General features: G+C 41.9%; 1 protein-coding gene across 1 annotated transcript; it reads right to left on the reverse strand.

Moving 5' to 3' along the window:
- Positions 1–29,194: 29,194 nt before the first annotated feature.
- On the reverse strand, positions 29,195–50,062 carry LOC122937075 (SKI family transcriptional corepressor 2-like). Its single transcript, XM_044292633.1, has 7 exons — positions 48,308–50,062; positions 47,898–47,955; positions 42,539–42,613; positions 37,012–37,074; positions 34,851–34,949; positions 31,419–31,486; positions 29,195–29,257 (listed from the first exon to the last, which is right to left on the reverse strand). Exons 1-7 carry the CDS (start codon positions 50,060–50,062, stop codon positions 29,195–29,197), a joined length of 2,181 nt encoding a protein of 726 aa, XP_044148568.1.
- Between the last annotated feature and the right edge of the window lie 22,027 nt (positions 50,063–72,089).

Consider the following 72,089-nt stretch of genomic DNA (forward strand, 5'->3'; position numbering starts at 1 on the left):
CTAAAAACAGTGAGCAATTGAGGATCAGCAGCTCAATGATCCACAGCTGCAGATCGATCAGTTAATCAAGTCCTTTGGAGGAGTTAATCTGCCTAATCTCGCCCTACTGTCGCAGCCGCAACCTCTCCCTACGCTAATCAGAGCAGAGTGACGGGCGGCGCTATGTGACTCCAGCTTAAATAGAGGCTGGGTCACATGGTGCTCTGGCCAATCACAGCCATGCCAATAGTAGGCATGGCTGTGATGGCCTCTTGGGGCAAGTAGTATGACGCTTGTTGATTGGCTGCTTTGCAGCCTTTCAAAAAGCGCCAAGAAAGCGTCACAAAAGCGCGAAGAAAGCGACGAACACCGAACCCGAACCCGGACTTTTACGAAAATGTCCGGGTTCGGGTCCGTGTCACGGACACCCCAAAATTCGGTACGAACCCGAACTATACAGTTCGAGTTCGCTCATCCCTATGGCCAAGTCAAAGTCCAGATTTGAATCCCATTGAGATGCTGTGGGGTGACTTGAAAAGGGCTGTACGTGCAAGAAACCCCTCAAACATCTCACAGCTGAAAAAGTTCTGCATTGAGGAGTGGGGTAAAATTTCCTCAGACCGATGTCGAAGACTGGTAGATGGCTACAAGAACCGTCTCACTGCAGTTATTTCAGCCAAAGGAGGTAACACTCGCTATTAGGGGCAAGGGTGTCCTATCTTTTTCCTCAGTTAGAATAGGCATTTTTGTAGAATGACATTTACAGAAGATCTTGAAAAGACTTTTCTTCAGTTTTCTTTGTTTAGTTGGATTACTTTAATCTCTCTGTATTGTTGAAACGGAGATGAAATAACCTTTTATTAAAAATGTTACAAAAAACCACATGCTTTCAAAGGGTGTCCTAATTTTTTCACATGACTGTAGGTGGGTAAAGGTAATTCAGATCCACCTTTGTGGTGACAACACTTGGCGCAAAGACACAAATAATCATACCTTTGGGCTACATACACACGACCATGCCGTGTTTTGCGGTCTGCAAATTGCGGATCCTCAAAACACGGATGCCGGCCATATGCGTTCCGCAATTTGCGGAATGGAACGGGCTGCCCATTATAGAAATGCCTATTGTCTGCAAAACGGACAAGAATAAGACATGTTCTATTTTTTTGCGGCCCCATGGAACGGAGCAATGGATGCGCACAGAACACGGAGTGCTGTCCGCATCTTTTGTGGCCCTATTACAGTGAAAGGGTCCTCGTCAAAGCCGCAAAAAATGCGGCTCGGATGCAGACCCCAACAACTATTGTGTACATGAAGTCTTATTTACGGCAAGAGCCCAGTGTGTATGTTCTCAGAGTTAAATGCGCCCACCCGTACATGGTGCTCAAACACTGCCCTTGTCCTTTAAAACAGGCGCTCAGCAGCATGCGCCTCCGTTTGTCAACACGCAGGCTTGGCCAGCAAAGCTCTCTGGAGCTTCTCCTTCTAACATCTTAGGAGTCTGTCGAACTCCGAAACACGCTGTCTACCTATTAGATGTGTCAATAAAGAAGTTATTATGTACCACTTGGTCATGTCTTTTTGCCAAAGGTGGATCTGAAGTACCTTCACCCACCTACGTACGTTCGTTGTCAGCAAGTAGAAACAATGACCCTGCTTACCTTTAGAGGCTACAAAAGTATCCTTAGTCCTTCTCAAGCGGCAGGTTGCTTGTTACAGTATGTCATACTAGACAATCCTCAATTTAAACTGATAGATTGTAACAAGCTACTGTACCAGGTAAGGTAGTGATTTTAGCCTCTGTATGAAAACCGTAGACTGTTTCCATTCACCGACAGCAAGCAGTGAGAGTTGAAAATGTGGAGGCATAGAAAGACAAAGTTTATACATGAAAGTGACAGGACATTTCCTTCTACAGTGGCGGAGCGTTATGCTGGATGACTTCTTCCAAATATCATAAAACTCAATAATAAAAAGATGAGCGAGTGGAAACTGCGCCCTGCCGCTTTATCATCAGATCAGTATTTGTAGATTTATTGACCTGATAGTATTGATGAGCAATCCAGATAACAGGAGACCTTTGGTATAGGTGGTTTATTATATGCTCTGCAGATAGCCATCCCACAGATAAATGGATTGCCGGAGATTAGGAATAAGGGGGGCACAGGCAGGAGATGAGGTACAATAACAAAAATAAGCACTACCTGTGTCACGAGGGTGTCAAGAACCACGCCTGACTCCGTTATACCCGGGGTCAGGAAGTCGCAGCGGTTGGCTGCGCGCTCTATGTAGAAAGATAGGGCTGTTTCTTTATGGTAGCTTTCTGGGTTTGCTTTGCAACCCTTTTTGGCTCACTCAGGGATCCGTAGCTCCTTCTCCTCAGCTGTTCCTTGTCCAGCACTCCCAACCTCCTTATATTCCCCTCTCCCACTTCTCTGGTTGCCAGATATAGAGCTTCCTGCCTGGACTTCTATACTGACCACTGGAGCTGTGTTGCTGCGTTCCCTGGTTGTTGTTCCAGAACGTTACCCTCCAGATCCCTGTTGGGCCTTTGTGGTCTGCTGTTGTCGCCCACCTGGGATTATATGTTTGTCTGTATTGTCTGTCCTCTCCTTGGTGTTTTCCTCTTAGTGTCAGTGGTGCGGACTAGTGATCCCACCGCCCCGTTCACTACCTAGGGCTCATCTTAGGGAAAGCCAGGGTTTAGGCACGTGATCGGCGTACGGGTGAGGAACCCGTCTAGGGACGTCAGGGCAGTCAGGTGCCAGCCGCAAGGTGAGTCAGGGGTCACCACCTTTCCCTGCCCTTGGGCAGGGCCTTCCTTTTTCCCTCCCTTTGCGTGACGCCGGTCATTACATTATATCTGGCCCTTATTTTGTGTAGGTAATTGACTCCTCCCACCTCCCATTGCAAGCATGGTTACATACTGGAGGTAACTGGTGAGTTGTTTGTGAGTCGGCCTCATGCTCCTGTAATTTGCCCACTGGCTCCTGGTATTGCCTATACGGCTCAGGTAGGAGAGTGTTAGGTCCCGGGCTACTTGAGAAACCTTGGCGCGGTGCCCGGGCTCAGATATGTCCTACACCGTAGGACATGTTGGCTAATCTCTCAATTTTAAAATCAGTTTGAGGGTTTAGTAAGACCGCAGAGTGCACTTGTCTTTGCTATTATTTTGTTATATTGATGTAAAAAATTTAGACAAAGATAAATCATTTCAGAACTTTTTCCACCTTTAATATGACCTATAAACCTGTACCACTCAATTGAAAAACAAACTGAAATCTTTTAGGTAGAAGGAAGAAAAAATAAAATAAAATATGGTTGCATAAGTGCGCACACCCTTAAACATGCTTTGTTGAAGCACCTTTTGATTTTATTACAGCACTCAGTTTTTTTGGGTATGAGTCTATCAGCATGGCACATTTTGACTTGGCAAGATTTGGCCACTCTTCTTTGCAAAAACACTCCAAATCTGTCAGATTGCAAGGGCATCTCCTGGGCACAGCCCTCTTCAGATCACCCCGCAGATTTTCAATCGGATTCAGGTCTGGGCTCTGGCTGGGCCATTCCAAAACTTTAATCTTCTTCTGATGAAGCCATTCCTTTGTTGATTTGGATGTATGCTTTGGGTCGTTGTCATGCTGAAAGATGAAGTTCCTCTTCATGTTCAGCTTTCTAGCAGAAACCTGAAGGTTTTGTGCCAATATTGACTTGTATTTGGAACTGTTCATAATCCCCTCTAGCTTAACCACCTCAGCTCCTCTAGCTTAAACCCCCTAAATGACCAGACCACTTTTTACAATTCTGCACTACACTACTTTCACGGTTTATTGCTCGGTCATACAACTTACCACCCAAATTAATTTTACCTCCTTTTCTTCTCACTAATAGAGCTTTCATTTGGTGGTATTTTATTGCTGCTGACATTTTAACTTTTTTTTGTTATTAATCAGAATTTACCCAATTTTTTGCAAAAAAATGAAATTTTTCAAATAAAACTACATTTCTATATAAATTTTTCTCTAAATTTATTGTTCTACATGTCTTTTATTAAAAAAATGCAATAAGTGTATATCTATTGGTTTGCACAAAAGTTATAGCGTTTACAAACTATGGTGCAAAAATGTGAATTTCCTCATTTTGAAGCAGCTCTGACTTTCTGAGCACCTGTCATGTTTCCTGAGGTTCTACAATGCCCAGACAGTAGAAACACCCCACAAATGACCCCATTTCGGAAAGTAGACACCCTAAGGTATTCGCTGATGGGCATAGTGAGTTCATAGAAGTTTTTATTTTTTGTCACAAGTTAGCGGAAAATTATGATTTTTTTTTCTTACAAAGTCTCATATTCCACTACTTTGTGACAAAAAATAAAAACTTCCATGAACTCACTATGCCCATCACGAAATACCTTGGGGTGTCTTCTTTCCAAAATGAGGTCACTTGTGGGGTATTTATACTGCCCTGGCATTTTAGGGGCCCTAATGCGTGAGAAGTAGTTTGAAATCCAAATGTGTAAAAAATGCCCTGTGAAAAGGTGCTCTTTAGAATTAGGGCCCCTTTGCCCACCTAGGCTGCAAAAAAGTGTCACACATGTGGTATCGCCGTACTCAGGAGAAGTTGGGCAATGTGTTTTGGGGTGTCTTTTTTTACATATACCAATGCTGGGTGAGAGAAATATCTCTCTAAAAGTCAACTGTTCCCATTTTTTTTATACAAAGTTGTCATTTTAGAGATATTTCTCTCACCCAGCATGGGTATATGTAAAAAGACACCCCAAAACACATTGCCCAACTTCTCCTGAGTACGGCGATACCACATGTGTGACACTTTTTTGCAGCCTAGGTGCGCAAAGGGGCCCAAATTTCTTTTAGGAGGGCATTTTTAGACATTTGGATTCCAGACTTCTTCTCACGCTTTAGGGCCCCTAAAATGCCAGGGCAGTATAAATACCCCACATGTGACCCCATTTTAGAAAGAAGACACCCCAAGGTATTCCATGAGGGGCATGGCGAGTTCATAGAAGAATTTTTTTGGCACAAGTTAGCGGAAATTGTTTTTCTTTTTCTCACAAAGTCTCCCTTTCTGCTAACTTGGGACAAAAAGCTCAATCTTTCATGGACTCAATATGCCCCATAGCGAATACCTTGGGGTGTTTTCTTTCCAAAATGGGGTCATTTGTGGGGCGTTTGTACTGCCCTGGCATTTGAGGGTCTCTGCAATCATTACATGTATGGCCAGCATTAGGAGTTTCTGCTACTCTCCTTATATTGAGCATACAGGTAATAAGATTTTTTTTTTCCGTTCAGCCTCTGGGCTGAAAGAAAAAATGAACGGCACAGATTTCTTCATTCACATCGATCAATGTGGATGAAAAAATCTTTGCCAACAAAAATATATAAAAAAAGGAGGGGAAAGGCGTCTGCCAGGATATAGGAGCTCCGCCCAACATCCATACCCACTTAGCTCGTATGCCCTGGCAAACCCGATTTCTCCATTCACATCAATCAATGTGGATGAATAAATCATTGCCAGGTTTTTTTTTGTTTTGTTTTTTTTATATACAAAGTGTTTGCCAAAGCATATGAACACCGCCCCTCAGCTCATAAGCCTTGGCAAACGTATCTTTTTTACTGCAGAGGAGAAATCTCGTCTTGCAGCGCCGCCGCATACACCGACTTTTGTGTAATCTGACAGTGACAGCAGCGCAATGCTTCTGTCAGAATGCACATCAGTGCTGCAGCTGGTTCATCGGTTGGTCCACCTAGAAGGTATAAAAAAAAATAAAAAAAATAAAAACAGGCCGCAATTTATTAACATTAACTTTATATAACATTTGAACAGAACATTAACTTTTATAAACTTTATTGAACTTTTGGAACAGAACATTTACTTTTTTGCTTACCGGTGATTTTTTTTTGTTTTGCTTTTTTTACCTTTATAGGACAAACCTCTCCTTCCCCATGGGACAATGTGCAAAGCGCAAATCGCCCAGAGATGTGGCGAAGTACATTATGCACTTTGTCCCAGGTGAAAGGAGAGGTTTGCAGCAGCTGTGTGTGAAAGGGCCCTAAGAGCCCTGTGTGCCTGTCCTGTGTGACGCAATCCCTATGCTAATAGTGTACCTGTGTGTGGTACTTCCGGAAACACTCCCCTAAGCATAGGGCAGGGTGGTCAGGGCAGTCAGGACAGAAATAGCGGGTGTCACGCCTTATTCCACTCCTGCTACAGACACAACATCTTTTTCGGGGTGGCGCTTGGGTTGAGGTACCAGCAACGACATTGGGGAAATGTCGCTCGTGTAGACGGCTCACTACACTGGTGGATGGGGCCACGGAACCTCCTGGATACAGGAGGTTCTCGATGATCTCTTCCTGAAATTTGAGGAAGGATCCTGTTCTCCCAGCCTTACTGTAGAGAACAAAACTATTGTACATAGCCAATTGAATTAAATATACAGACACCTTCTTATACCAGCGTCTGGTGCTGCGGGACACTAAATAAGGAGCCAACATCTGGTCATTGAAGTCCACCCCTCCCATGAGCAAATTATAGTCGTGGACCGAGAGGGGCTTTTCAATGACACTGGTTGCTCGTTCAATTTGTATTGTCGTGTCTGCGTGAATGGAGGAGAGCATGTAAACGTCACGCTTGTCTCTCCATTTCACCGCGAGCAGTTCTTCGTTACACAAGGCAGCCCTCTCCCCCCTTGCAAGACGGGTGGTAACGAGCTGTTGGGGGAAGCCCCGGTGACTAGGTCGCGCGGTGCCACAACAGCCAATCTGTTCTATAAACAAATGCCTGAAGAGGGGCACACTTGTGTAGAAATTGTCCACATAAAGATGGTACCCCTTGCCAAATAAGGGTGACACCAAGTCCCAGACTGTCTTTACCCTCATAGACACGAAATTTGTGCGTATAGCCTGTGGCCCTTTCACAGAGCTTATACAATTTGACCCCATACCGGGCGCGCTTGCTTGGGATGTATTGTTTGAAGCCAAGGCGCCCGGTAAAATGTATAAGGGACTCGTCTATGCAGATGTTTTGCTCAGGGGTATACAAATCTGCAAATTTGGTGTTAAGGTGGTCTATGAGGGGCCGAATTTTGTGGAGCCGGTCAAAAGCTGGGTGGCCTCTGGGACGAGAGGTGCTGTTGTCACTAAAGTGCAGGAAACGCAGGATGGTCTCAAATCGTGTCCTGGACATGGCAGCAGAGAACATGGGCATGTGATGAATTGGGTTCGTGGACCAATATGACCGCAATTCATGCTTTTTTGTCAGGCCCATGTTGAGGAGAAGGCCCAGAAAAGTTTTAAATTCGGAAACTTGGACGGGTTTCCACCGGAAAGACTGGGCATAAAAGCTTCCCGGGTTGGCGGCTATAAATTGAGTGGCATACCGATTTGTTTCTGCCACGACTAAGTCCAAGAGCTCCGCAGTCAAGAACAGCTAAAAAAAAACAGTGCCGATCCGATCTGAGCTGTCTCACCCGAACTCCAGACTGGGCGGTGAAAGGGGGAACTACTGGTGTGGCTGAAGTTGGGGGCTGCCAATCAGGGTTTTCCAGCACCTCAAGAACTCTAGGGGCTCTATGGGCCTGTCTGTGCGGTGGCTGCGACGGGGGAACTACTGCATGTGCCACCGTACCAGCTTCAACTGCCCTTCTGGTGCTCTCCACTTCACCATGTTCTACGGCAGTGCTGGTACTAGGTCCAGGATGGGCTGCGCTGCTGGTGTATGCCTCACCACGTAATCCGACAGCGCCAGCCCCACTCTGCTGCTCTTGAAGCGGATCCTGCGCAACCTGTGGTCTAGCAACACGGGGCCGGGTACGCCTGGTGGTATCAGGGACCTCAACCTCATCGTCCGAACTTTGGGTCAGACTGCCACTGCTTTCTACAGGTTCGTATTCTGACCCGCTGGATTCGTCAGATGAGGGTTCCCATTCCTCATCCGACTGGGTCAGAAGCCTGTAGGCCTCTTCAGAAGAATACCCCTTACTTGCCATTTGGTCAACTAAATTTAGGGGGTATTCCCTGAGACTACCCAAGAAAAAAAGCAAGCCTGTATTACAAATGGGAGGCTAGCAAAGTACAGGAAGCCTCTGCGATTGATAAAAAATATCAAAACTGATTTTTTTTATCCCCGCAGCGCTTGTAAAGTGATAAAAAAAAAAAAAATTGTCACTGCGGCGGGGCGGGCCTGGGTGAACGCACGTGTGGGCGACCGATCAGGCCTGATCAGGCAAATACTGCGTTTTGGGAGGAGGGCGAGCTAAGGTGACACTAATACTATTATAGATCTGACTGTGATCAGTTCTGATCCCTTACAGATACTATAAAAGTACCAATGTTGATTAGCGATACGCTAATCAGTGACTGCGGTGCGGTGGGCTGGGCGCTAACAGACGCTAACTACCTAACAAAGGGGCCTAAACTATCCTAAAACCTAACCGTCAATATTAGTGAAAAAAAAAAGTGACAGTTTACACTGATCACTTTTTTCCCTTTTACTAGTGATTGACAGGGGTGATCAAGGCGTTAATTGGGGTGATCTGGGGCTAAGTGTGTGGTGTTTGTGCACTTACAGTGATATGTGCTCCTCTGCTGGGACCAACCAACGAAAAGGACCAGCAGAGGAGCACAGAAGCCATTTAACACATTATATTTATAAATATAAGTGTTAACTGGCTTGTAATCAAAAAATACTGGGCACTCTCGGATATGCGACCAATATTGAATTTATTAATTAAAAAAATATATATATATGTGCTAGACAATTAAAAATCCTTCCAACCCCCCCCCAAAAGGATCCAACTGTAACGTATGGACTAATGATGAAGAATATTGCCTGGTAAAGTCAGTGCCTGTATCCACAAAAACGTTAGGAAGCTTGAAAAAGATCGCACATAGTGAGTATAATTCAGGTGCGAACAAGCGGCCGGTGTGGAAATAACAGACTCAAATATTCGTTACAACTCGAAAGACCACGGTCGAATGTATACCAAGACCAACGTCCAGAGTATTATACAGGCATTCAGCTACATCGAATGGTAAGACTGTTCGAATTTACTATCTATCGTGTGTTGGCATACACAGTTATTGCGTCTCAGTGGGACACCACTGAGAAGTTAATGTAGCGGGACGCCGCTGTACGAATATTCATCAAGCACTTTTATGCAAACAGATTAGTGGAAGAGACACTATTATTGATTCGAATTTTGTTGCAATTTAATTCGGACTTTGTTGATCTAATTGCTCCAACCAACATTATTTGTATATAGGAAATTCGGATCGCTGATTCGAATTAATGGACTTACACCTCTGAATGCTGCTAGTAATTGGAAATATTATTGCGAATAAGCCAACTAGCTATATTTATTGTTTTAATAGATATTTTATGGTGTTTGGTTTTATGATTGTAATTGTGTTTTGCAATTGTTTTGGATTTTTAATTGTCTAGCACATATATATTTTGTTTAATTAATAAATTCAATATTGGTCGCATATCCGAGAGTGCCCAGTATTTTTTGATTTCTAGAGTGTCTTTTGTTGAATAGATTGGGTGAATCTATTTTTCTGAGAGCACCTCATTTGATCCTGACTGATCCAGTGCGTCACATCATTTTTCAGTGTTAGGCCTCCTGCACACGAACGTTGTGTGCATCCGTGGCCGTTGTGCCGTTTTTTTTCACGGACCCATTGACTTTCAATGGGTCCGTGGAAAAATCGTAAAATGCACCGTTTGGCAGCCGCATCCGTGAGCCGTGTTTCCTGGCCGTGAAAAAAATATGACCTGTCCTATTTTTTTCACGGCCAACGGTTCACGGGCCCATTCAAGTCAATGGGTCCGTGAAAGAACACGGATGCACACATGATTGGCATCCGTGTCCGTGATCCGTGGCCGTAGGTTAGTTTCATACAGACGGATCCGAAGATCCGTCTGCATAAAAGCTTTTTCAGAGCTGAGTTTTCACTTCGTGAAAACTCAGATCCGACAGTATATTCTAACACAGAAGCGTTCCCATGGTGATGGGACGCTTCTAGTTAGAATACACTACAAACTGTGTACAAGACTGCCCCCTGCTGCCTGGCAGCACCCGATCTCTTACAGGGGGATATGATAGTGCGGCACCTGAAGGGGTTAATTGTACTATCATATCCCCCTGTAAGAGATCAGGGCTGCCAGGCAGCAGGGGGCAGACCCCCCCCCCTCCCCAGTTTGAATATCATTGTGCGGCCCCCCCCTCCCCTGTTGTTAACTCGTTGGTGGCCAGTGTGCGCACCCCCCTCCCTCCCTCCCTCTATTGTTTTAATACATTGGGGCCAGTGTGCGCGCGCCCCCAACCCCCCCCTCCCTCCCTCTATTGTTTTAATACATTGGGGCCAGTGTGCGCACCCCCCAACCCCCCCCCCCCCTCCCTCCCTCTATTGTAATAATAGCATTGGGGCCAGTGTGCGCACCCCCCCCCCCCCCCCCCCCGATCATCGGTGGCAGCGGAGTAGAAGATTTTCATACTTACCTGGCTGCTGGCTGCTGCGATGTCTGCGTCCGGCCGGGAGCTCCTCCTACTGGTAAGTGAGAGCAATGCGCCGCACAGACCTGTCACTTACCAGTAGGAGGAGCTCCCGGCCGGACACAGAGATCGCAGCAGCCAGCAGCCAGGTAAGTATGAATCTTCTACTCCGCTGGCCCCAATGCTATTATTACAATAGAGGGAGGGAGGGGGGGGGGGGTTGGGGGGGCGCGCACACTGGCCCCAATGCTATTATTACAATAGAGGGAGGGAGGGGGGGGGGTGGGGGGGCGCGCACACTGGCCCCAATGCTATTATTACAATAGAGGGAGGGAGGGGGGTGCGCACACTGGCCACCAACGAGTTAACAATAGGGGAGGGGGGGCCCACTGGCCACCAATGAGTTAAAAACAGGGGGGGGGGTTTGCCCCCTGCTGCCTGGCAGCACCTGCCAGGCAGCAGGGGGCAGTCATGTACACAGTTTTTTTGTATATTCTAACCTGAAGCGTCTCCATCACCATGGGAACGCCTCTGTGTTAGAATATACTGTCGGAAATGAGTTTCACGATGTAGCTCATATCCGACAGTATATTCTAACATAGAGGCGTTCCCATGGTGATGGGGACGCTACAAGTTAAAATATACCATCGGATTGGAGAAAACTCCAATCCGATGGTATAACAGAACTCCAGACTTTACATTGAAAGTCAATGGGGACGGATCCGTTTGTAATGGCACCATATTGTGTCAACATCAAACGGATCCGTCCCCATTGACTTGCATTGTAATGCAGGACGGATCCGTTTGGCTCCGCACGGCCAGGCGGACACCAAAATGACATTTTTTTCATGTCCGTGGATCCTCCAAAAATCAAGGAAGACCCACGGACGGAAAAACGGTCACGGATCACGGACCTACGGACCCCGTTTTTGCGGACCGTGTAAAAAAACGTTCGTGTGCAGGAGGCCTTAACTGGCTTGTGATTAGTTTTTTTGAAAATCACCAGCCTGCCAGCGATGATCATTGGCTGGCAGGCTGGTGACGAACTTCTGATGCGACTTTTGCCGGCCCGCAAAGGTCGCGGGCCGCGAGATGACGCACTTTTGCCGGCCGCGAGATGACGCACGGATGCGTCTAGGAGGAATGAATCGACCGCCTCCGGACCGCAATACTGCGTTAGGCGGTCCGGAGGCGGTTAACTAAGGCCCCAGTTCCAGCTGAAGAAAAACAGCCCCTTGGCATGATGCTGCCACCACCATGCTTCACTGGGGGTATGGTGTTGTCACGGCTGAGGATGGGGAAAACCCTCAGCCGTGCGATGCCAGAAGATGGAGTCGCTGCAAGGCCAGGACAGAGATCAGGGAGCAGGTCACCTCCTATCATATCCCTAACTCTGACCCTGACTCCTAGCTGTATGAGCCGACCCTGATGGTGGGAGGGCTCATACTCCGGAACCTTGAAGTCCCTACTAGCCCTCAGGGTGGCCCTCAACTAGGAGCAGGGTAAGACGACCTGTTCCTCCTAGGCACGGAGGAACAGGAGTCTCACAGACCAGGCTACAATAAAGGGGAAACATAAACAACTTATGGCAATGGCAGGTAAATGCAACAAGTATAGCACCTACCTGCCACAGACACAAAGCCTGGAACCCATGCAGACGCGCTGCTGTCCAAAGAACACACACGGACACAGCACACACCACACAACACACAGGAACCCAGGACCATAAGCTGCAATAAACAAGCATACCAAAAACACACCTTCATAACATCATGTGTGACACTTATGACCACAAGGGTGGCCCTCACTGGCAGATGGTATTAGAGACCAGGAGGGTGCCTCCAGCTTACTACAAGGCTGGAGTACCCCTCAGACTACTGATCTTAACTGAGGCTTTATAGCCCATGTAGCCACTTCCACACACAGATACACCCAGTGCACACACACTAGGAAGGAAGTTAACCCTTCCAACACAAGGCAAGGGAATACGGCCACATAAAGGGGAAGTACACACATAAACACACACTTCACCTGCTGCCGCGGGCAACGGCATGCGTGGCAACCATGTCCTGGGGATCAGCCAGAAGGCAGAGACACTGCCACCACATGGCTACAACACCAAACATAGTCACGGGCAACCAAGTGAAGGAAAATGTCACTACGCACACCATAGGCCGTGACAGGTGTTCTTTTGGTGATGTGCAGTGTTGGTTTCATCAGACCATAACACCTTTTCCCACATGCTTTTGGGAGACTTCAGATGTGTTTTTGCAAAATGAAGCCTGGCTTGGATGTTTTTCTTTGTAAGAAAAGGCTTTCGTCTTGCCACTCCACCCCATAGCCCAGACATATGAAGAATACGGGAGATTGTTTTCCCATGTACCACACAGCCAGTACTTGCCAGATATTCCTGCAGCTCCTTTTAATGTTGCTGTAGGCCTCTTGGTCGCCTCCCAGACCAGTTTTCTTCTCGTCTTTTCATCAATTTTGGAGGGACGTCCAGTTCTTGGTAATGTCACTGTTGTGCCATATTTTTTTCCACTTGATGATGACTGTCTTCACTGTGTTCCATGGTATATCTAATGCCTTGGAAATTCTTTTGTACCCTTCTCCTGACTGATACCTTTTAACAATGAGATCCCTCTGATGCTTTGGAAGCTCTCTGTGGACCATGGCTTTTGCTGTGGGATGCGACTAAGGCTACTTTCACACTTGCGTTGAGAGCGGATCCGTCTGGGGTCTGCCCAGACGGATCCGCTCATATAATGCAGACGATGGGATCCGTTCAGAACGGATCCGTCTGCATTATATTGTAGAAAAAATTCTAAGTGTGAAAGTAGCTTCAGACGGATCCGTCCAGACTTTACATTGAAAGTCAATGGGGGACGGATCCGTTTGAAAATTGAGCCATATAGTTTCAAATTCAAACGGATCCGTCCCCATTGACTTCCATTGTAAGTCTGGACGGATCCGTTTGCCTCCGAACGGCCAGGCGGACACCCAAACGCTGCAAGCAGCGCTCGGGTGTCCGCCTGCTGAGCGGAGGCCAAACGGTGCCAGACTGATGCATTCTGAGCGGATCCGCATCCACTCGGAATGCATTGGGGCTGGACGGATGCGTTCGGGGCCGCTTGTGAGAGCCTTTAAACGGAACTCACAAGCGGAGCCCCGAACGCTAATGTGAAAGTAGCCTTAGACAATTTCAGGAAAGACCAACTAGAGCAGCTGAACTTTATTTGGGGTTAATCAGAGGCACTTTAAATGGTGGCAGGTGTTTGCTGACTCCTATTTAACATGATTTTGAATGTGATTGCTTAAATCTGAACACAGCTGCACCCCCAGTTATAAGAGGGTGTGCACACTTATGCAACCACGTTATTAAAAAAAAAAAAAATCTTCCCTCTACCTAAAAGATTTCAGTAACTTTTCAATTGAGTTGTACAGTTTATAGGTGACATTAAAGGTGGAAAAAGTTCTGAAATGATTTATCTTTGTCTAATTTTTTTTTACATCACAGAAACCTGACATTTTATCAGGGGTGTGTAGACTTTTAATATCCACTGTAGTGCCCCTTTTTGTGTCCCCAACACACTATGGTTCCCCTTTAGTGGCTGAATACTCACCTAGTCCACATTCCCACCATAAACACCTCAGACCTCTCATTACAGATGTGCTCTGGTTGTCCGGCGGCTAGGCGCGGCGGGCATGATGATGTCACTTCATGCTATTTCCCTTGGGCACCCCAATTTCTTATACGCTACCAGTCTCCCCAGTGTCTTCCCAATCAGTCCCTTTGTAGACTAACTTATGGTTGTGAGGATTTTCTTTGCACTCAGAAAACATAAAAATGTGAATTGTTCAGAGGAGATCGTGAACGATTTTCGACTTTCCGGCCAATAATACATAATATAGTAAAGCCCCTTATACTGACACAATGTTGCAAACGCTGGAATCTCAAGAATTTGCACTTCGTGTAAAGCGAGAGTCATTGGTTGCCATTGGCAACATCTCCACATTGCAACATTGTATCCCATCCTTCATGTATCGTACATAGTACATAGCACATCCTCTGTGATTGGTACGATATCATATCGCCTCATAATGAACACAAGCGGTAATTTATTTAGAATACATAACACATATATACATAATGGCTGGCAGCACAACATGATACAATATATGGACACTATACAGCGGTATTATATGTTACTGCTGGAGACAGGTACCTGTATTCTCATTGAGGCGCTGAATGCAGTGGTGGATCCTAATTTTATCAGACTGGCTGTGCAGTAACGGGTCCTTGCATATATTAGGGCGTGGCTTGCCATTATGGTGGGTGTGGCTTACTAATGTGGGATGTGTTTTTCTCTCCTAGTTCTGTCTCCTGCCTGGGACTCTGCCTTGTCTCAAAATTAATCAAAATGTGGTAAATGATTAGTGTGTAGAGTTACAGCCTGCGAGCTCCACGTCTGTGGCAGCATTCTGTGTGTGAGTGGCATGAATGCATAGTCTTTCCAGCATGTGACTGCCACACTTGTTTCTTATTTTTACTTGTGTGGCATGTGCCCAGTGTTATTGGTCCTTGTGTGGCATGTGCCCAGTGTGTAGTTGGTGCCTGTGTGGCATGTGTCCACTGTCATCAGTGCCTGTGTGGCATGTGTTCACTCTCATTGGTCCTTGTGTGGCATGTGCCCACTGTCATTGGTGCTTGTGTGGCATGTGCCCACTGTCATTGGTGCTTGTGTGGAATGCATGTGCTCAGTGTGTGGTTGGCTTCTGTGGCATGTTTCCACTGTCATTGGTCCTTGCGTGGCATGTGTCCACTGTCAGTTTTACCTGTGTGGCATGTGCCCAGTGTACGTTTGGTCCTTGGGTGGCATGTGTCCAGTGTCATTGGTGCTTGTGTGGTATGCATGTGCCCAGTGTGTGGTTGGTGCTTGTGTGGTATGTGTCCAGGTGTGATTGGCACTTCTGTGGCATGTGTCCACTGTCATTGGTGGCATGTGCCTAGTGTGTGGTTGGCGCTTGTGTGGCATGTGTCCAGTGTCTGAGTGGTCTGTTTTTGTCCTGGCTGTAAGTGTTTAGTGAGGAGGGCTCACACACCTCTTGCCCTCTGCATTTTCAGTCCACCCTTGAGCCAACTAACTGAAGGAATGTTTTCTTTTTGGACTGAGCCCATTTTATATCTTCCAGTACTGCCAGGGATCCCAATCTAAAGAGCTTCTCATTGTGGACATGGATCTGTTACACCACGGTTAAAGAGATTCTACACTTTGGACGAACCCTACTTTTTAGAAGGGTCCTTTGACAATAAGTTGATCACTACCTGTCCCACTGCTGTGACCTCCAACATTCACCCATAATCTGTGGGGAAAACTGGCAGTAAGTGTTCACCTTCCCCACAGCGCCACCACAGGAGAAATGAAGCATTACATAATGACCATTCAACTCAATGGGTTTTCTGTGTAATGTAGGACAGGACAGGTCCTCCAGAGCGAGAGATGCTCTATGTAACTGTTCTAGCCGAGAGATGAGGATCCTGAACAGAGGGCCCACCTCTATCCAATAGATGATATGACAATAGGTTTTCTAAACTGGGAAACCCCTTTAAACTACTTTCTTTTTTACATGAGTAAACCCTATTTGGACCTATTGGCTTTTCCTTCATTTCTGTGAACACCAACCATTATCTCATAGTCTTGAGAACTGTATATGCTATTAATGTATCTCCTCTTACATACTGAGTATCTGCTCTGTTGAAGACATCAACGTCAAGTGTGGATCTAACCATTCTACTGCTCGTGAAACATGGCCACAAAGGTGATTGCTTATCAGTGATCAAGTAGGTCGACGATTCATCCTAATTTCTGTGATGACCAGTCCAGTTATACGTCCCAGTGGGGACCTCAAAGACTTTCCTCTGAGTCTATGTCATCAGGAAGGTTCATACAAGTGATGAGGGAGATGTAGAGCAAAGCATCTCTGGATAGCTTCACTTTGACGATCGGGATCTCTGAAGGCATCGGAGCCTTCTCATTAGTATAGCTGATGTATGCTGGGCCTTGGAGGCCAGCCGTGGAGATATTGTCGTTGGAGGTCCGGGTTAGGTTGATATTGGACACCGTGCTTTCTCCATTGTAGCTATTATAAGAGATTCCATTGGTCCATCGCCTGACCAAGGAAAGAGATAAAGTTACATAGTTGCATAGGTAATACGGTTCAAAAAAGACATAAATTCATCAAGTTTAACCATAGGATAGGTGGGACGCGAATCCCAGAAAGTGTTGGTCATGAAAATTATATTTTTCTATTGGTTTTGCCCAATTTTTCTCTCTTGTTGACATACTTTGAGCTAGTAAATTAGTTCACTGTCCCATGGCATCAAAAAGACCATATATAAATGGGGTTTCTGACCCGAGGGCCCAAAAGCAGAACTTTGGCTCTTTGAAGTGCGCTCCAGTCCAATCACTGTTACACAGTGCCATCCATGTCCAGGTGGCCATGCCTGGTAGTGCAGCTCAGCCCTATTCAAGTGAAAGGTTCTGAGCAGCAGTACCACACCCAGCCACATGAGAGCAGTGCTGTGTTGGGTACTGCAGTGAAGGGGCCAGTGACCCCGCAAACACTTCTACTGGATGATTGGTGGGAGCCCCACTTATGATGACGCCTAAGGATTTCCTGGAACACACATTTAAAAGTCTTCACAAAGAGAATTACTTGTAAAGCACAGCACAAACATGCTTAAAGGTCCTCCATTTTTTAAAAAGCTACAATAGAATTTTTTTTTTTTTTAAGAGAAACTGAAACTGGAGATTTATCATAGAACAGTATTTTGCTTTGGTCTATCTTCTCTTCTGCGCTGTCGGAAGAGGCGGCTAATTTATGACGAGGTGCAAGCCTTGTCATAAATTAAGTGCATCTTCAGGTAGTCTGTGCACCTGAGCTCAGAGCTGCTGTAGATTTCTGTCTTCATTTCTGCCGGAAAATTGGCGTAAATGAATATAAATGTAATGCACCTGCTGGCACCACCCCTTCCTTGCCCTTGCCACACCCTCTTTTCAGGAAAGTGGTAAGGGCAACGTAGAAATGCCATTGGCAACGAAATTTGACACCAGTGGCATTAAAAAAAAAAGTTGCAAATGCGGGGTATGTGACTTTTTTTATGCAAGAAAAGTGACATGGGAGGAAAGATAAACTAATAAGAACTGAATAAAGAACTAAGATAAAAATTAGATTAATAGGAAAAAAAAACAAAAAATGTTGGACTAGTTTCTCAGCGCCCCTTTCACATTACCTAGCACCTGACCATGATGATCTATATCAGCTGGCTGGTTGGGGCATGCCAGATGAAAGGGAGCGCCTTACTAGTCACAAAAGGAAGCATTATGGATGCATCTTTGTCCTTGAACACATCTACAAGACCTCTTATATCAGCAGAATGACTATACAAGATCAAAGAAGCTGAGGATATCACATGGTGCATGTTGCACACCAATTTATTGTGTTCTAATTATATTTTTCTCATTAATGGGTCCTTTAATTGGAACCTTCTGTGTTGGCAGAAATCTTAAGCTCTAGGCAGGGTACATGAGGGCACATGTTTTTATGGTATTATCACAATAAAGATATGATCTCCAAGAATGCATGTCAGTGTTATGGATTTAGTGGAACCACTGTGCCTTTAAATCAGAGAACACACCGCAAGGGTGGAATCCGGATAGGAGACGGCTGACCTAATGGACAGAACAAACAGAGACATAGACTTGGAACGTGTTCAGACCTGAATCAAGACTTCAGGAACCCAGACATACTGAGACATAGACTTGGAACTTGCTCAGACTTGTATTAACACTTTGGGAACCAAAAAATAGACTTGGAACTTGTTCAGACTTGGATCATGACTTCAGGAACCCAGACATATAGAGACATAGATTTTTAAGTGTTAACAAATTTGCCACTGGTGACAAACAGAGACATAGACTTGGAACTTATTCAGACTTGGATCAAGGCTTCAGGGAACCCAGACATACTGAGACATAGACTTGGAACGTGTTCAGACCTGAATCAAGACTTAAGGAACCCAGACATACAGAGACATAGACTTGGAACTTGCTCGGACTTGTATTAACACTTTGGGAACCAAAAAAAAAAACTTGGAACTTGTTCAGACTTGGATCATGACTTCAGGAACCCAGACAGATAGAGACATAGATTTGGAAGTTGTTCAGACTTGGAACAAGACTTCAGGTACCCAGGCGGACACAGAAGAGCAGTACAAACAGTGAAAACTGCATGGACCAATGCACACATGGCTTTAACTTCAAGAACCTGAACATACTAGAAATACCAAGCAGATATTGCAATAACTTCTGGAACACAGACACACTAGGCAGGAACTGGCAGATAAAAGGCTAGGCTTCAGGAACAGGCTAGAGCAGGCATCCTCAAACTGCAGCCCTCCAGCTGTTGTAAAACTACAACTCCCACAATGCCCTGCTGTAGGCTGATACCCGTAGGCTGTTCGGGCATGCTGGGAGTTGTACTTTTGCAACAGCTGGAGGGCCGCAGTTTGAGGATGCCTGGGCTAGAGACTTCAGAAGCAAACATTGTTGCACAGAAGCAGACATTGTTACACATCACAATAGAGTAATTCACCCCGACAAGTAATTCACACCAGTAAGCAAACAGAGGCGGATGGGCACTGCCACACTGACAGAATGGCCCTATAGGCACATGCACAATGTAGGATATCCAGCCCACACGGAAAATAATGGTGCACAGTGAACATATGTTTATCAGTCAGGACCTCACCTCTTCAGTACAAGCACCATGAAGATGAGTCCACATAGCACCATGATGACTCCAGCCACCACCACCATGGAAATCTCATATGCTGAATTTGATGGAACTGAAAAGAGAAGAAATTAGTTTTCATTTGATTATTCTAGCGTCTCCACTGTCACATTTCTTTTATAGCCAATGGCAGCCGTGTAACTCAAATCTTCTGGGCAGGGCCCTGATTGTAAAATCTGCCAGAGTCCCAGTCTACCATGTGCCGTTTGTAGTCTTGCTCTCAATATGGGGCAGTAGGTTCTTTTTGCCCCCCTCATACACCCGAGCCCTACATCTGACTGTAGTCCTCATGCCCCCTATAGCTACCACTACTTGTACTTGTGAGAACTTATTGGTGGAATATAGAATGTTTCAAGATATTATTTTTAATTTTCAATGTCGCTATCTATATTTAAACAAAAAACCATAAAATCCTGCAGTTTTTGCTCTGGCCACTAAGCTTAAAAATGGGTGACACTTCTTGGTCTATACAGATAACTTTACTGCAGTTATCTGCTTATCTGTCATTCTAATCCTGCCTGTAATGGTATCACCTCTGTGTATAGATAAGACATGATCCGCCATTCACAATAGGCGATCGTTAAATCTTATCTAGTCTTTCCCTGTACAATGACCTCTGCACAGGTCACACAGCATGCCCAAAAAACTCTCCCATAGAAGTCAATAGGGTCCCCTCCTGACCATTGTTGTCTAGGGACCATGGGGCTGCCGTAAAGCAATTTTCTTGATGCTTTCTAAATGCTGTTAAGAAAAGCTCAGGCAAGATGGCCGCCCCCATAATCATGTTGAGGAAATAGAATTTAAAAAAAATCCAGAATCATAAAATAAAAACAGATAAGAGATGTTTTACTATCTGGTTTTAACTGGCAGACAAAAAAATAATGGTGACACATTTCCTTTAAGGCATGTGAATATTTTTTAGAGATTTAAAGGGTGTTTTTTTTTTTTAAAGAAGAGTTTACAGTTTATGTGTCTTTATAGGGTGATACAAGTAATTAGACAATATTGTAGGTGATTGGAGTGGGCCGCCACCTTCTGATGTTAGGAGTTGAAAGAGGAGCCGCCAGGAACTGGGGATGTGAAAATATTTTTTACCCCCCCCCCCCTCCCTCTGTCTCTTTAAGAAAGTGGGAGCGGAGTCAATTAGTGCCAGTTTTTTTCAAAAGGCAGCTGCACAGGTATATTAGATGTAGTGGACCCAAAATGATGCATCTAACTAGTGCTTGGGCTCTTTTTTCTATCCCTTTGTCTTTTGACAACCTCACTCCACTAGGCGGTCTCTTGAGTCTTATATAAGCCATGCCGAGGACTCTGAGCCAATCAGGTGACTAACTAGTTCTGCTTCCCCACCCTTTTCACAGCAGACAGTCCCACATCCACACTGAGAAAAAAAAAAAACTGCAGCTGCATCTCCCTCCTCTCCCTCCTGTATTGTCCTAAATGGATGTTAGGGGAACTCGTGAGGTTTCCGAACATTTATGTGAGTTTTCCTATTAAAGAGGTTGTACGGGCTTTTAATATTGATGACCTATCCTCAGGATAGGTCATCAATATCAGATCGGTGGGGGTCCGACACCCGGCACCCCCGCCGATCAACTGTTTGAAGAGACGGCGCACACAGTGCACACGTGCCGTCTCCCTTCTCTTGTCCTGCTCGCTGCTGGATGTCTATGGGAGAGCAGCAGAGGACAGGAAGAGAGAAGGGAGACGGCACGTGCGCATAGGCCATCAATATTAAAAGCCTGGACAACCCCTTTAACTTTTGAAACCCTAATAAAAGTAATGCTCATATAGTAATAAGGAATGGTGCCCCAAAAGCTGGAATTATCAGAGAGACCAGATTTGTAATCTACATCTCTGAGTGTCAGTGACTGGATCTATGGGGAACAGGGAACCACCCCTGTGACAATCAAATGTGTTATTAGGCCACCTGGACACGGGTGGTCATCATGAGAGCACCTTTTAAAGGGCTTCTGTCACCCCCAAAACCCTTTTTTTTTCTTCTCTTTCAGTGACGTCATCGGCGCAGGCGCACTGAGGGAGTGCTGAGGAGGCGAGCCTCCTTATCTCAGAGCGCCTGCGCCGAATAAACACAGGCGTGGGATTTTTGAAATGCTGACAGGGCCAGCCGGAGGAGGAGATCGCTGCTGGCCCTGTCAATCAACAAGAGGAGGGGGCTGTTTTTTCTACCTACTTGCTGGTAGTGAAGCGATTTGCATATTTTAAAAGATCGTTTTTTTTATGAAAAGAAGCCACAGACAAAGGAAAGATCCCTATATAGGGAATAGTCGTTAAATAACGATTTTAACAAGCCCAAAAAAAAAAAGGGTTTTGGGGGTGACAGAAGCCCTTTAATTTACTACAGGATCAGACAATATACTGTATATATTTTTATGAAAATTTTAAAATGAGGAGGTACCTGGTTCCTTCTCCGCCTCATTGTCATTTATAAGCAGAGACATCCTGCAAAATAACCGTTCAGAGTGTTACAAACTGAAATGCACAAATATTGTAGACAGCCTGTGTGCAATCTGGAGGGGAAGTGGGGGGGGGGGGGGGGGGGGGGGGATTGGGCCACTGAAAAGTATGGCTGTTTACTAGAGATGAGCGAATTTCATATTTTGAAATTCGTTCACGCTTCATTTGGTGGTAAAAGCAGAATTGCATTGTGGATTCCGTTACCACGGACCATAACGCAATTCTATGACGGAATGCATAACGGAATGCCTTTAGAGACATTCCGTTATCATTCCTTCATAATAGAAGTCTATGGGCTGCAAAACTGGATCCGTCCCGTTTTCGTTATGCAGGGAAGTCCTTTCCTGCATAATGGAAACAGGACGGAACCGTTTTACAGCCCATAGACTTCTATTATGACGGAATGGATAAAGGAATGTCTCTAAAGGCATTCCGTTATGCATTCCGTCATAGAATTATTATGTTATGGTCCGTGGTAATGGAATCCATAACGCAATTCTGCTTTTACCACCAAATGAAGCGTGAATGAATTTCATAACATGAAATTCGCTCATCTCTACTGTTTACATAATTATATATTTTTATTGCATTATATATCACTGTAGGCTTTGTTGTAGCATGTGTCCGCCCAATACAAGGCAAAACAAAAATAAAGTTTTTCTGAAAAACTTTAAAGGGAACCTGTCACCAGGATTTTGTGTATAGAGCTGAGGACATGGGCTGCTAGATGGCCGCTAGCACATCTGCAATACCCAGTCCCCATAGCTCTGTGTGCTTTTATTGTGTAAAAAAAACGATTTGATACATATGCAAATTAACCTGAGATGTGTCAGGGACAGGACCCATGTCATCAGCTCTATACCCAAAATCCAGGTGACAGGTTCCCTTTAAATCTTTCCCTTCCCCGTCATTTCAACTACCTAATTCACACAAAGCGACATAATACTCTGAAACAGTGAAGGTGCAGGCTCAGGAGCTGATCCCGTGCCAGCACTTGCAGATGTCAGCTGTGTTATACAGCTATCACCCTACCCTCACTGCTGGGATCACAGATGACTACGATCCAGGCAGTTTAACCCTTAAAATGTGGTGTCTGATCAGTACCCTCATGACGTAATCGCAGGATGCCGAGCAGTTATCATGGCAGACTTTTGACAGGATGTAATAGAATGTCAGAGAAAATCCATATATATTGTAATACAGTAGTATTACAGTGTATAGTATACAAGATCAATCGATTGCAGGTGAATAAAAAAAAAACAAAAAAAAAACTGTTGAATAAAGTTTTTGAAAATATAAAAAAAAGTAAAATGTAAAACATAAAAAAACCTTTTCCCTTCTCTCATATATCAAAATAATTAAAAAGCTAAACATAATTGGTTTCACTGCATTCGTAAATGTCCGAACTATAAAACTATCATGTTATTTATCACACATTGTGACTGCCATAAAAAAAACTTCAGCGCCAGAATTGTCCTTTTTTTAAGTCCCATCGCCTCCCTAAAATATCTAATAACTATTAAAAAGTTGCTCAAAATGGTATCAATAGAAACTACAGCTCTCCCTGGAAAAAATGAGCCCTCACGCAGCTCCGTCAGCAGAAAAATAAAGGAAAGGATGGATGTCACAATATGCGACACAAAGCAATCTTAGTTTTTAAAATCTTTTAATTTTGTAAAAGCAAAAAACTATATAAATTTGGTATCTCTGTAATCGTACTGACCTACTGAATAAATTTATTGCATCTTTTTTTTTTTTTTTTACTGCGCAGTGAACATTGTAAGAACGGAACTCTAAAAACAAAGGCGGAGTGGTGTTTTTTCACACTGTTCTCTCAAATATATTTTTTAAAGTACAATATATCAGGGTACTTTCACACTAGCGTTTTTCTTTTCCGGCACGAAGTTCCGTCCTAGGGGCTCAATACCGGAAAAGAACTGATCAGTTTTATCCCCATGTATTCTGAATGGAGAGCAATCTGCTCAGGATGCACCAGGATGTCTTCAGTTCAGTCGTTTTGACTGTGAAGGACGGAGATAATACCGCAGCATGCTACGATTGTATCTCCGGCCAAAAAAACGGAACACTTGCCTGAATGCCGGATCCAGCATTTTTTTCCATAGGAATGTATTAGTGCCAGATCCGGCATTCAAAATACTGGAATGCCGGATCCGTCCTTCTGCGCTGACCGAAAAAAAGGTGAAAAAAAATAAATGCCGGATCGGTTTTTACAGGTGACACCGGAAAGACGGATCCAGCATTTCAATGCATTTGTAAGATGGATCAGGATCCTGATCAGTCTCACAAATGCCATCAGTTGGCATACGTTTTTCCGGATCTGCCTGCCGTATTCCTCTGCCGCAAGTGTGAAAGTAGCCTTAGATATACCCCAAACTATTGCCATTAAAATATACAACTTATTACAGAAAAAACAAACCCTCATATGACTATATCAACGGAAAAATTAAATAAGGCTACTTTCACATCTGCGTTCTGCTGTCCGGTTTTGAGATCCACAGCACAATGCTTCTGTTTTGTCCCCATTTATTGTCAATGGGGACAAATCTGAACAAAGCGGAACGGAGTGCGCCAGAATGCCTTCCGTTCTGGTTTGTTGCATTCCCATGCCGGACACGAAACCGCTGTAAGCAGCATTTTTCGGTGCCTCCATTCTGCATCTCCGTGATTGCGGACCCATTCAAGTGAATGGGTCTGCGATCCGTGGTGCGGGGTGCACGCTGCCAATGCCCGTGTATTGCGGACCCCTGTATGCTGCCTGCAATACTGCCACGGCCGTGTGCATGAGCCCTAATCCTGTACTGATCCTGAGTTACATCCTGTATTATACTCCAGAGCTGCACTCACTATTCTGCTGAGTCACTGTGTACATACATTACATTACTTATCCTGTACTGATCATGACTTTCACCTTATATTATACTCCAGAGCTGCACTCACTATTCTGCTGGTGCAGTCACTGTGTACATACATTACTTATCCTGTACTGATCGTGACTTTCACCTTATATTATACTCCAGAGCTGCACTCACATTTCTACTGATAGAGACACTGTGTACATACATTACTTATCCTGTACTCCAGAGCTGCGCTCACTATTCTACTGATGGAGACACTGTGTACATACATTACTTATCCTGTACTCCAGAGCTGTGTTCACTATTCTTTTGCTGGAACCACTATGTGCTCATATTACATTACCTATCTTGTACTGATCCTGAGTTACAGCCTTATTACTTCAGAGCTGCATACACAGTTCTGCTGCTTGCATTTGAAAACAGTCTGCAAATTTGCAGTATTTTTCCTACATCAGAAAGATATAAGATAAGTGCTTGGTGTAAAGACTACACTTGGCAGCAATACAAAACACAAAAGCAAGCTCTGTGCAGATACAGAACAGATCTCGGAACAGTAGGAGATTTCAGCTCTGAAGTATAACACACCATCTATTTCTGTAAAATAGCACTCATACCTAGCATGTTGTATCTGTGGATCTCCTAACTTTCCAGGGTTTACTAGGAGAACGCAGGATATCCTGAGAAGATTGTCCCTGCAATAGATACAGAGCAGGACGTCTGTTCTTACCTGACCTGATGCTTCAGCCACACAGTAAGTGAGTTCTGGCCTCTGCCTGTGGGAGCCGCTTCCTTATCAAGGTGCGTTTATGAGGGTTTATGGCACATGAGTAGCACATCTTCAGTCTTAGATTAGTTACTTTTTCACTTATATTACTACAATTACTTTACATAAACTTCTGCCCAGGTTGGTATAGTTTAGAGCTCCCCCTGCAGGTCATTAATTAGAAAACCACGGCTGCATTTTTTCACCTCAAACACAGCGCCACACCTGTCCACAGGTTGGGTGCGGTATTGCAGCTCAGCCCCATAGATTTCAATTCTACTGATGAAGACACTGGCAATACCACACGCAATTAATGGACATGCATGACCCTGATTTACTAATCCTACTAATTACTAAGCAGCAGATCTATATTAAAGTCTCTAGTGTTTTTAAATTGGGTTTCCAGAAGCTGAATATTGATAGCCTAACCTCAGGATAGGTCGTCAATATCTGATTCGAGGGTGTCCAACACCCGACACCATCTGCAGTGAGCGACTCTGCCTGCTCACAGTATACCAAGCACAGCGCCATACATTGCTTAGTGGCAGTTCTTGGTATTGCAGCCCAGGATCATTAATTTGAATGGAACTGAGTTGCTCACCTAAGCATTGCTACCCCTTCCGCCAGCTGATCGACAGTGGTGCCGGTCTTTGGAGCCCAACCAATTAGATGTTGATGACCTATCCCGAGGATAGGTCTTTAATATTTTACTCCTGGACAACCCCTTTAACCACCCCAGGACCGCCGCACGCAGGACTGCGCCTTTGCGGCAGCCCTGTTCCTCCTGGACGCGCCGGGGCGTCATCTCGCGAGACGCAAGATTTCCTGTGAACGCGCGCACACAGGCACGCGCGTTCACAGGAACGGAAGGTAAGCGAGTGGATCTACAGCCTGCCAGCGGCGATCGTTCGCTGGAAGGCTGTAGATGCGATTTTTTTAACCTCTAACAGGTATATTAGACGCTGTTTTGATAACAGCGTCTAATATACCTGCTACCTGGTCCTCTGGTGGTCCCTTTTGCTTGGATCGACCACCAGAGGACACAGGCAGCTCAGTAATAAGTAGCACCAAACACCACTACACTACACCCCCCCCGTCACTTATTAACCCCTTGATAACCCCTGATCACCCCATATAGACTCCCTGATCACCCCCCTGTCATTGATCACCCCCCTGTCATTGATCACCCCCCTGTAAGGCTCCATTCAGAGGTCCGTATGTGTTTTGCGGATCCACGGATCCATGGATCGGATCCGCAATACACATACGGACGTCTGAATGGAGCCTTACAGGGGGGTGATCAATGACAGGGGGGTGATCACCCCACATAGACTCCTTGATCACCCCCCCTGTAAGGCTCCATTCAGACCTTTTTTGGCACAAGTTAGCGGAAATTGATTTTTATTTATTTTTATTTTTTTATTACAGAGTCTCATATTTCACTAACTTGTGAAAAAAATAAAATCTCACATGAACTCACCATACCCCTCACGGAATCCAAATACGTAAATTTTTTTAGACATTTATATTCCAGACTTCTTCTCACGCTTTAGGGCCCCTAAAATGCCAGGGCAGTATAAATACCCCACATGTGACCCCATTTTGGAAAGAAGACACCCCAAGGTATTTCATGATGGGCATAGTGAGTTCATGGAAGTTTTTATTTTTTGTCACAAGTTAGTGGAATATGAGACTTTGTAAGGAACAAAAAAGAAAATCATCATTTTCCGCTAACTTGTGACAAAAAATAGAAAGTTCTATGAACTCACTATGCCCATCAGCGAATACCTTAGGGTGTCTACTTTCCGAAATGGGGTCATTTGTGGGGTTTTTCTACTGTTTGGGCATTGTAGAACCTCAGGAAACATGACAGGTGCTCAGAAAGTCAGAGCTGCTTCAAAATGCGGAAATTCACATTTTTGTACCATAGTTTGTAAACGCTATAACTTTTACCCAAACCATTTTTTTTTTACCCAAACTTTTTTTTATCAAAGACATGTAGAACAATAAATTTAGAGAAAAATTTATATAGAAATGTAGTTTTTTTTAAAAAAAATTACAACTGAAAGTGAAAAATCAAATTTTTTTGCAAAAATTTAGGTAAATTTTGATTAATAACAAAAAAAGTAAAAATGTCAGCAGCAATGAAATAACACCAAATGAAAGCTCTATTAGTGAGAAGAAAAGGAGGTAAAATTCATTTGGGTGGTAAGTTGTATGATCGAGCAATACACGGTGAAAGTAGTGTAGTGCCGAAGTGTAAAAAGTGGTCTGGTCATTAAGGGTGTTTAAGCTAGGGGGGCTGAAGTGGTTAAGAATTGTGGCCCCTGTCTTCTTACAGCTAATTGTTATCATAGGGATACTGGACCTGATGGCAATCATTCAGAATCCAGGTTTCACAGGTTACCTCTGATAACTCTGAGCACCCAGAACACAGGAGCCAAAAACATTGCCCACCTGGGTGAGGGTGCGTCACAGACTGTTGACAGTCCTACAGAGAAATCAGGAAGAAGAAGGGAGGATGGGGATTTGGTCTGTATTATAGGAGTCAGAAATCCACCTCCTTTCTCATCAGTGGCTCAGGCATCTGCTGTGTCCCTCCACCATGCTTTACACTGCAACTCCAAGTCCCCAGAAGAGCCTCAGATGACTGCATAACCTGATGGATCAGCCCAGATACCACTTGATAGCTTTTATTATAGATTCTTATCCACATAAATAATAAAGAAACTACAAGAACAGTGATAAATACTTTGAGAACAGAGATTATATTCTTAATTACAATTAATATTAAACTGTAAAATTATTTCCAGGAGGGCACAGCTGAACCCATACAGCAGGCATAGTAAAAGGACAGGGTCCATCGTCGGTTGTAGCTTGACCATCATCAGTGAAGAATAGAGCCAGAGCTGACCACTGCTATAGAGTGGGGAGATCCAGAGGAGGGCGCCCCCTGTCTTCTCCAGGCTGAACACGTCCCGTCCAGTGTGTTTAAGTGCATGATCTGGGGTCACACATACTTTGGTACCCCTACAGAGGGGGGCTTGTGGTTGTAGTCTCTGCTACTCCTTAGAATCAGCTGCTAAGTCCAAAGTGTCCATGATCACTCAGCTTCACAAGGAGCCAGTTGTTCTACCAAAAGTCCTGGTTTCCAGTCTTTGTACAAGTTCAAGGAAGGGATTATTTTACAAAATTCTCAGCTGATTTTGCAGCAGCTTTTGCCCTGTCTGGAAAAAAAAAAAAAAGAAATTGGTTACACATAGGACCCAACTTGAGCACCCACCAAATTATGCCCACCATAATTCAATTCTATAGAATAATCAGATTTCTGTCTTCACACACACATCAAGTCAAATCTACTGTTTCCCTTCCCAAAGCCCTAGAGAGATGATGAAATTCTGGATGCCTGCAGCCACCACTAGGGGGAGTTCACATCATATGAAGTTAGCTAATAGTGTGCTCCATGGAAACTGTATGTAGTGGGCTCCCCCTAGTGTTGACAGCAAGCAAATTCAGTTAGTAGTGTACAGAAGGTTAGGGGAGCAGTTCAGGAGCTGCACTGTGGCTGACAAGCCAGAAGTCTAGGTGACATGATTCTCCCATGGCCAGGATCACCCAGCTAAAGTTACCTTGTCCCTATGGATTGTTGCCAGGCTGCTACAGGGTATCGACAGATGTTACGACCCCTACCCACCTATCCTCAAGGTTCACGGAAGCTTATCTTACCTTTTAGCTTTTGCTTAAATGTGTACCGAGCTTCTCTTTCCTGATTAGGCTGGCAGCATAAGGGATCTGCAGGAAGGGAAACATTTTAATTGGAAAGCGTTCTAATTAACACGTCATCCTAATGATTAATAAAGGATTATGTTAAAGGGGTCGTCCGGGTTTAAGTAAATAAAGCTTAAAGGGGTTTTCCAGGAAAACAACAAAAAAAAAGGGCACAATTTGAGTTATGGGTTGCAGAAACAAATTATTATACAAGAAGCAGCTCAATAGGGTTTGTATGTGACATTCTCTTTGATAACCTAAGGGACTGAGAAATAAAATTAGCATGATATTCTGCGCCATTCTGGAGTTATAGCCTTTAAAATATGTGCTTTCTGCCATCAGTTTAAAGTAGGAAATTGTTCCTTTTGGCAGACAACAGGGAAACTGGACCTAAGGGTTAATGCTTTTGCAAAATTCAAGAATAATTCCTCAAAATATTTTTTTTTTATCTGTACAAGCCAATATTAAAATGAACACTAGGCGGCGCTGCAGGCTTGTAGCTGGGTTGATAGGGGAATCTGTGCTGTGTAGTCACTTAGATGGTGACATTATAGATGTTCAATGTGGATAATATCTAAGGGCTCATATTTTTTTCCGTTCAGCTTTTTTTTACAGGTCCATATGTGCAGCCATTCATTTTAATGGGTCCGCAAAAAAATGGAAACGACTGTGCATTCCGTTTTTCCGTATGGCCGCATGTCTGTTCTGCAAAAAAATAGAATATGTCCTATTCTTGTTTTGCGGACAAGGACAGGCATTGTTAGGGCTCATGCACACGACCATATGTAATTTGACGTCCGTGTGCATTCCGTATTTTGCGGAATGGAACAGCTGGCCCCTAATTGAACAGTACTATCTTTGTTCGTAATGCGGACAATAATAGGACACGTTCTAAGTTATTGCGAAACGGACATACGGAAACTGAATGCACATGGACTAACTTACGTTTTTTTTTTGAGGACCCATTGAAATGAATGGTTCCGCATACGGTCCGCAAAAAAACGAAACAGACACGGAAAGAAAATACGTCATCCGTTTTTTTTGGGGGGATCAGTGTTTTGTGGACAGCAAAATACATACTGTCGTGTGCATGAGCCCTTGAAGAAAGTGAATGGAATGAAATCTACATAGAAAGTCTAAATGGGTTGTCCAAGAACGGCAACTTATTGTCTGAGTACTCCAGTGTAAAGGGTTAAATGTATAGCATAAATTGACATGATCTGGATTTAAAGCCGCAGGTCACTTTATGGTGCTGATTTTTTTTTTTTTTTAGCACTGTGTGGATGATCAGATTCACTTTTCTGTGCCCTTAATACACTGCAGATTTCCCCCACACATTTCCATGACAGAATATGTTAGGGGAGATAGGGATCGGGCTGTTGGATTTCAATATGCCCGATCCTTTTGCTCTAAGGGGAAATAAGCCGCAGCTAGAGATGAGATTGTATGTGTACAGTGGGGTCGGGAGGGATAGCCTTCTAATGGATATGACCAGTCTGATTATCAAATCGCTGTCCAGTGTCTGTGAAAAGATTCCAGCCCTGAAGACTACAGAATTGTGAATACAGCTCTGGGGTATAACAATAAAACATTAGGATCTGCATAAGAAAGCTCCAAGGACTTGTCTTAACACACAGGAAACTTAGTAAGAAAATATTTTCCAGTCTACAGGTACCAGAATTACAAAAAGGAAAAGATTTCATCCTTGCCCCCTAGTGGCACAAACATGAATTGCACAAAAGCTGGAGATATTGTAAAGATAAGCCTGCAGGACTTACGCTGGGTTCAGACCTGAGCGTTCGCGATGGAGCGCTCTGTATGCGCGATTGTACAGGCGTTTGCAATCGCGCATACAGAGACAAGCGAACGCCCATTGTCGCGCGTTCCCGCTGAAGTCTATGTACGGGAACGCGCGACAAGACGCCCCAAAGAAGCTCATGTACTTCTTGGGGCGTCGGGCGTTTTACAGCGCGATCGTACGCGCTGTAAAACGCTCAGGTGAGAACCATGCCCATAGGGAATCATTGGTTCTTGCCTGTTGAGCGTTTTACAGCGCGTAGGAACGCGCTGTAAAACGCTCAGGTCTGAACCCAGCCTTAGGGGTGAGGGATGTGGGCACTGTTTATGGCAGCCTGTGTTCTGCCAGGAAGGATTACAGAGGGTTTATAATTTATGTATAACTTACAATTTGTAACTGCTGGACCATTTCCTCTCTGTATGCTAGCTCTCTCTTCATTTGGTCATGGAAGTTATCTGTGAAGGAAGGTGAAATATGCACATTAATGTCATGGCGATATGCAGGGTATATAACAGGTATTCATTTCAGATGAGAAAGGAATTAATAACTGATAATTAACACGCTGCAATACAGTATTGTACATAAAAAGTGTAATGAAGTAATGATCTTCGCCACGGTGAGCCTCATACTAGTCCCTTCACAGAAGGAATTACGTGTCCTCCGTATAGCTGCCTTCCCAAAAATTGCAATCACATGGAAATACCGGCAACAATAAAGTCACGACAGAAGTTGTACAATAGTATAAAACTATATCTGCAGCGTCCCATTGTCATCCTGTGCCCACCATCGAAAATTACTCTATGTCTATGTATTTATATAGTAGTGCCCCAGTGTGAAAGTATTGTAAGAGGTGCTGTGCAAAGCTAACAGTGCAATACAGTACCCATATACGGTAAATGGTGCCATAAACTGCCTTCATAAACATTGCTATACAGTAACCATATAAACAGTGCAATGCAATGGCATTATAAATAGTGATATATACTGTCATTATATATGGTGCCTTATACTGTCATTATAAATAGTGCCATACACTGTCATAATAAATAGTGCCATACACTGTCATTATAAATAGTGATATATACTGTCATTATATATGGTGCCTTATACTGTCATTATAAATAGTGCCATACAATGTCATTATAAATAGTGCCATACACTGTCATTATAAATAGTGATGCACACTGTCATTATATATGGTGCCATACACTGTCAGTATAAATAGTGCCATACACTGTCATTATAAATAGTGCCATATACTGTGATTGTATATAGTGCCATATACTGTCATTATAAATAGTTAAAATAAAAAATTAGTAGCAACTTACAATGCAGCTCTAACACATCTCCAAAGGCAGTTTACCAACATATAATAGCTTCAGTCATGCAAATACAATAAATGGCAGAAGCACAAATTACAAGTATCTAATGCAGGAGAATTCTCGTACAAGCTATTTTAATTGAGAAAGCAAGTCAGATGACCAGTGAAATGTCTTCAAGGAACAAAGTACTAGTCCAGTTGCTCTGACTTATTACTACTGATATATCATTATAAATAGTGGCATATACTGCCATTATAAATAGTGCCATACACTGTGATTATAAATACTGCCATACACTGTGATTATAAATACTGCCATACACTGTAATTATATATAGTGTCATACACTGCCATTATAAATACTGCCATATACTGGTTCTTTTATATATATATATATATATATATAGTGAGATGTAATGCCTATATGCCACACCCATATACACTGTATGACAGGAGGCATGGAGATTGCCATCATCTAAGGCAGGCAGAGTTTTGTAGGGTATGATCCCCAGGAGTTTCTCTCCCCTTCCCTTCTACAGATAAAGAACATGTCTGACAGGTAGTAAATACTGGAGGAGACCTCTAGACAGGCATCGTTATTAAAGATGTACAAGTATCTGGACTTGTATCCTAGAGTGTACATCATGGTTGGCCCAGAGCGAAGACTCCTGATAATGGAGGTAACATCTGAGAGCTCCCATTAAACAGCCGCATCTCTTCTTTTAACCAACGTCATTGGGAGTTATGAGATAAAACAGGAAACAATGAGACAAACGTCTCTCAGGCGAGAAGCTCTCAGAAGGCTCTCACGGGAAGATGATATATATATTAAACGTATACGATATAGGTCCTGATGGGAAAGGCTTTCAATCGCTAAATGAGGCTCTAAGAGAACATTAACTCCTTGTATGATACATCCAAGACGGACCAGAGGGGGCCCCATGATAAAACAAAGACCCCTATTGCTGCTCGCTCATGCCACCCCACCATCGGCACTTCTTCCCACTGCCTTGTTGGTAACAAAGGGTGGTGAAACGCTCAGAATGGTTGATCATTAATGTTGAGGTAGCCAAGAACATAATGCTTTGTTCTGGATTACAATGGGGAAAGGTTTGTTGGATGCCCCATCCCAAGGACCCAGATATAGCCACCAGGAGTGCCTCTATGTTAGGTAAGCCCTTGATGAATTCTAGAGATTTTGCAGCCATGATACATTCCCTAGGGACTTCCACCCTAATTGAGCAGCTGCCTAATCAGAGAGTAGTGGGAGATGAAATTTAGTAGTCTGTATCAAGATGTTGTTTTTCCTTTTTGTTGGACTAATCACTTAGTCAGGGTTAGTTAATGGGGTAGAAGGGTCTCGCTATTAGGAGTGTCCCACCCTCAGCTCCATCCTCCTTCTCTATTAGCTAAATGTTCTCCTATCATACATCTTCTCCTAAAGACATACCTTCTACATAAGTAATAACTCCACAGTCCATCATAGAAAATCTACTTTGGTCATTCTATTGAAGACAATGGGGGTCATTTATGAATAGCTATACGCCAATTTTTGGCCTAAATCTGTTGCAGATTCGGTGGCAAAATGGGATTTGCGGCCGAATCTGCGACTTCTTCCTCATCCATGACACGTATGCCAGTTCTAAAAAAGGGGGCGTAGGGTGGTTGAGGAATCCTGTCAAAGACAGGATTGTGTGAAGGCACAGATCGAGAGAAGAGGACAAAAAATTTCTGCTGCGCTGAAAGTTCCCTGAAGCACAGTGGTCTCCATAATTCTTAAATGGAGGAAGTTTAAAACAACCAGGACTCTTCCTAGAGCTGGCCGCCCCACCAAAGTAAGACGAAGAACCCAATGATCACTCTGGATGTGCTCCAAAGATCCTGTGTGCAGATGGGAGATACTTCCAGAAGATCACCCATCACTGTAGCAATCTGGGCTTTATGGCAGAGTGGCCAGAAAGAAGCCTCAGTAAAAGACACATGAAAACCGCCTGGATTTAAAAAAAAAATCACCTAATGGACTCTCAGACTGTGAGAAACAAAACCAAGATTGAACTTTTTGGCCTTAATTCTAAGCATCATTTCTGGAGGAAACCAGGCACTGCTCATCACCTGCCCAATGCCATATCTATCTACCTATCTATCTATCTATCTATCTATCTATCTATCTATCTATCTATCCAAAGAGTGTAAAAAGTCTCATTGCACAATTTGCCATGTCTCTATGGTTCAGTCATCCTCTGTAATCTGCTTAAGTCAGGTATAACATCCGTACAAGTTCTCACACTATTTTTGTGACTGACATGGGACTGCGCCCATAGGGCTGAACAGTTTGTGTAGCTGAAAGTCACTGAATTTTCAACAACCATTGGCTCTTCTATTCTGTAACTTTTTATTTTCAGATCTGTGCAACCATCATGTGCCCAAAAATATCTCAAGTACCAAAGTCAGCAGGTAGCAAATATAATGCACAATAATAATAAAAAAAATATCCTTACTGAAAACAGGAAAAGATGGCGTCCCCTTTAACACTTGGAATTCTTGCTCCAGTCTCCGCCTCAGATCTATTTGCTCAAATAAAACTTTCTGAAGTTCTTCTGGGGAAAAAAAATAATTATATAAATATTGACAAGAATTAAAATAAAAAAATAGCAAAAAGCATAAAGTGCTGTGTGGGCCGGGGGCGAGGCCCGATGCAGAAATCATGAATATAAATCAATGCAATATATTATTTTAAAGTATTATATTACCGTGTCATGTATTGATTGATACGCATGCATTAATCTCAATTATATCCACCCAGCCGCCATATATTATTCATACGCAGCTTGTCAAGCGTAAAATATGGTTGATAAGCCGGTTACCTGCCTAACTTTGCCGCTAACCCTTTCAGTGGGACGACGCCGGCAGCCAGCGGCTCTCTATGATTGATGCGCTTCGAGCCTCGGGCAAGGAAGGAGTTAATGTCAGTATTTAAAAGGGCCATGTCACTGCCATAATGAAGGGCGAATAATGGACTCTAATGTGTTCACCCTCTAAGAGAGAAGGAAGAGATCACATCTGGCTGTCTGTAGTCAACCGGGCCGGGCTGGGACTGTAATTGTGACCTTGTGTGTCCTTTCTGAGCATCAGAGTCCTTGAGTCGCTTTCTTATGTCAGATTATTAGTTACTCTATCACCTTCCGGGAAAGCTGGGTGACCGGCAATATGGTCGCCACTGCCACCCAACATTCCTAGACTCCTGAATATTATGTGATATGCAGAGGTGCACCTAGCCTTTCTGCTGCCTGAGGCGAAAACTGAAACGGGCCCCCCCCAATGCCAATTTCTTAACCTAACCCCTTTGCCACAATGAAAGCGCTCATTGCCCATGGCCCTTCCCCTGCCCCCCTCTTGCCCCTGCCTGGTGCTGCCTGAGGTGATCGCCTCACCTGGCCTCATCGGTGGTGCACCCCTGGTGATATGCTGGCCATGATGGACAAAAACAGTCAAAGAGGACTTTTATCAACTTGCCCATACTGTTTAGCTCACAGAGGATTGCCTAGATTGAATGCAACTGTAGCAAACCCTCAGCTGTGAGAAGCATCAGCTTTTCAGCTTCTGGACATCTGGAAGTAAACCCGTGCCACAGACTAAATGCCTGTACAGACTTAAAGGGGTATTCCAGTTACAATAAGTTATCCTCTATCCATACGGAGCCTCTTTTCTTGTGATCCCAGTGGTAGGACCCTCAACGATCTAATAGTTATAACGTAATGTAAACAGAATACCCCTTTAAAACTTTTCACAGCTGAAGATTTGCTACAATGTTATCCAGTCTAGACCAGTGATGCTCAACCTGCAGCCCTCCAGCTGTTGTAAAACTACAACTCCCACCATGCCCCTCTGTAGGCTGCCTGGGAATGATGGGAGTTGTAGTTTTGCAACAGCTGGAGGGCCACAGGTTGAGCATGTCTGGTCTAGACCATTCTCTGTGAGCTATGGACAACTCATCCCTCCTGTCCTGTATCTGTGCAGGTGGAATGTATCAGTCAGAAGATCAGACTGTTTAGATCATGCCTAGCTGGAGGCTAACTCTCAGCTGTGATCAGTATTAATAAAAAATGTTACCTGACAGCAAGCAGAGATCTTAATATTGGCGAGAAATTGATGTATATACTGCCCTATACGAAACCCTTCAAAGAGTGCTAAATTCTGGGTGCCTCAAAGAACAAGCTACTGGTGGTTCCTATCCCTATGCAACTAGGTGGCAAAGTACAGGACCCCTCTGAATTGTGACCACATGTAGGTGGGGGGTGTTGGGGTCCAAGCACGAGTCCATTTGGCCTTTTTTTTATGGAGCCCCTTCTCTTGCATGAACCCCGCTGTGAAAAATATCCTCTGGCCCTAAAAGTTCATGTTGAACGACATGGAAAATTGTAGCATTTTAGCGTAATAAGAGGATGGCACCATTCGTAAAAAGACTCCTAAAACAGCAAAATGTTGTATCAGGAAAAGAGGAACATAGCTAACGCGCTTCAGATATTTGCAATGGCGGTCTGAAATGCGTCAGTCGTGTTACTCTTGTTTGTTTTTACTTTGCTTATGTCGTCTGCTGGGCTAGGATACTACAAGCGGGAGATTGTTCGGACCTGTCCACGGTGAGATGGATAAACGTACCTTTCCCCATGCTCCCCATGTCCTTCTTCAGGGCTGGTGATGAGCCATCCTGACTGGCTTCTCCTGCAGACAATATAGAAAAAAAGATGAGTTTAATGAGTTTGTTGACTTTGGATTTTTTTCCATTTATTTATTTTTCCTCTGTTTCCCCCGTCCGCTTTTATGTCTGTCGAGTAATTGCCTTTTCCAAGATTAAAACAGTTTCTCGGGCAGAGAAGAGGCGACATAAATTTCACTTTAAGGGCCCATTCAGCGCGGCGCGTTGCCACAGGCGGGGACAAGGTTATGGCTTGCACTCGTTGGATTAACCACCGTCTCTCTCGCTTTGTGTAGCTTTTACATGTTTAGTGTTGGCTGTCAGGAAAGATATTGGCATCTGTTAGTGGCGGGGAGAGACCTCGACGCGTTTTATGTCTTTACTTGGGATTTTTATATTCTGCCTTTTATGCCAGTATTTCAACAAGTTATTAAAGTAAAGATGGAGAAAGATCGGTATTTCGCCCGTGACCCACTGAGAACATGATGCAAAAGTTAATTAAACCCGTTATGGGCACAGATGTCCCGCTATCTAGTTGGTTTTGTTTTTTGCTTTTTGTTCTTTTGTGGGATTCAACATTAACTTTATGTAGATATAAAATCTGCACCGAGAACTTTGCAACAGGAAGGCAGTGAAATTATTATTGCATCAATTCAGCCAGCGAGCCCTGCAATGTACTGGTGAGGACTACTTTATCATGATGTACAGTAAATTTACGTGTGGCGCTTTAGACTTGATACATTGTAGAAAAATGGAAAAATTGGTGAAATAAAGTGGAATTGAAAAAGGGAAAAAAAGTAAATGAAATATTATGCAAAAATAGCCAAAAACAAAAATCTAATTAAGTAAAAATAAAAAAAGTCACCAATAAATAGATAAAAGATAATAAAAAAATATTTGAGTTATTTTCTTTATGTTCTGGATTACACTGACTCCCCATAATATATGATTATAGGGATCAGAGCTCTGTTATTCTAATAAAAAGTCCAAATCCCCTGAAAAATCTTTCTCCTAGCAGTCACCACTAGGGGGAGATCACCGTATATAGATTTATACATCTGTCATTGAAGTCAATCATACATTTGTCTTCAGTAAGCTTCACGGCTCCCTCTGGTGGTGGCCGTAAGCAGCCAGAATTTTAGCATTTACCTCTATGGCTATGCGAAGCGAAGCAGGGGATTTGGAGTTCTGTATAAGAAACTCATAGCTCAGACTCCTAGAGAGATATACAACTGATCAGAACAGAATTGTGGACATGTTTAGTTTAAAAAAGCCTGGGGCACTAGAAAAAATGATAGATATTAGATTGACAACAATTTGCATTTAAAGCGGGTTTTTACTTTGGTTAAACCATCTTTTGTTAGAAGAGTGCCCTTACAATAAGTAAAGGTTCCTGCTGCTGGAACCCCCAATGATCAGCTGTAACTTGGGAAGAAACCTGGCAAAAATTCCCTGCAGCGCCACCACAGGAGAAATTAAGCATTACACAGTTCTCATTGAAATCAGGGGACTGTCTATATAATATACAGATGTGTTGGGTTCTGCGAAGTGGGAAATGCTCTTTTTAACCTTTCTCCACCCTAATAGTAAATGTTTTTGCTGTAGAACAATAAGTAATAACAAGTGATCCTTCTGTTTGGCATAGTGTGGTCACTAGGGGCACCGTTTTAGAGTCCACCTATGAAATGTGATTGTTTCCCATATGACTGGTGACAAATTGTAGAAGCTTGTTGTCACCCAACCAAAACGTGTCAATTATTAAAAAGTCCCAGAAGTCCCATAGCTGTGAATGGAGAGGTGGCGGTGCATGAGTGGTGCACTCTCCATTCACCACTATGGAACTTGCAAATTTATTAAAAAATAAAAACTAACATTTCAAATGGACATAAGTATTCAGACCCTTGGAGTCCACCTGTGGTAAATTCAGTTGATCGGACATGATTTGGAAAACACAGCCCTGTCTATATGATGTCTCACAGCTGACCATGCATATCAGAGCAAAAACTAAGCCATGAGGAGGAAAGAACTGCCTGTAGAGCTCAGAGACAGGATTGTGTGGAGGCACAGATCTGGAGAAGGTTACAAAAAATTTCTGCCGCACTGAAAGTTCCCGAGCACAGTGGCATCCATAATTCTTAAATGGAAAAAGTTTGGAACAACCAGGACTCTTCCTAGAGCTGGCCGCCCCACCAAACTATGTAATGGAGGGAGATGGGCCTCAGTAAGACAGGTGACCAAGAATACAATGGTCACTCTGGATGAGCTCCAAATATCTTGTGTGCAGGTAGGAGAAACTTCTAGAAGGTCACCCATCACTGCAGCATTCCACCAATCTGGTCCATATGGCAGAGCGGCCAGAAAGAAGCCTGTCCTCAGTAAAAGACACATGGAGGTTTGCAAAAAAGCACCTAAAGGACTATCAGACTGTGAGAAACAAGAGTTTATGGTCTGATGACACCAAGATTGAACATTTTGGCCTTAATTCTAAGCGTCATGTCTGGAGGAAACCAGGCTCTGCTCATCACCTGCCCTATACCATCCCTACAGTGAAGCATGGTGGCGGCAACATCATGCTGTGTGGTGTTTTTCAGAAGCTAGGAAAGGGAGACTGGTCAGGGTTGCGAAAAAGCCGAATGGAGCAAAGTAAAGAGATATTCTTAATGAAAACCTGATCCAGAGTGCTCTAGACCTCAGACAGGGCTGAAGGTTCACCTTCCAACAAGACAATGACCCTGAGCACACAGCCAAGACAACACAGAAGAGGCTTAGGGACAACTCTGTGAATGTCCTTGAGTAGTCCAGCCAGAGCCCTGAACCCAATGGAACATCTCTGGAGAGACCTGAAAATGTCTGTCCACCGACGGTCCCCATCTAACCTGACAGAGCTTGAGAGGATCTGCAGAGAAGAATGACAGAAAATCCCCACATCCAGGTGTGGAAACCTTATGGCATCATCCCCAAGAAGACTGGAGGCTGTAATCACTGCCAAAGGAGCTTCAACTTAAGTCCAGAGTAAAGGGTCTGAATACTTATGTCAGATTTTATTTCTAACGCTCTGTTCTCTCTGGGTTACTGAGTGAAGAATGATGAGGAAGAACATAACAAAATGTGAAAAAATGAAAGTGTCTGAAGACTTCCTGAGCGCACTGTATTACCCACTTACTACAATCTGTCTGCCTTGGATTGCTAAACTTGCGGGAAATTAATTCTAATATATTCCACAATTTTGAGGGTGTCCCTGTGCAGTAGAGTTCAGTCCCATATCCTTAGTGTCTTCCACCTCTCTTTTCAAATCACACCTGAGTTGGCAGTACCTAAAGAGGAGCTGTCACCTCCCCTGACATGTCTGTTTTAGTAACTACTTGCATTTTCTATGTAATAATAGTTCTGGAGCTCTTATTCCTATGACTATGTTGTGCCGTTCCTCTATTATTCCTTCTAGAAGTCATGAATACTTTACTAGCAGTTTGCAATGAAGGTCCATCTGGATGTTACCTGTTCTGGGGGTGTCCCTGCACAGTCTGACACTGGCAGCACTGATTGAAGGATAATGTCAGACTGCGCAGGGACCCCCCCCCCCCCCCCAGCAGGTAACATCCAGCTGGACCTTCACCTGCAAACTGCTAGGAATTTGCTCACATTTCTAGTTGGAATAATAAATGAATGGCACAACATGGAGTTGTAACAATAAACTCAGAATTATTATATGGGGAATGCAAGTAGTTACTAAAGCAGACATGTCAGGAGAGGGGACGGGTCCTCTTTAACATACTCTCTGAATCTGATAGGACTATATTGAGAAGAAGTGAAAGAATTTATCTTAATATCTGGAGTAGCAAGAACCATTGACCAAGTGTGTTTTTCTGCCTGGCAGTCTTAGCACGACAGACACTGGACCTGAAGTGCCGCACACATATGTCCGCTATTTCTGCACTCAGCCGTACAGATCGTACACCCCGGTGATATACATGTTATAATGAGAAAGTGAGGTAAGTGGCCACTGACAGATATGTATCTCCGGGGACCAGTCATATCTTATACAGCAACATCTCTCCTCCTCTTGTGAAGACCATCCAGGATCTGGATCAGATTTTGAGTGACATATTTAAAATTCCTGTATATCCTATATCTCTTATGTATGGGCGGCTGTCTAAGATAGATAGATATGAGATAGGTAGATATGAGATAGATAGATAGATAGATAGATATGAGATAGATAGATAGATATGAGATAGATAGATAGATATGAGATAGATAGATAGATAAATAGATATGAGATAGATAGATGATAGATAGATAGATAAATAGATATGAGATAGATAGATGATAGATAGATAGATAGATAGATAGATACGTAAGTATAATGCATATAAAATATAGATAGATAAATATACACAAGATAGATATGAGAGATAGATAGATAGATAGATATGAGATAGATACGTATGTATAATGCATATAGATAAATAGATAGATTATAGATAGATAAATATACACAAGATAGATATGAGATAGATAGATATGAGATAGATAAATAGATAGATAGATATGAGATAGATAGATAGATAGATAGATATGAGATAGATAGATAGATAATAGATAGATAGATAGATAGATAATAGATAGATAGATAGATAGATAGATAGATAGATAGATAGATAGACAGATCTATACCTATATAATTGGTGTTGACTGCATTGTAGTCACACATGTTCTGTATTCTTTAGTACAATTCTCCATTTCCCCAATTCCCACATAAGAGTCCGGCCTCTGCCCCCCACCATTGCCGCCCGCCCCCCTGCTGCCGCCGCTGCTCCCCTCTTTCCCTGCCCCTCTCAGCCTCTCTCTCTCTCCGCTGCCTGCACTCTCTGTCTCATTTGACAGGCAAATTTGCAGACATTGCCTCAGGATAACAACCTCGTTTGACAGTCAATTAACCGTGAATAGTCAAAGCCAAGGCAGTTTGCATTACATAAATGGGAAATTAGATTCCCTGCTCCCAAGAAAGCAAACCTCTCCTTAAGACACTGCAATAGACAAGTTAGTATCACAAGTTCTAATCACGTCGTCCGTAAAGCCCTCGGAGACGTTTAGCAATCAGTAAAAAGGTGGTTTCATTTAATTTGTATAATGTAATTTTTGTAAATGTATTACACATTTTGTGTAGAGATCATTATCATGTAGATAATATAAATGTTGGGAAAGACGCAATAAAACACCTTTAATGTCTGTCTGACAGATAGAAAAAGCAATAAGCTGTGATCCTTCTTAATAGAAGGTTTGTATGGAACATTTCAATTATTGTCATTTCAGCCTTCCGCACGCCGCCTCATTGTATATGGTCCTACAACCGCCTTTCATGCGTCCAACGCAATTAATAATCCGCTTGCTATTAGCGCCGTCTTATTTTTTTTCTTTGCCTATTCTGGGTTTTAATATATATATTTTTTTTACCCTTGGAACATTCTAGGGGGATACATTTTGTCTTACCTGGTATTTCTCTCCAGAATTCACCCGCCGAGGCGTCCGATTCTGTGACATAAAAGTGGATCTCTTTGCTTTTATCTGCAATGAGACAAAATGGAATTTAAATGGTGCACTCTATGGCGGTTTTATTATTTCATATCTGCTACGCTGGGGGCGCCAACAAGCCACATTGTCTTAGCCGGGGTATTAAGACACAAGGAAATATTTGTGACTATTGATGCAAAATATCCTAACTGTCAACTAGACCAAGATTATAAGTGCTATGGGGCCCCTGAGGTGAGGGGGGCCAGGAATTCTTTGCCTGTTTGGCATAATACTGCAATAGGAGCCACTAGCAACACCACTAGGGGGAGCACATTGCATGCAGCTTCATATAGCTCCTGTTGAGTGCATTACTAACTGAATAAATATATATGCAGTGAGCTCCCCCTAGTGGTGGCTGAAGGCAACCAGAATTATAGAGTTTATCAAGTCAGAAAAAGAGAGCTTACCTATACAGATATATTATGAATCCATGCAAGTAAAAATGGTAGACACTACCTTTAATAAATGGATAGTATTTGGAGGAGCTGTGAGTGGAGGTGTGACCCATTCTGAGTTTTTGTACACTATGGAAACTCTTGTCACAGGAGGTGACTATCAAGTTTCCCCACAGATTATGGCTAATTTTGGGAAGTCCAAGCGGGGGGACATATTGTGATCATCTCATTGTCAAGGGACACTGCTAACAAGTAGTGAGTCTACTAAAGTGGAGAACCTCTTTAAGGCTCATTAACAAATTTACATCAAATACACCCATTTATTTTTTTCCAGCTGATTTGCTGTAATAGTTTGAAAGGGGTATGGATGGCTCATGGGGGTTGTTCTTACTTGGGATATGTAAGTAATGGAAAAAAATAAATGGGTGTATTTGATGTAAATTTGTTAATGAGCCTTAAAGAGGTTCTCCACTTTAGTAGACTCACTACTTGTTAGCAGTGTCCCTTGACAATGAGATGATCACAATATGTCCCCCCGCTTGGACTTCCCAAAATTAGCCATAATCTGTGGGGAAACTTGATAGTAAGTGAAGTAGGCTAAATGAAGTAGTGCACAATGCCCGGTGACATCCAAGGGCTGTTTGTGTAATGCAGGACAGGGCAGGTCCTCCAGAGAGAGAGACGCTCTTTGCTTTGGCCAAGAGATGAGGAGCCTGAACAGAGGACCTTCTCCATTAACCCTGAATTCAGTAATAGGGTGTATGGAATTGGGTCCTCTAAACCTTTAAAGGGAATGCGTCGTCATAAAATACCCCACTGTTTAAATAACTTTTTTTATGGTTAAATTATTTAAAAAAAATTCTGATGATGTTATTTTTAATTTTCCATGTCAATATCTATATGTAAACAAAAATCATATAATTTCCCACTGGCCTCTAAGCCTAATAATAGGCACCACTTCTTGGTCTGTACAGATAACTTTACAGCAGGTATCTGCTTATCTGTCATTCTAATCCTGCCTGTAATGGTATCACCTCTGTGTATAGATAAGACAGGATCCGCCATTCACAATAGGCGATTGTCACATCTTATCTATTCTCTCCTTGTACAATCACCTCTGCACAGGTCACAGAGCATGCCTAGAAAACTCTCCCATAGAAGTCACTGAGGTCCACTCCAGACCATTGTGTCTCTGGCCCATGGGGCTGCCGTAAAGCAATTTTCTTGATGCTTCTTAAATGCTGTTAAGAACAGCTCAGACAGGACGGCCGCCCCCCATAATCATGTTCAGAAAATAGAATTAAAAAAATCTACAATCAGCAGGAAAAAGGAGACATGTGACTAAACTATCTGGTTTTAACTGGCAGATAACATTTTTGGTGACACATTTCCTTTGACTATTCTGTTCTTTGTGTATTCAGAAGAGCCATGATTAGAATAAGATCCGTCAACAACAGCATTTAGCCAGCTTGCTGACTGTCTTCAGTTGGTTTATTTACTTAGATTCCTAAACTCCATGGAGTAAAAAGGAACTACGTCCGAAATCATAATATATGTTGTTTCTTCCATCATCTCTGGCAAAAAATTTAAAACCTACGTGCCTTATAACTCACAAATGTCCCAATTTTTATGTTTTTAATTTACTTGGTATTTTTCTACTCTGACCCTAATGTCTCCAAAAATATTTGGATGAAGATCTGAAATAAGTCAAAAAGTCCCAAAAAGATATGCAGAAAAAGATATAAAATAGATAGACAGCTATGAGATAGACAGATACATAGATATATATGAGATAGACAGATAGATATGAGATAGATAGATAGATAGATAGATATGAGATAGATAGATATGAGATAGATAGAGAGATAGATAGATAGAAGATAGATAGATATGAGATAGATAGATAGATAGATAGATAGATAGATAGATAGATAGGAGATAGATATGTCACCAAAAAACTATGTAGAACGATAGACACATAGAAAGATATGAGATAAATATGAGATAGATAGATTTAGATAGCAGATAGATAAATAGATAGGACAGCTATGAGATAGATAATGCAATAAATATAGGATATAGATAGATAGATAGATAGATATGAGATAGATAGATAGATAGATAGATAGATAGATCAATGACACAGCTCAGTTATTTTGTACACCTTCACTCAAAATAAGACCAGAAAACAGGTGACAGTTCTTCACAGAGAGGTGCGGTCGAGGGTATAAGTCATACAGAAAATGGGGAGTGACTCTGACAACTATTTAGAGGAAACATTGCAATCAGTGGGTGTACGGTGGAGCATGTTAACCTCAAAGTTAAACTTTTGGAAAAAATCTATTAAACTTTTGAAACTTAAATTAAAAATTCTGGCACAAGCAAAAAAAGGGATAAATTTAATAGGCGAAATATGAATTTTAGGAGCGTTGCCTTTAAATCATAGTGCCTTAAGGGGCAGTGTTGGAAACTGGTTTTGTTGGACTGATGTAGATCCTTGTTACTAATCAATTTGCCTTATTTACCAGGAGATTTCCATCTCTATAATGCATCGGGCATATGAATCTATGTCCATTGTATTTGATCATACATTAGGCTTTTATAAGTGTGTAATGGTTTCTCTCTCCTTCCACTTTCTCCTAATATTATAATAACCCGTCAACTACAACACACGGAAGGTTCAACAATGTCTAATTCTATTAATGTGTATACAGATGTACTCGAGATGAATGTGTCATTCGTTTTCTTTGAGTCTAATAATATGTTTTTGTTTTGTAGTTTGTTTATGGAAAATAAAGATAGAATATGACTCCTTGGATTTACAGATTAAAGTATTAATGGAGTAATTGTACTCACTGAAGGGGAGGATAAAGATGAAGGAGAAGTGACATGATTCCCTGTAAACCATCCCGCCCTGAATCATTGGAACATGTTATATCACAGCAGGCTCGGACAGGCCCATAGGGGTACAGGTGAATCCCCTGGTGGGCCCCTGAGCAATGTGGGCCCCTAGTCTCCGACCCCCTGCATAAGTGGCACATAACACAGTAGACTTACTGCACTACATACATATATTCGATGCACAGCACCTCAACCAGCCGATGTTCATTTAAAAAACGTGTTAGATTATTTATTATATTTGAATGTATCTGTACGGTGGGCCCTCAAAATACATTTTACTGGTGGGCCCTATGCACCCCAGTCCGACACTGTATCACAGCCATGGCCGGATAACCTCTTGCGTTAATAGAGGCAGAAAGACAGACAGAGAGCTCATTCACTCATGTGTAATACACCAGTAGTGAGATCTGAAGACACTGCTGATCTCCTCCTAGGTCAATCTTTACTGTAGATAATGTTACTGGAATAGGATTTTTTTTTAAAGAAAGGAAGGAATGTATTGGATAAGTAGATATTGGATGGATAGATAGATATTTCCCCAAAAATAAGGCAGCACTCTAAATCAGGGTGAAAGGTGATGACCCATTTATTCCCAGGCAACGTTTCAGCCCACTCAATGAGGCCTTTGTCAAGTCGTCCAATTGTCCAATTTGTTTTGGAAATATTGCATAGTGGAATGGTTGCCTACCTTCCCTGAGGATTTGCACCCGATTTATTATTTTTTTCTAACTGTGCTGCTGTGTTTTTTTTATTTTTAGATAGATAGATAGATATGAGCTCATTCATCCCAGGTCAGTCGTTAATATTAGATAATATTAATGTAATGGGGTCTATTCCAAGCTAACACAGAATATAAAATACATAGGAAGGAAGATAAAATAGATAGATAAATAGACAGATAGATGGATATCGGATAGACTGATAGATAGATATTGGATAGATGTTGGATAAATAGATTGATAGATAACTATTGGATAGATAGATAGATAGATATGAAGTTATTCATTCCAAATCAATCCTTACTGATTCCATAACTATTCCAAGCTAACAGAGAGAAAGAAAGAAAATACATGATAGACAGTTGATAGATAGATATTAGATAGATAGATAGATATTAGATAGATAGATAGATATTAGATAGATAGATATGAGATAGATAGATAGATAGATAGATAGATATTAGATAGATAGATAGATATTAGATAGATAGATAGATATTAGATAGATAGATAGATAGATAGATAGATAGACAGATAGAGAGATAGATAGATAGATAGATATTAGATAGATAGATATTAGATAGATAGATATTAGATAGATAGATAGATATTAGATAGATAGATAGATAGATAGACAGATAGAGAGATAGATAGATAGATAGATATTAGATAGATAGATAGATAGATATTAGATAGATAGATAGATAGATATTAGATAGATAGATAGATATTCGATAGATAGATATTAGATAGATAGATAGATAGATAGATAGACAGATATAGATGCAAGAGAGATAACATGAATGTAGCAGAGCGTGTAGTAGTCACAGATAACACATTGTGATACTGCAATGAATAGTGGCACTCCTATATAACAATCCCCCCAATCCGGTACAACCATAGACAGCCAGATGTAAGAATAATACAAAGATGATGGCAAGACTCATATGAATTAATGATATACAGAGTCATACCATACATGTGTATAAGATGTACTCTGACTACCAACCCTTGTTTATTTTGGGAAAGAAAATACATAATGAATCAATTTGCTGATATTAAGTTTGACAAAATAGGAATTGACGTTTCTCAGCAAACTTTTCCCTGAATAAAAAAACAAAACAAACAAACAACAAAACAAAAACAAAAGACTAGAGAAAAACAAGCAGATAGAATCCATAGTACAATAGTGGAGGTATAGAGCTAAAAAGTGTAGTCTGTGGTGTCCAAGAAGAGGTTAAATTTGTCCATGGCCTCTCTTACCTGGGTAGGAGTCTTCCTTGGAGGATAAGTTCCCATTGTTTTCTTTGCTTTTCTGGGTCTACAAGACATAAAAAACCAGAACATATAGGAAGGTACAAAGGACAGGTCTACATAGAGGACATGTCAGGTGGAGGTGAACTCATTATCAGCGCAGTCCCCTAATTGTATATAGGATATAGGGTAGGCTAGATACCATATGGGCCCAGGACAATCCCTGCATCTCCAGAACACAGGGGTTTATTTGCATGTAGAACATTTGCTCTCTGTGGCATTGTGTTAAAGAGCTAAACACAAGATTTCGTTTCTGTAGGGCATCTAGTTATCAATCTTATTATGCAGACATCACCCATTCAGCCTAAAGCTGCATTTAAATAATAATAATTAGCTGTGAAGCCTGAGGGAATATTTACATCTTTGTAGCAAGGTTCCTCCACTGATGTATGACGGGGGCTGGAGTCTTTTGGGGTGGAAGAAGGATGTTCTGCGTTTTCCATTTTCTCGGCCTGCGTTTCGCTCCTGGAGCTGGAGAAGGGGGAACGGTCTTTGCATGTTTTCTCATTGCTTTCTACCAGTCCTCTACTCTGCAGAAACTGACTGCTGAGACTTTCCTCTTCGTCTTCACCAGGCGGCTTGTTGGTTTCCACATCCACCTCCTGCTCTTCGTCCGAGTCCGAGCTGTCACTTTGGTAACTGCAGCTAGTGCCGGGTGACACATGCCTATCGTTTTGGAAGTCCTCAAGGTTGCCATGCAATTTGGCAATGCTCTCGGCGTCTTTGACCACAGGCCGGAAGGCGGAATGGTAGCTCTGTTTTCGAATTGGGAAGGAAGGGACCTCCAAGACATTGGTCCTGGTTTCAGAGGAGGGTCTGATGTCGCTGGACACTGGAGAGCTGGAACATTCGGTTTCAAACAAGGTGTCTCCAGTGTTGCTGAGGTTGCTGGCATCACTCTGGTCTGCCAGCTCTAGGAAGGCCTGTCTTAGAGTTGGGTTGTCTGTAATGGAAGTAAGGGTGCTGGGTTGAGGCTGGAGATAAGTAGGAACTGGAAGTCCACCAGGAGTTCTTGGTGGCCAAAACATACAAAAAGGGGGATAAAATGCATCTTTTCTACCGGGCCAGAATAGTCCTGACAATGCACTGGTCTTCTGGCCATTGACTGTATCAGCATCATCTTTTTTCTGACACAGGCCAAAGGCTGGGAAAGTGTATGGACTTGGAAAGAGGGTGCTGGCGGGGAATTTTTGCAACATGCCAAATCCTTTGCTGGGGACTGGGATGACAGGGTAACTTCTTTGGGTCTTGTTTGTGATGTTGGTGGGCTCTATCTCTTCTTCTTCTTCGAACCTTGGCCTCTTCTGATTGAGGTCTTGACCAATCATGTGTGGCAAGATGCCATTGTTTGCTTTTACGCTGCCCAGACTTTGGCAATGTGCATGACTTAAAGCCCTCTTTCGGCTGCCACCATTGAACATTGCTTTGACATCTTCCCAGGCAAATACCATTTCATCTGGAGGGGTCTTATCTGACAGCTTAAGATGTCTTCTCCATGAATTGAAGTTGGCAGCATCAGGCTGGGTGTATTTAGCTTCTGGGGTTCTATGTGAATGGAAAATGAACTTGTTTGGAGAGAAGTACATGTTGCAGTAGGTACATTTAATACACTTAGCTCTGGAGCTGTTGTACCTTGCCGGGATGAAGTTCCCCCTGCACCCCCATGCACATTCATGACTAACATCAAATGCAAAGTTATCTGGAAGCTTTGGTGGCCGGTTCTCTCCTAAGAAGGACTTGCACAGTCTCTCAGCCTCCCTTTTAGTAATCATTCCACATCTTCTTGAAGATATGGGCATTGCTCCTGCCCTTCTCAAGATTTCCAACTGAACTGGGGTGCACTGCACGCAGGTGATACCAAGGGCTACCCGCCTGTTGTGGATCTCATTGTAGCTATAGTTTTTAAGGAGTGTGTTAGAGATCTGGGCAAGGCACAACCTCTCCTGCCCATCTATGACCAGCGATACAATAGGGATGCCATACAAAATGACTTGGCTGACTTGGTTCGGTTTCATGTTGGAGTGACTGACTCTTGACTGAAGGGGGTCTTGGTAGGAGTTTGGAGGAGAGGACAAAAGGTGGTCGTTTGTGACTGTTAATGGGCTGGTGGCCATTTCTGCAGATCCCAGATGAAGGAAGTTCCTTATTCTGGTTAATACCTAAAATAAGAGGAAATATTATTTTTTAAGGTTTTTGTAGATAAAAGTTTATAGAAATTCTAAGACAGACAGCCCGATCTATAAGTCAGTTTCTAATTTCCAGCTGACCTTTTATTGGATCACTATTTGTCTATGTCTATCTATCTATCTATCTATCTATCTCATATCTCTCTGTCTATCTATCTATCATCTATCTCATATCTGTCTGTCTATCTATCTATCTATCTATCTATCTATCTATCTCATATCTCTCTGTCTATCTATCTATCTATCTATCTATCCCATATCTGTCTGTCTATCTATTTATCTATCTATCTATCTCATAAATATATATCCTATCAATCTCATATCTATCTATCCATCTCTTCTATCTATCTATCTATCTATCTATCTATCTATCCATCCATCTCTCATATCTATCTATCTATCTATCTATCTATCTATCTATCTCATATCTCTCTGTCTATCTATCTATCTATCTATCCCATATCTGTCTGTCTATCTATCTATCTATCTATCTATCTATCTCATAAATATATATCCTATCAATCTCATATCTATCCATCTCTTCTATCTATCTATCTATCTATCTATCTATCTATCTATCTATCTATCTATCTATCCATCTCTCATATCTCTCTGTCTATCTATCTATCTATCTATCTATCTATCTATCTATCTAATATCTATCTATCTATCTAGAAATACTCTCTGTCTATCTATCTATCTATCTATCTATCTATCTATCTCATATCTCTCTGTCTATCTATTTATCTATCTAATATCTATCTATCTATCTATCTATCTATCTATCTATCTGTCTGTCTATCTATATATCTATCTATCTAGAAATACATAATAAAAATGGCAGCACCAGACAGAAAAGTAAGAAGGTAAAAAAGAGGGGCTAATGAGACTAGACCAATGCCTAAAAAGGTAAAAGATGCAAAAAAGCAGCACACTCAAAAAAGTGAAAGAAAAAAAATGTTTACTGTCCACATAGGTGAATAAACATTTTTTTCTTTCACTTTTTTGCATGTGCTGCCTTTTATCTATCTATTTATCTATACATCTCTATCTATCTATATTATCTATTTATCGATCTGTCTATCGTTCTATCTATCTCATCTCTGTCTATATTATATATATATCCATCTATTTATCATGTATCTATTATGTATCTATTTCATATCATTTTTGTATCTATCTATCTATCTATCTATCTATTTTTATCCTAATACAGAGCATCCAACCACTGCAGTTATTTCAGTAACACATTTTATTTATCATTACATTGTAACCATAATTTGCAATAATCTAACAATAGGTGATGCAGACTTTTGCTACATGGTACTCTATGTACGAAGCAAAGGTTCCTGGTAATACAACTATTAATTAAAATGCAATTAACCTCCTTACTGTGACAAGTAACCCAGAATGGTTTTCATTAGATCAGGATGAAGCTCAGAAATAAAATGAGGATGTCTTTGTGCCCTGAGATTATAGGCAATGTATATCCATGTGTAGTCCACCCCCTAATCTCTGTTTTCACCTTTCTATTGCTAAATCTGGATTTGAAATATTTTGTTTCAAGAATATTCAATTCATTCAAACTAATTATTAATTTAAAATTATTCACATCAATCATACAATAAATATTAAATGCAACAAATAAATAATAATAATGAAAAGGTAAATATAAACATGTCAAAAATATAAATTGAAATAAATACAAAATAAAAATAATATATGAAAAAAGGAAATTTAAAAGTAAATATTAGTAAATAAAGATATATAATAAACATTACTGGCTGCAAAAAAAATTAAAAATAAAGGCAAATGTAAATAAATAAGTACACTGCACACATTTCCATGGTACATCCCAAAACTGCATTTCAATATGGCATAATTATTTATTTATTTAAACAAAATTATTAGTTATTATTAATTATATATTTATTAACATAATAAAACTAAAAAACTGAAAAAGTCAAAACTACTAGGACTCCTGTCTATAATTATATTTTATTCATGTCTATCTGGCGTTCCTAAATAATAATAATAATAATAATAATAGAAAATAATAATAAAACATTTTTTACATAAAAAAATCTATAATAATTCCTCATATTTTAACCCCTGAAAATGATCTAGCACAATGAAGGATGGAATGATTTTTCTATAAATGAGCAGCCTTCAGTGCCCCGCTTATGAAATAATCTGTCTATTGCCATTCACAAGCATGGATAAACATGTCAGCGGTGAGAGGAGAGATGGAAAACAAGAGGGGGGCCTCAGGTCCTGAGTTTGGATTCACCATGGAAATGTGGGATGGGGTAGGTGACAATATAATAAAGACAATATAATAAACTAAAGGTCGAAAAACTACGAACTATATATATATATATATATATATATATATATACACACACACACACATGCACAGAATATATTTAACATGACATTATATCACTAACTCAAATACAGATATACAAGGCTGAGTGCCTCATGTTACAGCTAATTCTGTAATGTGGATCAATTCATGATGATGCGGTTACTACAGAACAGCGAATATCTGCTATCTAATCCTAAAGTACAGAAGACAAATTATCTCTCTAATATCTATCTATCTACTTATCTAATATCTATGTATGATCTATATACATTTATCTCTAGTTAAAATTTAAAAACCCAATTATTTACATTCATTTCAACCACATGCAGGCATATATTTACATTACTATAAGGAACGATGTAGTAGAGCTGAGTTTGTCAAGTGGGTTTCCATAGATATGTAGGTTTTCAAGTCAGAGAATGACATAATATATATATATATATATATATATATATATATATTATACATACACACACGTATACATATATATACTATACACACACATATATATATATATTATTATACACATACACACAGCACTAAAGTTGGCTACAGGCACCAACAAGAACAGCATGTAATGGACAAAGCTTGCCCAGTCCTAAACTTGATCACTGTCTTAGCCATGGACATGGTTCACACCAGCAGACAGTGCCGCACAGCCATACACAGACATAAGATGATGATGTACCTGCTGCAGAGCAGATCCCTCACAGGGCAGAGCTGGGCATGCTGTGGGTGCAGCAGTGGAGGGCTCCTCAGGCTGCACTTGGAGGTGACATAGATCCTGAGCCTCCTCTCTATTAATGATCTCCTTCCTCTATGAGTCCAGGTCCAGGAGTCTGAAGCATCGCTATGGAGAAGCTCCAACCTCTTACTAGAGCCCCGAGTGACGTCATCGCTCCTTCATTAACCCCTTCTGGCCTGGGACTTCCCTCATCTACTCATGACATTCTTTGATCTGCCTTCACCTCAGATGTCATCCATATAGTGACAGAGATCTGATAATCCTCAAGGTGCTGGAGAGATTATGTGCGACATTCTGGAGACTGCAGAGAGTGCTGTAATGTCTTCTATGTCTTATCAGTCTGTTGTGGTGATGCTTGATAAGTAGGATGAAGATGATTTGTCATTTAGAAATAAAATATCTCATCAACATAAGAATGGTATTACTATTTATTATTTTTTATTTTTATTTATTTATTTTATTTATTGTATTTCCGCCCTGTAATCGAATACCTGATAGCTGCTGTAAGTGGTTGGAAAGAGAAAGGAAGACAGAGATGTAGATATGAGATAGATAGATAGATAGATAGATAGATAGATAGATAGATATGAGATAAATAGATAGATAGATATGAGATAGATAGATAGATAGATAGATAGGAGATAGATAGATATGATATAGATAGATAGATAGATAGATAGATATGAGATAAATAGATAGACAAACAGACAGACAGATTTCCCATATAAATAGATTTACCCATATAAATCCATGTATATCATACCTATCTTTAATGTATCTATCTATCTATCTAGCTATCTACCGTAATATATAATAAATGTAAGACTATACAGTACATCTCTATATATAATATAATAATCTTGTGCAGTGTATTGGAAGCAGGACGTCCGATCAGATCGCCTGACTTCTAGTGTAGGACCGATCACGCACAATTCATGTGAACAAGGACAGATAAGACGCGTTTTGCTCCCAGGAGCCTCCAACCGAAAGACGGATATAATGACAGAAATTACATCAAATATATTTTATACTTTGCACGTGAATTTATTTGCACATTTTGCAATACACTTGAGTCACATGTAACATTTCTCTGTCACCTTTGTCACCTCTGTCCTTCCATTGCCCTGAGCTCTACTGATTTGTAATAAATGCCGGTAAGCGCAGGGGCAACTTTTTAAAAAAATTTCCCCTTCCCCGATGGATCTACATTATCCCGATATATAACAGATAACTGCCTAATCAGCAAATGTCCGAGGTGTGACTGACAGAAGAGGGGGCACTGTGCCCAAATATGACGCAAAGGAGTCTGAGGCTTTCATTGAGGTGCGCCATCCTTCAATCTCCATCCGTCTTCATCCGCACACAGGTAATTAACGTGTCAGTGTGACCACAGAGCAAAGGAGGAGGCGGAATTATGGGGCAGGTGTGACTGTTATGGGGTCACCACCACTTGCGATTTTAGACTTTAAAAAAAATTCAAATTATGTTAATTATAGCGATTGTAAAAACTGTATCAAATATTATTTATTATTGTTAGTAATATTAATAAAAATAAATAATCAAATAATAATAATAATCCCACATTGAGTACTGGTGATGTAAAGTAATTTCCCTCCACTTAATGCAGCTTGTTAATTATTGTGCGGCTGAAAATAAATTAATCTAATGAATTAGAAACTATTTCTCCTTTTCTGTCGTAAAGACAATTTTGGGGGATGTTTTGTGTAGTTTTAAATATACAGAATATTTCTGAACATAGAAGACAGGATAATGTGGATTAGGAATTCTTATTTCAAAATTTTAAATGTTTTGGTTAAATTAATAGAGTAATTTTTATATTACTTTTACTATTACTTGATATGCTATTTACTCTTACCATGTGTTATATGGTACTTATTATTTAGTCATAGATATTGTCATTGTTTTTGCATTATTATGAAGAGAGAAATAAATCTAATATTTGGAGGCCCTCATTAAACACTATTGACACTTGCGTCATTCTTCTGGTCAATTTTATTAATGGTATCATACTACTACTAGCAGTAATGAGAACAAAAAATTAAAATAAATTTCGAACTTATGTTTTACCAATTTAAGGTATATTAAAGTTACACATCATCTATCTATCTATCTATCTATCTATCTATCTATCTATCTATCTATCTATCTATCTTCCCAGCCATGTATCAGTCTTATTACAGTGTATTCTAATCCCCTACATTTCAGTAAACGCTACCATATTGTAAACTAGGATTTTTGACACTCAGCAGGTTAAGCGATCAAGTGCCCCCCAATTACCCTGATGATAGTTGTTCCTCCTCCTCTGTGCTTTTAATTATGTTATGACTGTGGCAGAGATGCTTTATTTTTTACAATGCAGGGTATTTGCAATGGAGATGGTCCCATCTGGAGAAGTCCAGGGCTCATTTGGCCACAGCACTCCAGGCTTTGTCTGTCATTCTGAATAACCTTTGGTCAGGTTTAACAAAAGCAAGTCTGAGAGCTGCACACAAGGCACCCTGGGTCCTGCAGTCACCCCCAAATCGAATTGTCACTGCTGTAGCTTTAAAGAGATGTGCCATATATAATAGATAGAATAGATGGTGTTAGATAGATGATGGATATATATACAATAGAAAGATAAATAGATAGATAAATAGATAGATAGATAGATAGATGAGGAAATAGATCTGAGGTGCTGAGATGTTTTCTAAGGTGCAGGACTTTTTCTGGCTACAAGGTAACAATTAAGAATCTGTATAATAAATAATCTTGGAGTACCACAATGTAAGGTTACTGAGGGACGTGAATGGAGCCTGTACTATACCCTCAGATGAGCCTGCCTCCTACCTACCTTCTCTGCTGCTCCTGAACAAATCACTAAGTAACTATTGCAACTGGATAGAAGGAAATAAAAGTGAGATTCGCTTTCCAAAAGCAGTTCCAGGGCTGCTGTTATAAAGCTGCATCCATCATTACTGATGACCACCCACTGGGATATTATTGCTTTGCGAGAGAGTATTACAATCAAGAGATTTCTTTACTTACTGTTCACAATCACTTAAAGCTGCCTGCTAATGACTGCTCTGAATTCACAGCAGAGCTTCCTGGGGTCCTTGTGAGAAGTACTTACACATCCCACCACTCTGCCAACCCTCCTCCTATGGCCTGGACACTTGTACCTACCTAGACTTGTGGACATGTGCCCTGCGCCCTGAATTATTAATACCTGACTCATTGCCCTTAGGCTTAGTAGAAAGAAGTGTGTTCGGCCACTGGACTTTCCAAATAAACTATTTGCATTAGTAATCTCCTCCTCTTTTCACAATAAAGATTTTTTTCGTTTTGTTATTTTTGTTATAAAATATAAAAAAAATGAGCAACTAGTGTTTATCTATCTATCTATCTATCTATCTATCTATCTATCTATCTATCTATCTCATATCTATCTATCTCATATCTATCTATCTATCTATCTATCTATCTCATTTGTAACACATGTAAGAATGTGTCTCTCTCTCTTCATCTAGATCTAGACAATAATGCATTTCTTCTTTAACTTGTTAATACCCGATTCATAAAATATTTACGAAGAAAAGACCCACAACAATTCAGCACATTTCCAATACAGCATAGTGTTAGTGCTGCAATTCCATGGCATATTCATACAGTATAGTGGTATAGTATAACTGCAATGTATTTTATAGTATTTGTGCATAAAGTGTTAGTATATGGTATATAGTAGATATAGTAGTATATCATGCTGTAAGTACGTGTTATATTAGTATATTCTGTCTAAGGCAATAATTATATATTTTATAATGTATGCATTTGTTGTGATTTGCAGCATTACAGTATACAGGAGTAGAATACATCACAGGAGTAGCCTTTTGTGACAAAATATTAGTAATTTCAAACAGTACCAGAATCTTATCCTAACAAAAACTGCAATTAACACATCAGTCATGGCCTATAATAAGAATATTATTCAGACAGGTATCACAGAAACACACACACACACACACACACACACACACACACTATGACACACAGAGTTTAACACACACACACACACACACACACACACACATACACATACACATGCAGGACACTGTATCAACCCTACTATAAACTGAATTAAGTGGAGGTGTAGAATCCAAAGTATACATTGTTGCAGTAACACATAGTTCTACCCAATTTATATAATATAATTATACTGCATTTTTAACATCCAGAGGAGCAATTTTGGGTTCCCAATGTCATCACTCATCATGAGTCCAAGTGCACAGGAGTAAAATGTGAAACTAATAGATCTGTAGTCCTGAATGGACAGGGCACATTATATAAATCCCAAGGACTGTGGTGCTGAATGGACAGGGCACATTATATAAATCCCAAGGACTGTGGTCCTGAATGGACAGGGCACATTATATAAACCCTAAGGACTGTGGTGCTGAATGGACAGGGCACATTATATAAACCCTAAGGACTGTGGTGCTGAATGGACAGGGCACATTATATAAATCCTAAGGACTGTGGTGCTGAATGGACAGGGCACATTATATAAATCCCAAGGACTGTGGTGCTGAATGGACAGGGCACATTATATAAACCCTAAGGACTGTGGTGCTGAATGGACAGGGCACATTATATAAATCCTAAATCCTAAGGACTGTGGTGCTGAATGGACAGGGCACATTATAAAAATCCCAAGGACTGTGGTGCTGAATGGACAGGGCACATTATATAAATCCCAAGGACTGTGGTGCTGAATGGACAGGGCACATTATATAAACCCTAAGGACTGTGGTGCTGAATGGACAGGGCACATTATATAAACCCTAAGGACTGTGGTGCTGAATGGACAGGGCACATTATATAAACCCTAAGGACTGTGGTGCTGAATGGACAGGGCACATTATATAAACCCTAAGGACTGTGGTGCTGAATGGAAACTAGTAAAATTAAACATTTATACTCAGTTGCAAAATAAATAGGTTATAATGTAAGCAGTTCAAGATGATATAAAGCAGTTTAGTATATATATATATATATATATATATATACATATATCCTCGTATATAGTGTTCACAGCTCCTCATATTTGCTCTCCCATTGATTGCTGCGATAACTCAACTACAAGAAGCACCTGAGATGGTCTGTCTTGTGCCAAATGACACTTGAACACTGTAATCAGAGATTAATTGACTTAATCAAATCGGCCCAGTCTCAGCGATTAATCTTTTGGCAACCAAATTACACACAATTCCCTCGATCTGCCTGGTCAGGGGGCGAGCTGTTTACAATCCAGCCTTCAATTAAAATCTCACGTTTAAATAGCAGAAATCAATCTTGGCAATTAGAGGGGATGAAGCTGAAAAGGAAAACTGGCACCACAATGTCACAGGGCAGAGAACCAGAGGGTGGGAGGCTGGTGTCAGCCCCAGGCCATCAGTGTACAGTACCTGTGATATTACCAGAGGGTAGGTGCCAGCACCAGGCCATCAGTGTACAGTACCTGTGATATTACCAGAGGGTAGGTGCCAGCACCAGGCCATCAGTGTACAGTACCTGTGATATTACCAGAGGGTAGGTGTCAGCCCCAGGCCATCAGTGTACAGTACCTGTGATATTACCAGAGGGTAGGTGCCAGCACCAGGCCATCAGTGTACAGTATCAGTGGTATTACCAGAGGGTAGGTGCCAACACCAGGCCATCAGTGTACAGTACCTGTGATATTACCAGAGGGTAGGTGCCAGCACCAGGCCATCAGTGTATAGTACCTGTGATATTACCAGAGGGTAGGTGCCAGCACCAGGTCATCAGTGTATAGTACCTGTGATATTACCAGAGGGTAGGTGCCAGCACCAGGCCATCAGTGTATAGTACCTGTGATATTACCAGAGGGTAGGTGCCAGCACCAGGTCATCAGTGTGTAGTACTTGTGATCAGAGGGTGTAGTCATATTTGTACAGTACCTGTGATCAAGATGTGTAGTCCTTACCAGTAGTGGACAGTCACTATGCTCTCATCAAGGGGGAGGAGGGATATACAGTAGTCATTCCTATTTCACACTGTACTGTGTCTGTATTCAGAAGGTGCAGTCAGCACTAGGTCAGTAGTGGACAGTAGCTTTGCTTTGATCAGCCATGGTGGGTTTGGATCTGACAGCACCAGATCAGTACTGGTAACTGTGCAGTGGCCAAAAGGAGAGGTATCTCTGTCCAGTACCTGTGCTGTCGTCAGAGGGGAGGTTGTATCTCTGTCCAGTACCTGTGCTGTCGTCAGAGGGGAGGTTGTATCTATGTCCAGTACCTGTTCTGTGGTCAGAGGGGAGGTTGTATCTATGTCCAGTACCTGTTCTGTGGTCAGAGGGGAGGTTGTATCTATGTCCAGTACCTGTGCTGTGGTCAGAGGGGAGGTTGTATCTCTTTCCAGTACCTGTTCTGTGGTCAGAGGGGAGGTTGTATCTCTGTCCAGTACCTAGGCTGTAATCAGACGGGAGGTTTTATTTATGTACACTACATGTACTTTGATCAGAGGGGAGGTTGTATCTATGTACAATACCTGTTCTGTGGTCAGAGGGGAGGCTGTATCTCTGTCCAGTACCTGTTCTGTGGTCAGAGGGGAGGCTGTATCTCTGCCCAGTACCTGTGCCGGGGTCAGAGGGGAGGTTGTATCTCTGTCCAGTACCTGGTCTGTGGTTAGAGGGCAGGTTGTATCTCTGTCCAGTACCTGTGCTGTCGTCAGAGGGGAGTTTGTATCTCTGTCCAGTACCTGTGCTGTGGTCAGAGGGGAGGTTGTATCTCTGTCCAGTACCTGTGCTGTGATCAGAGGGGAGGTTGTATCTCTGTCCAGTACCTGTGCTGTGATCAGAGGGGGGTGGGGGGTTATCTATGTCCAGTACCTGTGCTGTGGTCAGAGGGGAGGTTGTATCTATGTCCAATACCTGTGCTGTGGTCAGAGGGGAGGCTGTATCTCTGTCCAGTACCTGTGCTGTGGTCAGAGGGGAGGTTGTAACTATGTCCAGTACCTGTGCTGTGGTCAGAGGGGAGGTTGTATCTCTGTCCAGTACCTGTGCTGTCGTCAGAGGGGAGGCTGTATCTCTTTCCAGTACCTGTGCTGTGGTCAGAGGGGAGGTTGTAACTATGTCCAGTACCTGTGCTGTGGTCAAAGGGGAGGTTGTATCTATGTCCAGTACCTGTGCTGTGGTCAGAGGGGAGGTTGTATCTATGTCCAGTACCTGTGCTGTCGTCAGAGGGGAGGTTGTATCTCTTTCCAGTACCTGTGCTGTGGTCAGAGCGGAGGTTGTATCTCTGTCCAGTACCTGTGCTGTGGTCAGAGGGGAGGTTGTATTTATGTCCAGTACCTGTGCTGTGGTCAAAGGGGAGGTTGTATCTATGTCCAGTACCTGTGCTGTGGTCAGAGGGGAGGTTGTATCTCTGTCCAGTACCTGTGCTGTCGTCAGAGGGGAGGCTGTATCTCTTTCCAGTACCTGTGCTGTGGTCAAAGGGGAGGTTGCATCTATGTCCAGTACCTGTGCTGTGGTCAAAGGGGAGGTTGTGTCTATGTCCAGTACCTGTGCTGTCGTCAGAGGGGAGGTTGTATCTCTGTCCAGTACCTGTGCTGTGGTCAGAGGGGAGGTTGTATCTCTGTCCAGTACCTGTGCTGTGGTCAGAGGGGAGGTTGTATCTATGTCCAGTACCTGTGCTGTGGTCAAAGGGGAGGTTGTATCTCTGTCCAGTACCTGTTCTGTGGTCAGAGGGGAGGTTGTATCTCTGTCCAGTACCTGTACTGTGGTCAGAGGGGAGGTTGTATCTCTGTCCAGTACCTGTGCTGTGGTCCGATAGTCGGTGGCTGTAGTCCCCTGTGCACATTAGGTCCTGGTCGTGCAGATCATCAGCCCCAGTCCCATTTGGTTTCGGCTTTTGTCTCCTTCCAGTGATCTGGAGCTGTAGTCCTTTCCTCCAGTCGATGTTGGACGCCTTCTATCAGTCAGCCCAAGCAGTATAGTACATCCCCCTATCACTACAGAGGGGGCAGCCACCAGCTTGTCACCGGGGGCGCCGCTTCCCTCCCACTGCAGGACTGGGAGAAGTCCTGGAATAAGGGAGACAAGTCCGGCCAGGCTCCTCTCCTAATCTTCTCCTTCCCCGGAAAGGACCCTGACAGCCCGAAAAGCTGAGCTCCCACCTCACAAGCAGCAGATCCAGGCTGAGCTCCATCATGTGTCCTCCTGCAGCACATGCTCCGCCGCTCCAGCTGATACATTGTAACAACTATAGCATTTCTGTCTACAAAGTTACTTCTTTACACACACACACACACACACACACACACACACACACACACACACCTTCCATATAGATATGATTCCCACATGTACAGATATGTAATCATAGGCAATCAGGATATTTGTTTTATATATCCATTAAAATACGCCACCCCATGCAAGGACTCTGCAAACAGAATTGTGTGTTTGTATCTAAACAAAAATACACAAAAAATGCTCAAAGCGTACACACACACACACACACACACACACACACAGAAACACACACACACAGAAACTCACACACACAGAAACACACACACACTTTCACTCTATGAAGAATTGTGTATTTTTGTGTCTACCTTCTTGCATTGGTCATTGATGCTCAAAGAATATTGAGAACACACACACACACAGGCACACAATCACACAGATACACACACATACACACACACACACACACACACACACACACCACACACACAGATATACACACACAGACACACACACAGACAGACACACACACACACACACACACACACACACAGATACACAAACAGATACACACACACACACACACACACACAGGCGCACAGACACACACACACACACACACACACACACACACACATACTGTGTATACCTGCACAACAGACAATTGGCTTGCACTCTGCAGACTTGTATGCATTACTATATTTTACACAGTATTTTAGAGTCACACAATGTAGTTTTGGTGACATATGTGCAGTGTGTAGTTTTGTATAGAGGCTGTACCCGTCTTCTATTAGTGCTATAGGACCACCCTTACACCCCTGTATAGTCCTCTTCATGTGACACACGGATTATTCCTCAGTTGTTCAAATTCACACAACGAAAGTGACTGAGAAAAGGCAGAAAAAGGCAGAGCCCTAATGAGTTCAATTACAATGTGGTAAACACTCCGCTCTACACTGTAATTAAGCCTGCTGTCCAATTCCAGCTCATTAGTAATTCATTAAGAGGAGAGAGTATAGGATGGAGGCGCCTTGTGTTACACAGTCTATAGGACAGGGAGAAGAAACCTGTGGCTGGAATACACACCATGGCGTGTCCCCCTGGCTATCCTGAGACTTCTAGTCCTCCTCATTCCATGGAAATTATTTGTCTCGGTTTTGTTCTTACTGTTCTGTTAAATGAAAGATTAAACATCAGAAAAGTAGAAGTGAAATATTATATATATATAACTTCTGCAAATTACATTTGATTTAAAAATTACACTTATTCTTATTATTTGACTTGAAAAATACTCTAAAATATAATTCGAAAATAATTACACATCCAAAATGACACTACTATACATAACATACTACACAAAGTCTTATCTGTACCTATAGCAAACTACACACAACCCGTGTGTGAAGAACATAACCTAAAAGTGTCATAGAGCTAAACCTTCCTATTCATTTATTCCATCATCACTAGTTGTATTGTTTATTTTAAATGGATCACTATTATTATTATTTGATTATTTTTAATATTATGACTATTGTTGTAATAGGATTATCACGATTTATAAATACAGGAATATTGATATCTCGTTCTTCTTACTCTTCCAATAACACATACAGTACAAAAGATTAAAAAAAAAATACAACCTGTTATTACTAGTGATAAGGTCTCTGGAGTGTGATGACCGCACAATGAGTGGTCAGTGTTGTCTTCTAATCCGATGTTCTTTATTCATCCATCTGAGCAGCGTCTTGTAGCTGTTGCAGTACGATGTGTGTGTCTCTGTATATATATATTATACAGCTATTAATATTCTCTTACCATTCGTTCTCTGTGATTACTAGCGCATTGCTTCTTTACTATTTTGTTTATATATATATATATATATATATATATATATATATATGTAATATATTTAAATTTTGAATGTGAAAAATGTACAGTTCATCCATGTATATGTGTTATATGAAAAGGTAAAAGTTGATCCACAAAATTATCGAACCCAATGGTTATTCACTGAGACTACATGGAAGCGTGAGCATGAACTGGATATATGAAGTTCAATATCTATCTATCTATCTATCTATCTATCTATCTAATCCATCTATGGTATCTATTAATAGGAGAGAGCGGATCTATACTATTAGTTTAACTGTCCTTGAAAATTAAGTGCTGTGGCTGTCATGGTTGTCCATCATTCCTGGTCATAGTGTCTATTTGAGCTACAAGTGAACTTACAGGAAACGCTGGATAGCAGGGACAGTATATCTGGATGGTCACCATCTCCCAGAGGAACATTTCACTGAAGACAGGAAGGAAAACAAAGCCCATTATTCTTGTTCAGCGCTGCCATAAATCGCCTGTACTTTCACCTATATTCTGTACATCACATCTCTACTTTCACCTATATTCTGTATATCACATCACTACCTTCACCTGTATTCTGTACATCACATCACTACCTTCACCTGTATTCTGTACATCACATCTCTACCTTCACCTGTATTCTGTACATCACATCTCTACCTTCACCTGTATTCTGTATATCACATCTCTACTTTCACCTATATTCTGTATATCACATCACTACCTTCACCTGTATTCTGTACATCACATCACTACCTTCACCTGTATTCTGTACATCACATCTCTACCTTCACCTGTATTCTGTACATCACATCTCTACTTTCACCTATATTCTGTATATCACATCACTACCTTCACCTGTATTCTGTACATCACATCACTACCTTCACCTGTATTCTGTACATCACATCTCTACCTTCACCTGTATTCTGTACATCACATCTCTACCTTCACCTATATTCTGTACATCACATCTCTATCTTCACCTGTATTCTGTACATCACATCACTACCTTCACCTGTATTCTGTACATCACATTACTACCTTCACCTGTATTCTGTATATCACATCACTACATTTCACCTGTATTCTGTACATCACATCTCTACCTTCACCTATATTCTGTATATCACATCACTACATTCACCTGTATTCTGTACATCACATCTCTACCTTCACCTGTATTCTGTACATCACATCTCTACCTTCACCTGTATTCTGTACATCACATCTCTATCTTCACCTGTATTCTGTACATCACATCTCTATCTTCACCTGTATTCTGTACATCACATCTCTACCGTCACCTGTATTCTGTATATCACATCTCTACCTTCACCTGTATTCTATACATCACATCTCTATCTTCACCTATATTCTGTACATCACATCACTACCTTCACCTGTATTCTGTACATCACATCACTACCATTACCTATATTCTGTACATCACTACCTTCACCTGTATTCTGTACATCACATCTCTACCTTCACCTGTATTCTGTACATCACATCTCTACAGTCACCTGTATTCTGTACATCACATCTCTACATTCACCTGTATTTCGTACATCACATCTCTACCTTCACCTGTATTTCGTACATCACATCACTACCTTCACCTGTATTTCGTACATCACATCTCTACCTTCACCTGTATTCTCTACATCACATCTCTACTTTCACCTGTATTCTTTACATCACATCTCTACCTTCACCTGTATGCTCTACATCACATCACTACCTTCACCTGTATTCTGTACATCGCATCTCTACTTTCACCTGTATTCTGTACATCACATCTCTACCTTCACCTGTATTCTGTACATCACATCTGTACCGCCACGTATATACTGTACCTAACATCTCTACCGTCACCTGTATTCTGTACATCACATCTCTACCTTCACCTGTATTCTGTACATCACATCACTACCTTCACCTGTATTCTGTACATAACATATCTACCTTTACCTGTATTCTGTACATAACATCTCTACCTTCACCTGTATTCTCTACATAACATCTCTACCTTCACCTGTATTCTCTACATCACATCTCTACCTTCACCTGTATTCTCTACATCACATCTCTACCTTCACCTGTATTCTCTACATCACATCACTATCTTCACCTGTATTCTCTACATCACATCTCTACATTCACCTGTATTCTCTACATCACATCTCTACCTTTACCTGTATTCGATACATCACATCACTATCTTCACCTGTATTCTGTATATCACATCTCTACCTTTACCTGTATTCTCTACATCACATCTCTACTTTCACCTGTATTCTTTACATCACATCTCTACCTTCACCTGTATTCTGTACATCACATCTCTACCTTCACCTGTATTCTCTACATCACATCTCTACCTTTACCTGTATTCGATACATCACATCACTACCTTCACCTGTATTCTCTACATCACATCTCTATCTTTACCTGTAATCTCAACATCACATCCCTACCTTCACCTGTATTCTGTACATCACATCTCTATCTTCACCTGTATTCTGTACATCACATCACTACCTTCACCTGTATTCTGTACATCACATCTCTATCTTCACCTGTATTCTGTACATCACATCTCTATCTTCCCCTATATTCTGTACATCACATCTCTACCGTCACCTATATTCTGTATCTAACATCTCTACCGTCACCTGTATTCTGTACATAACATATCTACCTTTACCTGTATTCTGTACATAACATCTCTACCTTCACCTGTATTCTCTACATCACATCTCTACCTTCACCTGTATTCTCTACATCACATCTCTACCTTCACCTGTATTCTCTACATCACATCACTATCTTCACCTGTATTCTCTACATCACATCTCTACATTCACCTGTATTCTCTACATCACATCTCTACCTTTACCTGTATTCGATACATCACATCACTATCTTCACCTGTATTCTGTATATCACATCTCTACCTTTACCTGTATTCTCTACTTCACATCTCTACTTTCACCTGTATTCTTTACATCACATCTCTACCTTCACCTGTATTCTGTACATCACATCTCTACCTTCACCTGTATTCTGTACATCACATCTCTACCTTCACCTGTATTCTCTACATCACATCTCTACCTTTACCTGTATTCGATACATCACATCACTACCTTCACCTGTATTCTCTACATCACATCTCTATCTTTACCTGTAATCTCAACATCACATCCCTACCTTCACCTGTATTCTGTACATCACATCTCTACCTTCACCTGTATTCTGTACATCACATCTCTATCTTCACCTGTATTCTGTACATCACATCACTACCTTCACCTGTATTCTGTACATCACATCTCTATCTTCACCTGTATTCTGTACATCACATCTCTATCTTCACCTATATTCTGTACATCACATCTCTACCGTCACCTATATTCTGTATCTAACATCTCTACCGTCACCTGTATTCTGTACATAACATATCTACCTTTACCTGTATTCTGTACATAACATCTCTACCTTCACCTGTATTCTCTACATCACATCTCTACCTTCACCTGTATTCTCTACATCACATCTCTACCTTTACCTGTATTCGATACATCACATCACTATCTTCACCTGTATTCTGTATATCACATCTCTACCTTTACCTGTATTCTCTACATCACATCTCTACAGTCACCTGTATTCTGTACATCACATCTCTACCTTCACCTGTATTTCGTACATCACATCTCTACCTTTACCTGTATTCTCTACATCACATCTCTACTTTCACCTGTATTCTTTACATCACATCTCTACCTTCACCTGTATTCTGTACATCACATCACTACCTTCACCTGTATTCTGTACATCACATCACTACCTTCACCTGTATTCTGTACATCACATCACTACCTTCACCTGTATTCTCTACATCACATCTCTACTTTCACCTGTATTCTGTACATCACATTACTACCTTCACCTGTATTCTGTACATCACATCTCTACCTTCACCTGTATTCTCTACATCACATCTCTACCATCATCTGTATTCTGTACATCACATCACTACCTTCACCCATATTCTGTATACAAACCGGATTCCCAAAAAGTTGGGACACTATACAAATCGTGAATAAATACTGAATGCAATGATGTGGAGGTGCCAACTTCTAATATTTTATTCAGAATAGAACATAAATCACAGAACAAAAGTTTAAACTGAGAAAATGTACCATTTTAAGGGAAAAATATGTTGAATCAGAATTTCATGGTGTCAACAAATCCCCAAAAAGTTGGGACAAGGCCATTTTCACCACTGTGTGGCATCTCCCCTTCTTCTTACAACACTCAACAGACGTCTGGGGACCGAGGAGACCAGTTTCTCAAGTTTAGAAATAGGAATGCTCTCCCATTCTTGTCTAATACAGGCCTCTAACTGTTCAATCGTCTTGGGCCTTCTTTGTTGCACCTTCCTCTTTATGATGCGCCAAATGTTCTCTATAGGTGAAAGATCTGGACTGCAGACTGGCCATTTCAGTACCCGGATCCTTCTCCTACGCAGCCATGATGTTGTGATTGATGCAGAATGTGGTCTGGCATTATCTTGTTGAAAAATGCAGGGTCTTCCCTGAAAGAGATGACGTCTGGATGGGAGCATATGTTGTTCTAGAACCTGAATATATTTTTCTGCATTGATGGTGCCTTTCCAGACATGCAAGCTGCCCATGCCACACGCACTCATGCAACCCCATACCATCAGAGATGCAGGCTTCTGAACTGAGCGTTGATAACAACTTGGGTTGTCCTTGTCCTCTTTGGTCCGGATGACATGGCGTCCCAGATTTCCAAAAAGAACTTTGAATCGTGACTCGTCTGACCACAGAACAGTCTTCCATTTTGCCACACTCCATTTTAAATGATCCCTGGCCCAGTGAAAACGCCTGAGCTTGTGGATCTTGCTTAGAAATGGCTTCTTCTTTGCACTGTAGAGTTTCAGCTGGCAACGGCGGATGGCACGGTGGATTGTGTTCACTGACAATGGTTTCTGGAAGTATTCCTGAGCCCATTCTGTGATTTCCTTTACAGTAGCATTCCTGTTTGTGGTGCAGTGTCGTTTAAGGGCCCGGAGATCACGGGCATCCAGTATGGTTTTACGGCCTTGACCCTTACGCACAGAGATTGTTCCAGATTCTCTGAATCTTCGGATGATGTTATGCACAGTTGATGATGATAGATGCAAAGTCTTTGCAATTTTTCGCTGGGTAACACCTTTCTGATATTGCTCCACTATCTTTCTGCGCAACATTGTGGGAATTGGTGATCCTCTACCCATCTTGGCTTCTGAGAGACACTGCCACTCTGAGAAGCTCTTTTTATACCCAATCATGTTGCCAATTGACCTAATTAGTGTTAATTGGTCTTCCAGCTCTTCGTTATGCTCAAATTTACTTTTTCCAGCCTCTTATTGCTACTTGTCCCAACTTTTTGGGGATTTGTTGACACCTGTGAAAATTTGAATCAACGTATTTTTCCTTTAAAATGATACATTTACTCGGATTAAACGTTTGATCTGTCATCTACGTTCTATTACAAATAAAATATTGACATTTGCCATCTCCACATCATTGCATTCAGTTTTTATTCACGATTTGTATAGTGTCCCAACTGTTTTGGAATCCGGTTTGTATAACATCACTACCCTCACCTGTATTCTGTACATCACATCTCTACCTTCTCTATGCATCATATCTCTACTTTATTCTGTCTATCACATTTTAAATGTAATCCTTTTCCTGTGCATTTACATTTCAAACAGAACAGTTTTATTGCTTCATTCATTAGAATATATTATTGAGCCTAGTTAACCAGCCAGGTTGTTATCTAAAAACTAAACCTAAGAAATCTCATAGATACTACATGTAATTTTTTTTTAGAAAGAAGGTAGAATAATGTAAAATAATTAACGTTTTGACATGTGTAGTATGTTGTCTGTCATGATGGATGCAGATAATTAGCTTAAAAAAGACCAGTATTCATCATAAGAATATGAAGGCCTTGAACGCGCAGTGTGTAACTGTACTAGATGCATTGTGTGTGTGTTTTCTACATGTAGACATTCATTATTAGTCAGATTAGCTTTGGTTGTACTGTACTTATAGCTAAATCACTTGTTAGTGTGTTTGGTAATGTGTTATGTTTGTTAATATCTGAAGCCTTTGCCCACGGGTGGCATCAGAACCAGGTGAACCTGGGCAGATGTCAGGCCCATTGTGATCTACATAAAATGCACTAATCTTGTTAAACTGAGGGTGAGGTAGACGGGGCGCTTACTATGACTCTTTCACCTAAGATTCCACTTGTACCTGGAGCTCGTGCTAAATGTGTTGCCCACTTCTCTGAGTAGTTTTAAAATAATGGTCAGCACAGAGCTCCATTATTGTCACACTTCTTTAAAAGGTGGATTTATCAGGACTTGCATTCCCTACTCCAGTTTTGATCTCCTGTGTTCTGGAGTGAGGCGCGCTTAATTTATTAAAGGGGTTGTGCCATGAAAAATTTAAATTTTTCAAACCAGCAACTGGATCTGATCACTTTTAGAATTACATGCAATTAAAAATGTAATATAACCACTGAGCTGTTCAATAACATGTATCTGTATCTTGTAGAGCACCATCTGCTGTTTGTTCTTATCCTTATTTTTCTGTACACCTCACTAAGATGGTCAAAAGCGCTCAATGTAAAGCTTTACTTGTCACCAGCCATATGCTCTGTTAGAAACTATGACAGTTACAGGGGGAAAACTGCAGTAGAAAGGACATGCCCCCTGAGCTGTGATAGGGAGACAGCTGCAGCAGAAACAACACGCCCCCTGAGCTGCCATCCTGAAATAAATCTTGCAGAGTAATTGGAGCAATGAATGGAGGGAGCTCTGGATCCATGTGAGGTCTGGTTGTAGCTTTGTTAGAAAGAAATTGTCAGGTACTGCATGAAGTATAATTTTCATTTTTTACATTGATCATGACATAAGCCCTTTAAGAGGCATCGTTCTCTTAATAAATTAGGTGCAGTTCTGTCCTCTCTGTGCTCTGTGGTGTAGACTTCAGCCATAATTTTCTCCAGTTTTAGGCGTAAATTATAGGAAATCATACCGGCTGTGGAAACTCCACCACTCCTGCCAAGCCATGCCCCTTTTACCAAAACTATTGAGAAGAGGAGATGCAAATTAACAAACAATTAATATGAACCGCAAGTTGAAATTGAAATCTGTATACTGGGTTTAGGGATGCCTCGAGGTCAACGATAAAGTAACATTACCAAGATAGAATCAGATAATATCTACTCTTCCCAGGGTTGGACTGTCCCACCAGAGTACCAGAAGATCCTCCGGTGGACCCAAGCTCTGATAATAATGGACCCCTAATAAAACAGGGCCCTTAAAGGGGTTTTCTTATCTGAGACAATGGAGGCATATCTTTAGAATATGACTCCATTGTCTGATAGGTGTGGGTCCCACCACTGGGACCCGCACCTATCTCCTAAAAGGGAGCCCCGAAAGTGGTGAGTGGTGCGCTGCTCATGCACAGCCACTCCGCCATTCACCCCGGTGGCCGGTCATGCTGGGCGCGCTCCCATTCACTTCTATGGGGAGAGCGCTTGGTGGTGGTCGGACCGGAGTCCTCCAGCCATTTTGCCCGCTCCGTTCTCGATATAGGTGCGGGTTCCAGAGGCGGGACTCGCACCTATCAGACAAAGGGGGCATATCTCAGATGACAATACCCCTTTAGGTTCTGTATGCACAGAGGGTGAGCTCTTAGAATATTTTCCTCTGGTGGACCCAAGTGACTTCAGTCTGATGCTGACTCTTTCCAGTCACAGGAATGCAGAACATGGAAACTAAACTATGGAACACCATGGACTGAGACCTAAATCGATACAACCACCGGTCACTAAGGATTGAGGCAGAAATTCAGTGGACACTGAGCCAATCGATGTCAGGGACTCACGCACTGAGCCACAATTAAATATTGACTGTAGAACTTAACCACAAGGACAAAAGAAGCAGTAGACCAGAGGAGCAGATAAACTACCAAAACTAGTCAGTGTGACTAAAGATCTTTCTCTACCAGTGGTGCTTCCTCTAGCACTTGCCAGAATTCTGAACTATAGGCTGTTGCCGGGGAGCAGGGGTTTCAGAGGTCATTAGTAAAGCAACTTCAACTGATCTTTAGAAGTTAGAACACCCGGCAGTCAATCTGTTTATAGGAGACAGCAGCAGAAGATGAGTGGGTTGACCCTCTAGGAGGCAGTGACTTGTAATACAGTCGTGGCCAAAAGTTTTGAGAATGACACAGATATTAGTTTTCACAAAGTTTGCTGCTAAACTGCTTTTAGAGCTTCGTTTCAGTTGTTTCTGTGATGTAGTGAAATATAATTACACGCACTTCATACGTTTCAAAGGCTTTTATGGACAATTACATGACATTTATGCAAAGAGTCAGTATTTGCAGTGTTGGCCCTTCTTTTTCAGGACCTCTGCAATTCCACTGGGCATGCTCTCAATTAACCTCTGGGCCAATTCCTGACTGATAGCAACCCATTCTTTCATAATCACTTCTTGGAGTTTGTCAGAATTAGGGGGTTTTGTTTGTCCACCCGCCTCTTGAGGATTGACCACAAGTTCTCAATGGGATTAATATCTGGGGAGTTTCCAGGCCATGGACCTAAAATGTAAACGTTT

The sequence above is a fragment of the Bufo gargarizans genome, chromosome 1, assembly GCF_014858855.1.
Source record: "Bufo gargarizans isolate SCDJY-AF-19 chromosome 1, ASM1485885v1, whole genome shotgun sequence".
In the NCBI taxonomy this organism is placed as follows: domain Eukaryota; kingdom Metazoa; phylum Chordata; class Amphibia; order Anura; family Bufonidae; genus Bufo; species Bufo gargarizans.

What these genes read in the sequence shown, in the direction of transcription:
- LOC122937075 (XM_044292633.1), bottom strand. Translation starts at nt 50,062, where the DNA reads ATGGCCACCAGCCCATTAACAGTCACAAACGACCACCTTTTGTCCTCT. An exon ending in CAAGGAAGACTCCTACCCAG is followed by an intron (nt 42,614 to 47,897) that starts GTAAGAGAGGCC and finishes GTCTCATTGCAG; the next exon opens with ATAAAAGCAAAGAGATCCAC. An exon ending in TGGTCCAGCAGTTACAAATT is followed by an intron (nt 29,258 to 31,418) that starts GTAAGTTATACA and finishes CCCTTCCTGCAG; the next exon opens with ATCCCTTATGCTGCCAGCCT.